This window comes from Python bivittatus, unplaced genomic scaffold, assembly GCF_059951505.1.
Source record: "Python bivittatus isolate LINGU-HERP-01145 unplaced genomic scaffold, Pbiv_v1 ctg000330_np1212, whole genome shotgun sequence".
In the NCBI taxonomy this organism is placed as follows: domain Eukaryota; kingdom Metazoa; phylum Chordata; class Lepidosauria; order Squamata; family Pythonidae; genus Python; species Python bivittatus.
Window position 1 is genome coordinate 16,738,678 of NW_028277058.1, and position 72,089 is coordinate 16,810,766.

General features: G+C 37.9%; 1 protein-coding gene across 2 annotated transcripts; it reads right to left on the minus strand.

Annotated features, from left to right (window-relative positions):
- Positions 1-8,135: 8,135 nt before the first annotated feature.
- On the minus strand, positions 8,136-36,017 carry SLC38A4 (solute carrier family 38 member 4). 2 transcript variants are annotated; one of them, XM_088141765.1, is made up of 17 exons: positions 35,844-35,978; positions 33,294-33,358; positions 27,035-27,298; positions 26,235-26,325; positions 26,027-26,142; positions 23,821-23,894; positions 23,230-23,322; positions 22,333-22,414; positions 22,113-22,195; positions 21,949-22,007; positions 20,240-20,521; positions 19,725-19,804; positions 17,784-17,884; positions 15,106-15,230; positions 13,478-13,622; positions 11,267-11,364; positions 8,136-11,178 (listed from the first exon to the last, which is right to left on the minus strand). In XM_088141765.1, the coding sequence occupies exons 3-17, from the start codon at positions 27,151-27,153 to the stop codon at positions 11,077-11,079; spliced, it is 1,650 nt and encodes a 549-aa protein (XP_087997891.1). In that variant the 5' UTR covers positions 27,154-27,298; positions 33,294-33,358; positions 35,844-35,978; the 3' UTR covers positions 8,136-11,076. The 2 variants fall into 2 exon arrangements, with proteins under 2 accessions (XP_087997891.1, XP_087997892.1); XM_088141766.1 differs by lacking the exon at positions 33,294-33,358 and having other exon boundaries at positions 35,844-36,017.
- Positions 36,018-72,089: the final 36,072 nt, after the last annotated feature.

The following is a 72,089-nucleotide window of genomic DNA, read 5'->3' on the forward strand; positions in this document are numbered from 1 at the left end:
AACTTCTGTTGGAGGATTTCATCTTGTCTCCCATGCTTTCCAGCAGGTGGGAAAAATCATCTGAAGTTTTGTGACATTGATGGATCCATGGTAAACTGTTGATTCTGAGTTTTCTTTCATATTTAGCTGCCCTCTTCTTGGAGAAGCAATGGAGGGATTAAGTGAGGTCCAGAAGCTGTTTTGGGATATATGAAAATGAACAAGCTGAAACAATGTAGATAAGAAAGAGTATTGTGGACAGGTAAACTAAGCATTCTGCCTAGGAGTTTGATACTCCTTTTGAAATAGCAAATACATAGCCTGGGAATCTTTCTGGTCATTAGACCAACTGGGAGAACTCAGGTGGCTTTGAAACAGTTTGTTTACTGTTTCAGTAAACAGTTCCAAATAAACTATCAAGTGTTGCAGCAGAAGGTCAAATTCACATATTAATTTTTCTGTAAGATGGATGTAAATTTCTACTAAGAATATTAAACAATTCACTAGTTTAAACCCAATGGGTTCTGCTAGACACAAATCCTCTCATTCCACAGATGCCTCCACAGCTCCTATAAGAGAAGCGTGTGTTAAAACAGTATGTCAAAAGACTACCTTGAATAATTCAAAGTGATCAAATGTCTAATGTTCTCTTTGTGTTGTTATTGAGGTGCTACATCTTTTTTTTCCAGACTGAGTTAGAGGCAGGCATTGTTCTTATTGCTTATATCAAATCTTTTGTCATTACAGTATTCAACATAAACCATTCCAGAAATTAGATATTCAGACTAATGGAAATGCTGCTTACTTAAAATCACATTGATACAAGCAGATACTGAACCCAATGGATGGGGGAAAAAAGCATTTAGATATTTGCTTCATAAAAATATCCAATTATCTATTTCTTAATACTTATATATGCTGTTTTCATCCACGGTTATCACTTACAGATCACAGCAGGAGACGTAAAATGCACCATAAATCAGAAGCATGTCTGGGCAAGCAAAGTTTTCAGCTGGCACTGGAAATAACAACAATCAGTGTCAGGCAAATATCCCTACCGGGAGAATACCAGAGAGAGATTTGGCTAAAGGGCCATTGTCCAGTGTCTTCTTGCCCGATTTCAGAAAGAGGAATACCTTCTCTGTGACTGATCTCCATGACTGGTTGAACCACTATGTACAAGCCCAGGGGTCTCTTAAGTATCCTGGTCCCAAATCATTTGATGCTTTCTAGTTAGAATCAGTCCCTTCAGTTGCAATTGGGAAGCTAGTAGAGTTGTTTCAAGCAAAAGGCTTTATCTGACCAGTCCCACTGAATTAAGTTTACAATTATTTCAAGCTATTAAACTAGGCCAAAGGTGATTTGCACAAGCAAACTGGGGAACGTGGGCTTTAGGACTCTGTTTAACACTGTCAGGCAAAAAAGGGCCAGGGGATTAGCCATCTGATGAAACTTATTTCTTATTTGTCTATACAGGCAATGAGAGAATGTCTGTATGTGGCTAAACCTGCATTCTCCTGGGCACAGTAAGAGCGTGGGTTTAGCCATCTGAGAACACTTGTACCTCTTTGCCTGCTCAGCCATTTAAACTCACTCCTCTTTGTCCAGCCACAGCACAATGGGAGTGAGTTATGACAGATGACCAAGCCTTTTGTGAATCTGTGCAGCCCTGCTCTCCAAGGGTTTTGTAAACCAGCCAAGATATCCAGACTGGTATGCAAAACCAGGACAAATCTTGAGAAACCAAAATGCAGAGTATGTTTTACACTTAATCATATTGACTCCTGGTGTATTTTGCACAAATTGTAGATTATATGCATTCTTTACATTATGCCTTGATGGCTCTGACAGAGACGTTTTGGGAAGTATTTCCTGTCTCAAGCTGGCAATCAATCTTGCCTTTAATGCTACCACTTTCCTCTCCGGTTCTTAACTACAGGAAATGAAGAAACCCTGCAGTCTCTCTTGCCTGAACTCCCTTAGGGCAAAGTCTACCATCATGTGGCTGAAAAATGTTATTGGAAATGGCAGAAACTGGGAAACTCCTATGCTCCAGTTTCTTCTAGTACTCTGTTTGGTAATGGCTGAGTGCTGAGAATATGGAACATTTTCATTTATGAATTTCAGTTGCTTTGACTAATAGCAACCTAATTTATGGACCACCCTTCATGTTGCTCAGTTTTCTTTTTCCTTTCCATGGGAAAAAGCTAAATTGCAATTTGAAGTGTGTTGGTTGTCTTGCAATTTCAATCCATCTTAGTTGGTGACTTTGTAGGGTTGGCTTTCTTCAGCTGGATTACACTCCCTTAAAGAAAGAGCTATACAATGATATCTCTTTACCCAACAGCACTGGGTAAGCAACAAATGCATTGCAACCTTACCGTCTCAACCATGTTTTTTTACCTGTTCCACCAATGAAAGAGGTAGGAAGGAAGGCTTCCTTTGAGTCCTGTTAGCTGCTCTTCAAAGCCCTCTCCTTGCTCCCCAACAGGTACAACTGAGTTGCACAAAAGAACCTTTGATGTTGCTGCTAATAGCAAGTAGGCAGATGGGGCAAGGGGTCCCCCGGATACGCTAAACAATTGTCACAATTTTGACTTGCATATACAAGCTGATTAGAAACTAGTTAAGTTGTTTTGCAAAGGAAGCCAGTCTTCTGGATTGGCTGGCAATATTTTATTAGCTTTTCGACAAAGCCATTGCTGCCTACATTTCTCGAGAGCTTATTGAACTGAACATAAAGAAAACAATGGCAATTGATATTATTGATCAGCTAATACACTTGATATTTATAGGATTCATTAGATTCAGTTAATATGGTTGACAAAATATTTTTTAAATTTTTGATTACAAAAAGAAGAAAAAAATACATAAAAGTTTAACAAAAAAGTGAAAAAAGACAACAGAGAACAAAAGTGTTAATATATCATTATAACAATAAACAATTTCAATTCTATATATTCTTATCTAATACAAATATTATTCAAGTAGATATATATTTCTAATAGATGCATATGATTATAATTTTTTTAACCTACTGTATTTTGTATAAATGAGTCCCATACTTCATTTTGCTTGTCCATAACAACTCTACATCTATAGGCAATCTGTTCATAAGAGGCAAGCACAATCAGGTCTTCAATCTATTGAATAAATGGGACCATACTTTTATCTTTCCAATGCTGCTAGATCAGTCATTTGGCCATAGTAAGGGCATGGAGAACCCATTTACGTTGTCCAGATGTCCAATCTTTTATTAGACATTATGTTCCATAGCTTTCTAACTGATGAATTTGTTTCCAGAGATACTAGAGTTTTACTATATTTAGATCCGAATATGGTTGACAAAATAATGAAGAAGTTTGGAATTCTAGGTATCAGTGATTAAATAGCACAAAATGCCAATTTTAATTTGTTCCTGCTTATTATAGTCTTCCACCGGAGGGCAGCATTGCTACAGCTGAATTAATAATTAGAGTCTAAGAGGTTTCCTAGGAAAGGGATATCCTGAAAGCTGTAAAGAGGAAGGACTGCATATTTTGCTATGTTGACAGTCCTTGCAAAGCCTTTCACAGCTGCATCTTCCCAGAACGGACATGCCATAAATCAATACCAATGCTTACATGTGTTCTATACAGAGAACAAATTATTTTCTGTATAACGATAAAATGTACATGCTAATAGAGCGGACTTCTTGGATGGGTCTTGCATGAGACTGATGCTGCTCCAAGATTTTAATGTTATATATTTGGTCGACACTATTTTTCTTATGATTTGCTTATGTAAAATACTAATATACCAACGAGAGCTTTTGAGCTTTGTGTTTAAGTTGATGCAGAGATCGTATTTATATATGATATACCGTATGCATTTTAGTCAGAAACAAATCCAGCTGATTTCAAATGTGACTTGTTCCCAAGTAAGGCAGCATCATAGCCTTATGTGTGTAATCTTTTACAATGGCAGATATTCCTAAGGTTCCCACATTTTTAAAAGCTCAGTTGCTGTTTAAAAGAAGCACTGTGTCCAAGTTGAAGGGAATAGCTAAGTATAACATGGTTTTCTTATAACCTGTCCTGTAAGTTAAGAAGGCTTTCCCCAAACTGTCTATGGATAATGGGAGTTGGAATATTTAAATAATATAAAAGCTTCCTAAATGAGTATCTGTAACCACCTTAAAGACACAACAGGATGGTTGAAAATGACAAATATAGAGGTGCCCGGATGGTATGGTTAAAAAAAAAAAAGCAATATGGCAGCTGCAATGGTGCAATCAAAGCTCTGCCTGTTTATGCGTGATCCCCATAAAAAACAGGTAGAACTTCAGTCATACCATTGCAGCAACCATCTTTTTTTTTTTTTTACCATACCCTCTGGGCATCCCTGGAAAATATCTGCATATATTTCAAAACTTAACCAGGCAAGACACATTTCCACAATATTTCATCATTCTGCATTCTTTTGTTCTTGTTGAGCTCATTTTAATCATTACTCTGATCAAGCCTTCAGCCCATTTGAGCAATTTACAAACTAGTAGTTTCCTAACTCATCCTATGGTAGGAAGTTACAATATGCGTGGTCTCCTGGAGGAAAAGTACTGTGACAGTGAAAAAGAATGGAAACAGACATTAAAAATAAAGTGGAAGGAAAGGCTGGTTGGGAAAGATCTTCATGCCAAAGTTTGAAAGATATCGTATGTTCCAGGTGCAGTCGGCTTATGGTGCTTTGGGGTCTCAAGGGCAACTCCAGATCTACAAAGTTTTGTACGGTGCTCATTCACACATAACACCAAGCCAGAATGTTTAACCAGGGTTGTTGAACCTGCCAAAATGACCTGGGTGCTTTTTTAGCCTGTTGTCCATCTGCTGTCTGTTGATGGGGAATTTCGAGGTCTCTCCTCTCTCATTTTATAGTTATCTTAAGCCATATTTGTCTGAGCAAAAATAGAAGATGACTTTCAATAAAGGATTTTTCTCTGGGCAGTATGATATATTGGTACCCATCTATTGCAACAGGAAGAATCCATGGGAAAGTAATTTCTGCATTGCTGCTACCATATTAAAAATGTTGGTGTATGATTACAACCGTTTTTTAAATGTCAGACTTAGAACAGAATGGCTGCAATTGGCAGAAATTCAGTAACTGGTCACATCTGCGTTTGGTCAAAAAAACTTGCTAAATTCATGTCATGCAGGTAGTAAAGGCAAACCTGTATTTACCATTTGGCAGGCCCCAGGCAGCAGGCCTTTTCTGCTGTGGCGCCTGTGCTGTGGAATCTTCTCCCCCCTGAGGTGAGGCTGGCCTCATCAATGTTGAGCTTCTGGAGGTCCCTTAACTTGGTTATGCCAGCAGGCCTGGGGACTCCAGGCCTGTGGGGGAATAAGTGAGATGGCTCCCTTATTTCTAACTTCCTTTTATTCTCTGTTTTATTTTGTCTTATATACGTATATTTAATGTATTTTACCATTTTTAGCTTTGTTGTATGCTGCCCAGAGTCACCTGTGGTGAGATGGGCGGCTATATAAATTGATTTAATAAATAAATAAATAATAAATGACGCAAGGGAGATTCATTGGAAAAATACTTGGGATGGAGAGGATTGCAGAGCTTGATAGTACAATCGTGGAATGGAAGAAATGGAAGGGATCTTTGTGATAACCTAGTTCAACCTCCTGAACTCCACTACTACTGCATCCTTGAGAGGTGGCCATTCAGCCTCTGTTTACATACCTCCATCAGATATTCCATCACTTCCAGAGGCAGTCTGTTCCATTGTTCAACAGCTCTTACAGTTACAAAACGTTTTCCTGATGTCCAACTGAAATCTACTTCTTTGTAATTTAAATCCATTGTTTCTTCTCCTGGAACAACTTTAAAGAATTCCTCCCTGTCACCGACATACTCTCCACCATTCAAAATGAATCAAGAGGGAATTACAGGCACCTGACATAGAGATTTTGAAGAAGAGGCTGGACAGCCACCAATCACAGATGGTCTTCCTGGTGTTCCTGCACAATGGTTGGACAGGATTATCATTATGGGCCCTTCCAACTCTACAATTCTGAGTCTATGACCTTTCCCAGAAGGGAAGGGATCCTATTGAGACAAAGTTAATTCTTATATACAGGTAACTTGAGTACAAGTTCAGCCTCTTCTGATTAGTTCTGAACATGTGGAGGGTAGGTTGGTAGGGCTGCAGATCTACCAAGGGGGAGTGGAGTACTCTCTCTCATGTGTCCAGATTATGCTCTGATCCATTCTCTCAATATCAATCAATATGGGAGGAGGCATATGAAGCTCTCCCATTAAGATGTGCTGTTTAGCCCTGCAGCTTACTGAAATAATGACATTATTTGTTGTTGACAAATAGCCCCATTTTAATTACTTCCAACAAAGGAGGGGACAACAGATGTTTGGATGATGAAGTTTAGATGTGGTAGAAATAGTATTTAGACCTTAAATAACGGTAATGCACTGCCTTTAAAAGCGTTGCTCTAGGGTGGTTGAAACCCTGCTGGCTGAAGAAGACTTCAAATGTCTCTGTGAAGACACAGTCTACTGATTTTGCCTAGTTACTAGGATATCCTTTTCCAAAGTATGCAAAAAGCAGACTGTTGGTGATTTCTTAGCTAAATCTCAGCTGCATATCTAAAGATCAAGAAAATTAGGATCTTCTGATAACTTAAGATACTCCATTCAAAATTCCCAGACCTTCTTCCTCCTCATTTCTGAGCATTCTTGAACTCTCTGCTACAGATCTGAACTCTGGTCATCATGAATTTTTTAAGAATTATTTTTCTGGCAAATAAAAGGAATATATAATTTTCTAATTTATATCCTATCTTTCAATTAAATTATTCTCAAGGTGACTTGAGTAACTTTCTCCCAAGACTTGTACCCATGCCCACAACTTAGCAGACTTAGTGCCTTTGCCAGTGAATAGGGCTAGAGTGTGTTTCTCTTTCATTTTGCAGCTGTCGATGCGTATTCTCTTGGATAGGAGGTAGGAGGTAGGTTCCCTGCAGAAGCTCTGGTTGATGAATACAGCACAGGTACAAGCTGTAATGTTTTTCTGGGTAAACAAGTAGTACAGTATCTTTGTGACATTTGATTAGCTTGATTGATGGCTGGAATGTGTATTCAGACCACTCCACATTCTTTGAACAATTGGCCTTTACAATCAAGTAGTGCCTCTTTAAGACTACAAGGAAACAACCATCTGCTTCATGTTTTATTTTTGGTCAGTGAATAAAGAGGACTGAAAACTCACTCTTCAGTACATGAACAGGCTGAAACAGCTTAATGTCAGCTGCTCTTGTCTTTCCGCCTCCCAATATTACAACTTCAGCTCTTTTAGGGATTGAGGGGTTCCTGAAACACACGAACAGGGTTTTCCTAAGTAGTCCTGCTTTAAATTTCAGTGCTTCATACAGGTTTCTCCCAATGATAGTACATGCAGGGCAGACCTCTCCAGAAAGTTGGCATAATACCGAGCTGACCTTGACTGACCTTGAAAAGCAAAATAAGATTAGACCAGTTTATCACTTGGAAGGGAGACCACCAGAGAATCTGAGGACTAGACTGAGAAAGAAAAAAAAACCCCACTGTTGGAAAAATAATAGCAAAGAAAGCTATATGTCCTTGTCCATATAGTTAGCATAAGTTGAGCTTGACCTGAAGGACACTTCCTTTTATAAGCAAATATTCCTTGGAAAAGGGATATGTGCATTTTGCAACATCAGATGGCAGACCTACTTGGTGAAATCATTTGCTATAGCAACTGCTTGTAATAATGGGAGATGATGGTGTGGTTAAGTTTGCAGAAGTGTATAATATAGGAAGGAAGAATTATAGGCAATTAGACTTGTTCCTTCTTCTGAAGGTATGATTTTCACAGAGAGCTGAAAAATGTGTTTCCTGTCCCTGTAGCCTTGATTTTGTATGCAGGACTGGTGGAAAGTTTTTAATTTTTTTAACCATAAAAAATAAAAATGAATCAAATCAAATCTTTATTATGGTCATAGACTAGCATAATAAAAATGAAGTAGAAGTGATTTATTTTCATGCCTTTTAATAAAAAACAGGCAAGAAAAACACACAATTAAAACATCAAACCAATGATTTTATTTGTAACCTATAGTGGTAGCATGAATACTAAAATTTAGTAACTTTGATGATATGCAACACATGATTAATCAGCAACAACTGAATATTATTACAAAATAATATTGTAATAATAATACCTAATTTACTAGTATTTACAATAGTAAATGCCTTTTTTCACTATTATTTACTATTCCCTATTTATCTGTAAAAATACAAAGAAAATATTGAAAATCGTGAAATAACTTATTTCCTTGCGAATGGAAGTCATTATTTTGGCCTTTAGGTCTTTATTACACCAGTGTAATAAATTGCACCTGGTAAGCAATTTGTAGCAAGTGCTCCATTTTCTCTTGATTGGTTTGGTCAGAATTGTAGTTAAAGGGGAGAAGTCATACTTCTCATCCCGTGAACCCAGTGAAGATTGAGACTGGTGGCCTCTCCTTTGGTGAAATCATCATCATCTTCATCATCATCATTATTCAGTACAATAAATTTGCATTCTTCATTGTAGTAATGCTGGAAAAATGCTAGTGCACCCTTTTAGCTGTTGTGAAACTGGTCTGTTGGAATCTTGATTCTTAAAGAAATAAAAGATATGGAGCAAAAATCCTAAACAATTGTATAACTTGCAATAAAATTCTAGCAGTACCAGAAATTAGTTAACTGTTCATTGCTGTATTTCCCAGTGCAGCAAGTTTTATTAAACAGTCATGGTCCAATATGCACATTTAAAAGTATTGGTTTCAGAATATTAGAAAATACAACATTGTATCTTTCTTTAAAACAGTCCTCCTAATAAAATCCATTATATACAAGTAACCATAATTATATACCTTATACATCATTGCTTTCAGTGGAGGAGGTACAAGCATACTTAAATTTTGCTTGTGGAAAAAAAAATCAGTGGAATTTAAATTTTGGGAATCATGTGCTTTGAAATATAACAAGGTTTGTCAAGAGACCAGTTTGGTCTTGAAAAAGACAGTTCCCACATTGGGAGTGGTGGGATATGGACAACTCTGACAGTAAAAAAAAACCAAAAAACTCCTTAATTTATTTATCTGTATAAAATATCTAACAGGAATTAACACTGTAAATGTCTGTTTTCTATATGAAAGTAACTAGCAAAATATTCCACTCTTGACTAAAGTCATAATCAGCAACACAGTATGTCTGGAAAATAAATGTGAACCCTCACACTGAATTGCAGGTGTAGTTTATGTAGTCCAAAATAATATAACACTGTAGAACAGATCAATAAAGAAGGTAACAACCCTGAATCCTATAAGTTTATTGTCATTTATTTTAGTGACATTTGATGTGTCATTTTATTTAGGTATTCTTTGGGCTTTTCAGAAATTTCAAACAGGGAAATGAGAAATGAAGCTTTAGAGCTCATTAAAACAATGCTGCTTCTAAATGATATCATGCTTGGGAATAGTAAAGCAACAACTACACAAACTTAGATATAAAAATCAAAGCATTATACCATACAGGAACTTTTGATAGAGAATAATATTATGTACATACATATTTATATGGAACATATATATCAATGCTTACAATGTCCTGTACTGGCTATATTATCAAATTCAAATGCATTGAACAATACTAGTTGGCATGCTTTCACATTTCTTGTGAGTGCATTAAATCCATCTGAACTATTGTGGAAGACAAATTACAAACCAAGATCCAGTTTGTTAAATATTTAAGATCAAAACAGAATTACGTGTGCAGGATCAGTTTGATGTATGTTATATATACTTATATATCCCACTAAAACCAGCCTCTCTCTGACAAGTGAGCCCATTCTAGTTGTCATGATTAGACATCCTCATGCAACTACTGACATCATATTAAAGATTACACTAATTTATCGGCTGGTAGAAGCAGAGAAACTCTCAATATGATGAACTTTTAAATTTATTGGTGGGACAGAGAGTGCTCATTTTTGACAATGTAACACAACTCATAAGCCAAAGAATGATTGCAAAGCCAGTTTGGAAGTTGTAAATGCAACGTAAAGAAGAAAAAGTGTATTTGGGTAGCATTAAACAGTAGACCCAGCTTTGGTTGGCTGAGATTCAGTTTGTCTTTTGAGCACAGCGCCATAAATTGGAGAATTCTGATACAGTAGTCACTTATAACTATCCATTGGCCTGAATTCTCTGTATAACACACAGTTGCAAGGAAAGGACTTTTTCAGTCCCCAATGGCAGCCAATTTTTGTAACAGACAATATTGTTGAAAGTTAGTATAACAAAGCATTTATCACATTTGCTCACCTTCCCTGGTGGGCACTCCTGTAATTACTTAATATAATTGATTGATGAGTAAGTGAATTACTTACAGAGATTAATGCTGTTTATATATCTTGTTTTGATTGTACTTATTAATATTATAGACAGCCATTTAAAACAATAATAGCTTCATTTATCTTATTTTTCTTTATCTGCGTATATACACTATTCATACATATATACATTGTTTTCTTTTGGCAATAAGGTGATCTCCACTTTTGGATAACTTATAAATATTCCAACCTCTTTTTTTCAGGATTGGGTACAATACAGAATAAACCATACTCACAGGCTAGTTAAAAGACACCAGCATAATTTTCAAAGGGCTGCATTGCTTTCTAGTTTATAGAAATAGTAGTTATCAAAACTAAAGTAACAGTCTATTTGAGGGACTATATACATAATTAGATCCTGGCATCTCCACAATACACATTTTTATTTTGACCTGGTCCCAAAAAAATTGACACAGGTGTGAATGCATAAATAACCATCCTTTACTGAAGGAGGATTTAATCCGCCATAGGTCCATCTTAGTGGTATTAGCAAAGTCTTTGGAATCTTGCAGTTATTGACTAGAAGTAATGTCCTCTTCTATACGTCAAAAGTCTTGTTTGTTTGTTTGCACATGGCTGATGAAATTCAACCACTCCCAGTAGCAAAGAAAAAGAAACACTTGCAGTTTCCTTCCAAATTAATGCTGATTGGAATGTGAAGAGTTGTAAATCCAATCCAAGAGAATTAGAGTCATGCTCCCAAACATAAAGATGATGCCAACAATGAGGAAAATCAGGGCCTGTAATTGGGAAAGCATAGCAACAACAATTAATTAATGGGAAGAGCTATAACATAGCTCATTAATTGGATAAATCTGGATGACTCACTCCAATTTTTTGAGGTGACCTCAAAGGCTCTTTCTTGACAATCCGAAGGTAAAAGGCAGCAGGCAAAATAAAAATCAACATTGTTGCAGCAGAGGCACCTAAAATAGGAAACACATATTCTTACTGTTTGGGAAATGAAGACAAACTAAGGGGATAAAAAAAGAGGCTTATTATTGTTAATTTCTCTCCAAAGTACAGTAACATTGCAATATACACACTTTCATGGAAGTAATATGCCAATGTTGTTCTCTCTGCAGACATAACAGCTGAATCTAGTTAGGTGGCAACCAGCACTCCCAGGCTAAGGTTGGCCATTATATAAACCTGACTGTCATCCAAGGCTACCAAGCAAACCATCAAGTCTCCATTGAGTCACAAAGACAGGAAGAAAAATCCAAGAATTTAAACTTTGAAGCATGCTGGTGGGGGAATTCTGGGAGTTGAAGTCCACACATCTCAAAGTTGCTGAGGTCAAGAAACACTGCTGTGAGGTATAGTCCTATATAAAGGCTTTGAGTTATTTGCATAGCAGAAGATAAATTATTTGTGTGTATATGTCTTCATTCTTATCTGCAACAAAAAGTCTAATCTAGCTGAACTGTCTGAATGTCTCCTGCCAAGAAAGCTTATTCCCAAATCGATGGTTCATTGTTTGGAGAAGTGAGATTTATTGCTTGCCAACCTCTGGGGTGAAGCCTGGCAGGAGGAATACTCCAATATTGGAGGTTCTAACATTTCCAGTGCTGTAACAAATGCTTGCATTTCACCTTCTCCTTCCATTTCACTTCAGTTAGGTCCCTTGAACCTTTCTTCTCAAATGCTGGGGAAGAAACAACTGCTGATGTTTCCACAAAAGTAACAGAGGAGACCCAATATTAAATTTCAGTTTCCAAGGTTAGAGTTGTTGCTCCAACCTGATCTGAGCCAAGCTGAACTCACTGTCTTCTGAACAGATATTTTTTAAATATTGCATTATCAGATATCCAGTAAATTATATCACCTGAAGTTAGAAATATAAGATGAGAATCCTCTATTACAATATCTGACATTTCTATGAATGTATCTGGGGAAGGAGGGTCTATTTTTTGTACTAGATATACCTCTACAATGGAGAAAATTCCAGAATTATATGTTTTCCTGTGAAGTAAAATCTCAAATTGAATTGCTTTTGTTAAAATGTGTAGTCTACTTTTCAACAAATATTCCCCAAAGTGGACCGCAGTGATAGAAAAATAACAATGCCTATAAAATTATACCAAAGCCAAAACACAGTGATAAATTAAAATACAAGAATGAACACTTTTAAACTTTAGAAAAAATGTGACAGAAGAGAAGAAAGGCACTGATAATGTATTTTAAAGTCAATCTTCTGGTCTTGTAATCTAGAACACAGTCTCTACTCACCCCTCCTCCAGAATTAATGGCCACAAGCCTGACCAATTGTGTAAATGATGAACAATTTTCATCGCTAAATCTAAAAGGTTAGATTCTAGAAGACCTAGATAACAGGGGCAAGATTTAACTCAAGTTGTACTTACGAGATCTCATTTTTATATAGGAAATGAGAGTAAGCAAAACAGTAGGGAAAGAGGATGCCTCATCTATTTCTAAGAGGCTCCTCACATGTGAAACTAGAAAAAGATCAATCTAACCTTATGTATAACTTTGTGTGGGGATCTCATCTGGATTGGCACCTGTACAGGAGGAGGATGTTTTACTTCCTCTATGCAACAACTATTATATAAAAGGCTCCCAATTGCTGTGAGGGGTGGAAGCATGGGCGTCCCCAGGGATGAATCGAAAAATCAAGATGGCTGCCATGACTGTGCACTTGAAGACCTGTCCCTCTCTATGTGTGTTGCATTTGTATAAATGGGTGGTCAAATAGTCATGGCTGCCATCTTAACTTTTTTGACCCCCACCCCACAAATGCACCTGAATGGAAAGATGGAATCTCCTCTTCCTTGGTGTATAAAAAAACAACTTCTCAGATCCTAAGATGGTTACTGGCTAATTTGGCAGGGAATTCTAGATCCAGCACATCTAGGTACCAGATTAGAGAAAGAAGATATAGCAAAAACGAACATGTTACTATGTCACTCCTATTCTATATTAAAAACTGTGTGTGTGTGTGTGTGTGTGTGTGTGTGGGAGAGAGAGAGAGAGAGAGAGAGAGAGAGAGAGAGAGAGAGAGAGAGAATCCACACATACCTATGAATCCAAAGATGTCTTTAATAGTAGGGACAAAGATGACCAAAAGGTTATTAAATATAAGGATAACAATAGCAATTAAGAAGTGTCTTATCCAACTGAAAGGCCTTCTGGGGAACAAAAGTGTGGTAAGGGAAGTACGGATCTATAAAAAAGCAAAACATGAATACATAAATCAGCATATTTTAGTTTTATTATGCTCTTTAAACATTTGGTATCAAGAAATGTTATAACTTCAATTCTTTTCATCTTTATAAACATGCCCTTTTGATCCTGGGGTTTTATAAATAAGAAAATACCAAAAATAAGTTCTACTTTTAAAGGGCAATTTAAAAAGATACCGATGAAACCTGACTTGGAAAAGGATGTCAGCATGGTTACCAGTGAAATCCATGATGGATATCTCTTATTCATAAGCAGACATTTCTGTATATTCAGTTTATACATGTATAAAATCATCTTCTTTGGGTGTGATCGGGGTTCTTCTCTGTCTTAAAGGGAGACCCCAGCTGACTCTATTGGCAAGCTTTCAATAAAACTTTAAGATCTCAGCTGGTATTTTTGTGTCTGATCTTCTGCCAGACTGAATCCGAATTGAGGAGAGTCAAAAACTCTCAAATTTTGCTAACAGTTGCAGCAATCAATTTTATGGGATTTCCTGTAGGTTTTACGAAAACAGGGCCTTTGCTTCTTGTATGTGTCTATCAAATATATTTTCACTCTATCGTTCCACCTACAAGGGACATCTGGAAAAATAAATGTGGCTATATGATTCTGTTTGGCCTGCTCAGCAAATATCTCAAACCTGAACAGCATTTCTATGGCTGTTATGTAGTTGCAGGGATAATAACTAGGTAAAAGGTTAATAGCAGCTCCAGTTAGTAACTGTGGTCAACAATACACTGAAGTTGCCTGACTTGTTAAAAGGGAAAAAGTCTTAAGTGCAGGCCAAATATCAAAAAATGGCATCAGCATCAAGTCTATAAAAAACAATAAGCCAATAGCTATTTTGTCATTGATTTTAGTACCATGGAGACTACTCACTACTCCTTTGGGTTCTAAATTTTTCCACAAGCATTTCCTCTATAAGCAGTATTTAAGACTGAAGGATGATCTTAGTTTAGTCAAAATAGTACCACCCATAAATAATAGCAAAATATGTTTCCTTAAACAGTTTTTTTGGGGGAAAAACAGTAATGGAAGAATTTCCCTATCTAAGAGAAGAGAATGTACTCATAGTCACATAATGCTCAGCATCTCTTCTATGTGCCTTTTTTTAGAATGGAGTACCTTGGAAGAGGGCATGGCTAGCTATCACACTGAACTGGAACTCTAAGTTCTCCTGCTATTGTAGCATTTTCTTTAATAGATGAAGATCATTAGTATAATTCCTGAGGTCAATTTTGTTAATCTGAAATGCCCCCCAGATGCTCAAATTTACCTTTCTAGATTTTTGTCTGCAATATTCTGTATGAGTTTTAATGTTAGGTCACCACTGTCATTAAAAATTAAAGAACAGACCTATTTTACAGCTGAGTTGCTTGAAATGAATTACAAGAGCAGAGGGAAAGGGCACGGGAATTCAGCCAATCATGGATGGGCTGTTCAAAGTTTAAGTAATGACTTACTGGGAATAGGACTATTGGTACAGTGAGAGTCACAGCCACAAGGACTGCAAGGCGGACCAACAAAAGCAGAGTGTCAAAGGTGTAAACCTTCCTATATGTATGAAGCAACTCATCTTCTACTTCACCTGAAAAAAAGAACAATCACTGTTAGTTTTCTCAAGCAACCTCATTGTTACTTGGTGCACCTTCACACTGGACAGTTTTACTCTATTTCCACCTGCCAATCACATTTGAAGCCAATGTTTGATCATCATAATTTCTGCTGGCCTTGAAATATTGACAGAGAATACGATGAGCCAATAATTTCATCTTCCAACTGATCTAAGCTTTTTAAGTAAATAAAATAAATGACACCTAATTCCCAAACTACAGCAGTTCCTGCAGTAACAACATTCCTTCATATCCACTCAACATAAAAGAAAATAAATGTAAATTGCTAATGCTATCAGTATATATGACGTTTGGTTGTTTGGCTGTCTGTCTATGTGTGTGTGGGTGTACATGTATCTGAGTTAATTTTGTTCTGTTCAACTTAGAAAGCCTCAAAGCCTTGGCTAGTTGAGATGGTAGAAATACTGCATAGTGGCATTTTTGCAACCAAGTGCTTCAGACAAGGGCTGTAACTATAATTGCACATTGAAGTTTAGTATCTCTGTGTGTGTCTGGAAAGAGACAGTAATGCCTTGGCTGAGTCTGAGCCAGGAAGTGGAATGAAACAAGAGTCCTGGGTACATTGCTTATATAAACAAGGAAAATCCAAGTGGACATTTTTTTCACAAGACTGTAAAACATAATACATTTTCAGAGATTTTGGCATTTTTCTATTTTGGTTCACAAGACACATTATGTGAGATGACCTTCCAATGTGCCTGCCCTAAGATCAGGAACCAGCTGGTACCAGAGAGTGAAAGTATGTAGAGTTAACCTTGGGAATGGGGAAGAAATGACTGAATCATTAAGGGGGGACTTTGTGAAAAGATGACTCAGTCCTCAGAAAGAGGAGAGTATGAGAAAGACACTCAAATTTTATTTATTTATTATTAGGGTTATACCCCACCTTTATTTCTGTACAACTCAAAGGAGGTGTAAATAACTGCTCCTTGGTTTTGTTTAGTATGTAAGGTGGGATACAGAGAAACTTGGACAGACTTTCAAGACTGATGCCAGTTGTTCATGGTAGGTCAGGTCAAGAAACAGACATGGCAGATATTCCAGGAATGCTTTTTATGGTAGTAATGCAGAATAATCTAATCTTGAATATTCGTCCACTTTCACCTCTGTCCCATCTTATATTAAACAAAATCAAGGTGAGGTTATTTTAAGTTTCTTTCTCATGCTCTCCTGTTTCTCAGGACTGAGTAATCTTTCCACAAACCCTGCCCTCATTCAATTCCCTATTCTCAAGGTTAGCTGTATATTTCACAGGGTGACTTTAAAACCTACCCCCCACCCCCGAAACTGTAGATATCAGCAACACAGCACAATAGCTTCAGGCCTAATCTGGCTCCCATAAGTCTTAGGCAACATGGCCAGTAGAGAAGAAGATGATTTACATCTGGAGGACTACACATAGAACACTTCCACCTTAACCAGAAATAACTGGATACATAAATCTACATTCATCCAAGTAGAGAGGAACCAAGTCATGTTCCATAGAGATGGATTTTTATTTCATGATTTATTATTTTATTTCATGATTTATTTCCTACTTTTCCACCATACAGCATCCCGCTTTTGTGGCCTAACTTATTCTCCCAGATATTCCAATATTCTGTGGATTCATAGTTGTTGAGATAAGACCATGCCCAAGCAAGTACGTGTAGAGATAATCCATTGAGATTATTGCACAAACAGAAAACTGGAGAAATTATTTCTTTATCATGATTTAAGTCACGGATGACAAATCTCTAGGTAGGCCATGTTTGTTTTAAACTTCTTTCTTTTCTTCTAAAATAGAAAAGCAATTTGTTTAAGTGGTGGATTAGAAATCAGGAGACTGTAAGTTGTAGTCCTCCCTTAGTCATGAAAGCCATCTGGGTGGCTAGGTATAAATCTAATAAATAAATATGATGCTCCTTTGCCCTCTCATGGAAATGACTGTTCCTTGCTTTCCCTGCAGAAAATGAGTGTCTTTTTCATAAAGGAAGAGTCAGGGAAGGGGTGCTTCCTCCCAGTGCATGAAGGCGCCAGGAAGAAGTAATTTCACTCCAAGATAAGTTATTTCCTTCATGCCCTTTCCCGTTATGTCACCCAATATGCTGTGCATGTCACAGTATGGCTGCATCAGAGGCTGGGAACTGGCAAACAGACAAAAATCCCCAGCACTGAGACCAATTTGCAACACATTCATCCATCAGGGCAGCCCACACAGACACAGTGGCCCTTGGGCTGGACTCAGTTACTTGTCCCTGGTTTAGGGATTCAGCTCCAGTACATAACTATAGTGGAAGAGAATCGAACAATAACTGACCGTGATCTTAGCATACGGAGTTGCTGCTGAAATGCCCAGGTAAAATAATATCCCTTGCTGCGCAGAAATATTTCACAGATGGCAAAATAAAGCAGAATTAAAAAAAAGTCAGACCAATGAAGGGAAATAGCTATTACAAGCAAACAGATTCAGAATACTGTGAAACCTGCACAGACATGCTGAGCGCTTTAGATCAGCTGAGACTCACCATAGAAAGTAAGATAGCCAAAAAGGGCAGCAAGGAGGTACATGATGAGCATTCCCATTATGGAGACGTTGGAAACATTTTGCATCCGTTTTCGAGATCGGCTGAGAAGAAAACAGCAAAAGGACAGTTAATTACTAGTAGATTTGTTCATGTAGCTCTGTGTGTGTGTGTGTGTGTGTAAGAGAGAGACTGAGAGGGAGAGAGAGATTCCTTTTCTGCCTTGTGGCTCTTGTATGTTTTTATTTATACTTTAGGAAGTATAATGTTGTGAAGTGGGAACGAATTCTTAAGATCCCACAACTTTAAATTTCCCTACACTGCCATGCTTTGCTCTCTTCCTGAGCCAAGTATTCACTTACTTTATTTATTCACTTTATTTAAAAATAAATATCTGGAGATTCTGCTTGTCCTTTTAAGAAGATGGCTCAAGAGAACTCAGGTTAATGGGTGATTAGAAACATTAATATAATAATAATAATAATAATAATATTTTGCTGCTGAAATTAAGAACAAAATGGTGCAGTTCTTTCAAGTTATTCTATATACAGAAAGCATCAGGATTATCAGTTAATTCCTATTTCATTGCTAGCAAGAATATCTTCTGCCACAACTGAGAAATTAGTTTCATTTAGGGACCCAGCTGAAAAATGAGATAAATGTAGGTCTGTCCTCCAGTAGGAAGAAGTAGCTGACAGATTCAGCTGAAATGGAGTGGAAGGGGGCGGGGGGGGGGGCTGTGTCATTGTCATTCAAGGTCTGTTGCTTCATGGTGGGACTGGCTCTGCATACATCCGAAAGTGGGAGCATTACTATTGCCCCCAGGAGAGCTTATCTCTTCCCCTGCTGTCCCCCTCTGTTATATTCCAACCAAACAGTAAATTACTATTACAGTATAAAATATATTGAGCAAAAACCTAACATATAGTGGATAGTACATTAAGAAGTAGTATCCTTGTGGAGGGGCCAAAAAAAGTCAAAATGGCAGCTGCTACCACATGAGTAACTCCCCACCCCCTTTTTAATGTGTGTTGCTTCCCCAGATATCCCCAATGTGAAATGGAAACTTATAAAGAGATGAGAAAATAACAATAAATCAATGAAAAGTGAAACAGAAATAATAAACAGTACAGGTAGTCCTCAGTCCTGCAATTGGGACTGGGATTGCGGTCACTAAGTCCTGGTTGTTGTCATAACCCAAGACACGCAGGTTGTTAAGCAGGAGGCAAAGGGGGGGTCTCATGTAGGGAGCATGGGGAGCTGCAAGGGGTGGGAGAGGCCCTGGAAGGCCCGGCACAGGCTGTGCACAAGTTGGGGGATAGGGTGCTTTGTGTGGCATGAGCTCAGAAAGGCCACGGAATGAGGCCATGGAGTGTGTGCAATTGCAAGGTGTCTGAGGAAAGAGGGCATGGGTGTGTGTGCATGTGTGTGTGCAAGCACAGGGAGGCCAAGGAAAGAGGGTGTGGGGTGGGTGTGATCTCAGGGAGGCCATGGAAAGAGGGTGCGGGGTATGTGTGTGTATGTGTGCGATCGCAGAGAGACCATGGAAAGAGGGGAAATGGAGAAAGAGTGAAGAAAGGGGGAGATTTACCTCAGCAGCTTGTGACCTTCCTTGCCAGCTTCCCCTTGACTTTGCTTGGGGAAAGCTGGCAGGGAAGGTTGTAAATGGTGATCATGTAATCGTGGGGTGTTTGGCAACTGGTCGTAAGTGTGAATAGGTTGCTGAGCACCCAGATTGCAATCACGTGACCATGGGGATGCTGGGACGGCCACAGCTTTGAGGACCAGTTGTAAGTCTCCTTTTTCAGCACCGTTGTAACTTTGAATGGTTGCTGAACGAATAGTTGTAACTTGAGGATTACCTGTAATGTTTTACTATGAGGAAACAGTTCACCCATTATGAAAGGAAAAAAAAAGTCAGAAGGAATCTGTGAGCAGCCTTACTTTTTAAGTTCACTGTATATAGGTAATACCTCCGGATGACACACAAATGCAAATGCCAGAATTGGTATTGTGTAGGCAGTCTGAAAGAAAACAAGAATTTCAGCTCTAGTTAATGCTGGGTTTGTTTTTCCCTGGGTAACCTGAATTCAATTTCCTGAACATTGTAAGGGGTTTTTATGATGTAGTTGGTACAGTTCAAGCTGTGACCAAGACAGAAGCACAGATGAAGAGAGTTAGACCAGTAACTTGCTACCTAGTGACCTGTTTTGGAAGCAAATGACTCAATCATATCTTGTATATAAATTTGGAAAGTAGGAGAAAGAAGACATGATAGATCTGGGCTATTGCTTCAATATACTTCTAACCATGATTGAGCAAAAAAATGGCCACCAGTCAAGTTGAAGCAGTGGCCAGTACAGTTTTACATATTTAAAGTTTCCAGAATGGACTCTTTAATGCAGAAGGTCAACATTTAAACAGTTTTTTCTGTCAGGCAAATGATAACTGGGCCTTACCCGTGAGTTAAACACAAAATACTTGGCTTGGCATTTGTCATTGTCTTCTCCATGGGCTTCATATTCTACTCCACTTTGATGTAGCTTAGCTTTGGTTTCTTCAAAAACTGAAGAATACTGTTTGTTAGTGCTGTCCATCATCAAATTTAGTTCCAAATTAGCAGAATCATTTGGTAATGCCATTACATGTAGCGGAACTGTGGTGTAATTGTAGGACCAGTTACCAACATTATTGTCCAAGAGCGGGAGAGGACAAGGTATTTGAGATTTCTTGTAGATTACCTAAATTATTATAAATATACACAAGAGAATACATGCATGAATTCAACAAAGAAAGCACTGGATCTCATTATAAAACAGTGCTACTACTGTTCTTGCAGAAGTTATAGCTAATTAGGTTACATTTCAATTTTCTATTGCCAGAAAAGTAAAACATAACAAGTACATTTGGATATAATGTCATGCCAGAATTTCATTTGGACTATTATGTGGCCAAATCATCCCACTGATATCAAGCTGAACATGTTTTGAAGAATGCAGCCATTGGATATTTACTGGTACTGATCTCCATTTTTAAAGTATATGCAGTATACCTTTTAATCTTTATTTAGAAATCCACAATTGCAGAGACATTTCCATTTTGAGAAATAATGCAATAAATAGAAATCAGCCTGGGTACCAATAATTAAGAAAAAAATAATACTTTGGATATACACGTTCCTTGTACTTATTGAGTTAGTGTCAATAAAAATACTAATATGTGTAACATGTTAAGAAGATTTGCAACCTAACCAAGACTGAGCTATTATGCTCTGCTGCCTCTCAAGCTATTAATGATACTGCTGTTATACAATACTCCAGGGTTAGGTGGTATTTGAGAGATCAGAACCACATCTTGTCCTCCCAATATTCCCCGATTACAAGAGGAGGTGACAGGACCAAATTTTGGGCCCTTTTATGTTTTGGGGATAGGGTAGAAATAGGACTGGGAGACCTGATGCTTCAATTGCCATCTTTAACACATCCTCAGCTTCCAAACTGGCCCCATATCACACTTTTGATTTTCAGTACCAAATAGCCACATTTCAGTGGTGTAATTTTGGGTCATGTTTTGTGTTTGGGGAGGTTAGGGATGGTAATGGAAAGGTGTGCTTCTAAAAGAGTTTCCCAACCTTAATTTTACAAAAGGAAAAACAAAAGAAAAAGAATTGCACAAGTGAAAGTTGGCAATTTTGTGATACTGATTTTGGTGACATGATCTTAGTGTGCTTGGGAGGTGGCCTGGTTGACCATTCCTGGAGGAGTTCTAGCTAGTTCTGCTAAAGATGTAATTGGAAAGGGTTTAATCAGTGTTAACATACAACACAAACCACTACTTTGGCACCTATTTATACTGCCATGGCACATGCCATAAGAGGTCCAGTTTATGTGGTGCAAATGGAGGAGAACTTCACAAAAACCTGGAGCCATTGACTATGCCCATCAACCCTCTATTGCCATTTTGATGCATGAGTCACATTATGTGAGATGGGCGGCTATATAAATATGATAAATAAATAAGCAAAGCAAAGCAAAGCAAAGCAAAATGCTCAAAGTGGTGTCTCTAGATGTCTGGAACATCTAGTTCCAGCACCATCTGGAGGTAGATTACAGATGGCTGATGTAAAGAATGTGCACATGCTTTCCCCACATGTGGTATCAACACTTACCACACTGAGAAAGAATACCATACAAGTAAGCGAAAATCCACTTGTATAACCAAGATAACCTTTAAAAACAATAAATGAATGCATCGTTAATTCAAAAGTGAAAGGATAGTTTAATTTAGTATCAATTAAAGATAAACTATGCATTTGAATAAGTAATTGCTTACCTAAATTTTTTAGCAGTGAAAGGGGGAGAATAATTCCAATGCTTACAAATATCACAAGGTAGTTGCCATTCAGATACCATTCCCTAGTATTAGGAAATAAAATATGAATTAATTCATCTCATAAATAGATGATTTTTTAAAACAAAATATAAAAAAGTAAGCATAAGCATAAGCATAAGCATAAGCATAAGCATAAGCATAAGCATAAGCAAAAACATACCCAGAATTCTCTTCAAGTCCTAAAAATGCTCGGATTACTTCTGGCAGTTCATACTTAATAATAAAGAGGTAGCTTGACATTGCTGTGAATGGCAAATATATTATCTTAGGATGAATAGGATGATTAAAAGGGGCATAAAAAACATTCAGTTGATTAAAATATCAGTCATATAGAAATGTTATTCATGCTAAATTTCATGTGGGGAAGGATAGACAATGATAAGACATGTGTGATAATGTTGTCATCCCCATACTACTGTTTATATACTTGCAAAGACATTGGGACGCAAGTATATATTGTGACATTTGTGTGATGCTGTTGCCACCACTGAAAAGTATTTACAGGATAGGGATCCCAGAGAAGGATCATTTAAAATGGCCATACTTAAAAAACTGATCTCCAAAGGTGTTTAAAAGAATATACAAGTGCAAATGTTAGCAACTGCCTGCCACACCTTAATTCTTTTCTGGAATCACATACTCCAAATTACATACTGTAATTTGCTGGTAATCCAGAATTGTGAAGAAATCTGTCTTATAGCAAATGCAGGCAAAACATAAATATAATAAAAAATCCACATTAGAAAGCAGTATTATCAGCCAGGACTGAAAAATGCTACTTGGACAGTGTAAATTATGCGACATTTTTACACTTCCAAATGTCATTTTTCAGTTGCTCCATATCAAGTGTTAAACTACTCTAAAATTAGTTTTCAGCTGTTATTCACATTATATATATTACTTGTACACCATGTTTGACAATACAATTAAGAAATTTATTTCTATTAAATCTAATTCAAGATTACTATGACATCAGTGGTAGACAACTGTTTCCAATTTTTATCATTAGACAAATTATTTTTATTTTAAACCTTCTCCACTTCCATTTCCAACTTACCTCCAATGTTCTGCATTGTGAGAGAAATAAAAGCACCAATTTTTCCAGGCCACCCAAATGCCTTTTCACCTAATTTTTCATATATTAGTGAGCCTAGGAGCAACAGGAAATGAAAGATTTTAATACAAAATATTTGATCTGTTGGCTTTGATCTGACCCTTTAGGACAGCTCACCGGATAACTCAAAATAAGTACATAACATTTTTCTACTGAAATTAGGAGATAAAACTTGACTAAATTGTGATTGCACTACCACTCAGTGCTGGCTCCAGGATTTGGGAAGACTGAGTACTGGAAATGATAGGACATAAAAGTCTGAGGATTCTCTTTGGCTGCATCTGATTCCCTTGATATATTGAAGCAGAAGTTTCTAGCAAATGTTCATTGCCAGTCTCTGAAGCTAGTAACACCACATGGTCATTTTGAGGGTCTTCTGGGTAGAATGATAGCACTGATGATAATATGTAGTAAAAGCAGTTGTGGTTATTGAGACATCAGGACTGGGTGTCTGAGACATCTGCCTTGTAGTCTATGAGTTGGGATATGCTTACTCAAAATATTGCCTCCCTCCCCATATTAAGTAAATCATACCTCCTTCTTTAGCTGTCTTCAGTAACAGATGTACTGAATAGAGGGACATTACAGCTACGCTGAGGAGTAAGATTCTGAAAGGAATATGGAAATTGGAAATAGATATGAATAAAAAAGATCTACACATAAAGGCTTTCCAGTTCTATATAGAAACTTTAATTCAGGGTGCTATTGTAGCTTAAGTAATGGAGAAACAGCATTTGAGAGAAAGGGGTGGTAAAGTCACAAAGAGGTTCATAGGCGTTCCTAAAAGCCCAGTCTGTACTAACAATATTTTCTGTCTTATTGTTAACAATTATACACTGCTAAACAGTTACATATAGTCTAAAACAGAGATGGCTTGTCCCCTTCTTCAGTTGACACTACTGCCACTCATACAGTATTTAATTTTAATTTACATTAATATAAAATACATTTGCTTAATAAAGAATGATATACGATAAAAACTTGAATTCTCAATGCCTTAGAATACTATATATAGTAGTTTAGGGTTAAACATTTTAATGTTATTCTTAAATCATAGTTGAGGATTTAAATTAAAAAAAAAACCCTTTACCTTATTATTTTTAGAAAACACTATAAGGAAAACCATCAGATCTGTTGGTATAGACTGATATAGGACATGGTGGCTCTATATGGATATTTGTTCACATCCCTGCTTATTTTCCTGATGGTTAACTGATATTAGGTTATAGTTCTCTAGTGGGCATACTTGGGAATTCTTGTTGGATGCAAGTCAAAATCTTTGTGCTAATTTTTTTCACAGGCTGCAGAGGGTGGCAGGGAGGAGATGTTAGAGGAGGAAAGGTTGGTTCCAAAGCTCATCCATGATCTTCTGTTTATGACACGCAAATTAAGAGTGCTAACAGAAATGTCTTTAAGACACATTTTTTTCAGGGTAAAATTATCCTTTACTACTAGAAAATCATTGATAAACTACATCCATTTCCTCTTTTTTCCCTCATGCTTAAGCCCTGCCTCAATCTAGAATCCAATCTAGAATCCGTGCGGCAACAATTATTTTTTAAAACTTCACTATCTTGTTGCTGACCATTTCTTTCCCCAATTTTCTCCACTTAACCCTAGTCTTAAATACTGAGAGGATTTAAGAATACTGAGAATACTGAGAGTATATTTGCTTTATTCTTCTTTTAACCATGTAGGCCAGCCATCAAATCCAATTATTTCAGTCTTTTCCAAATTAAACAGCATGATCCTAGATTGAAAGAATTGTAACCATTTGCTGAATGGAGCAGCTTTTAAAAGTTGTCTCCTGCTCTGATAGATCTAGCTATAGTTAAAAGTTGCTCAGAAGCATCTGTTGTTGTCCATCAAAGGATATGCTGTATAGATAGTGTATGTCAGCTGTATGTCAGTACTGTCAGCATTGCTAGAACATTTGGCATAGTAAGATATTAGATGGACAGAAAATCTATATCTACATGTTACAGTTTCAGATTTAGTGTTGTACAGTTCAAGCACATTCTCCTGCAGCTCCATCATTGTGCTATCTAACTAATTAAAAGGTACCCCAATATCTGTCTCATTTATTCTTTGGTTTGCTTTTTTCCAGTTGGGCAGACAGAGAGATCTACCATTTATCAATAGATATAGATGGTTAAGTATTTATTGCCTGGATTTTCCCCAGAGGCTGAAATGCTTAGGGCATTTTGAGCAGATATCTATATCATCTATCTTGGATTTTACCATTATATGTGGATTTTGCCACAGATACCAAGTGAGTGAATTCTGCCAGGCCCAGACTTGTATACAGGAAGCTACTACCTTATTGTTTCTTAGATGTTAAGAACATCAGAAAATCCCTAACAAGGTTATATTATGATTGATTTGGATTGTCTCTCCCACTAACTTTTTCTGTATTCTGTATTTCTTCTGACTACAAAATACACACAGCTTGCATCAAATGAGAACGGTTCATATCTGTATTCCCCCCTCCCCTGGCCCCGTATATTTAAAAGTGGAGTACTAACACTTTTTGGACTAGTACAAATATTTGAACAGGAAAGGCCATGAATACAAATTGAGTCCCTTATCTCATTAACCAATTGCATAAGAGGTGGATGTTTTATCCTATGACCAGACTGGGCATGAGAATGTATAGATTAATGAGAATGTATAGATTAAAGGACCAGATGCGTTCAAATTTTCCTCAACCGTTTTTTAAAATCACAACTTGACTACTTACATAAAAAGTACAATTCCAGTGTTGGCCATGGCATAGGATAACCCTAAGATACCACTCCCCATGATGGCGTTGCTTAGGTTAAATGCTGAAATACCAAACGATATATTTCCTGGATGCTGTTGGGCAAAAAAATAAAAGAACGAAGATGCATTAGTTGCACCGGATCTCTGGGACAGACCTACAGCATAATTATGGCTAATAAACTTACATATTCATCTGTATAACTTTCCATTTTCTTTTTACCCAAGAAGCCGTTAGCAAGAAACTTCTGGCTTTCTGCATCATCACCAACAAAGTGGCTGAAAGGTGAGAAAAAGCAGATGAAGCATAAGACATCACCATGAAAAGAACATGCAATGAAATAAAATGACTTTATTTTGCCCTGACCAGCATAAAATAACATGGAAACATAATAGAAATAAAATACAATGAACAGCCAGTACAGGTATAACTTTCTTAGTATCAGATAAACCATTTTAATTACTGAGGCAGTTAGCCCTAAGACTTTAGTAAAGAGATCAACATAAATTGTAACAAGAAACAGATTAGCAACCTGGAAAGGGAGCAGATATTGCATGGTCACAGCAGTGGAGCTCCTCATAGTTTAAAATCTTGCTACCACCAAAATCATTAAATGGGTTTCAGGGAAAGATTGTCATTTGAAAATGAGCATTGGTTCCTGTGACTCCAAATATTAACTTACATGTGATCAGTTTGTGAGGATGTCCAGATTTACAATGAGAATCCTCAGAGAAGCCATTAATAATAAATTAAATAATGCGTGGTACAATATACTAAGAATAAGTGTAAAACTGTGCAGGCAAATTTGCAGAAGTTTTTGATATATAGGTGGGAAAAATTCAGAAATATAGCTGCTGTCTTTTAGAGGAAAAGCATGCATTTTGATTTTCAGTGATATCAATTCTTTAATCATCTGACTTCCTCAAGTGAAATTCTACTACTTTTCTGTTTTGGTCTTGTTCCTTCTGCAACTGTATCACTTTCTACCTGCTAATAGTTGCCTTCTCTGGATCAACCATATCTGCGTCATTGTCTTCAGTGCTTTCGCCGCTGTTGCTCTCCTCATCAAGTTCTGTGTTGACTTTTTGCAGTTCCAGGCGATCCATCTGAGCCGTCAGCGATTTCCAGTAACACACACACACACACACACACACACACACACACCCTGAGGCAACTTCAGTGTCAACAGAACTAGGCCTTCTGTTTAAAGGTTCTGCCTCTACAAGAGGTTGACTCTTGGAACACTTCGTTCTATAAACAGAATACAAAAAAACTCAAATTAAAGAAATGGTGGGGTTGTAATAACAATATTTTAATATAGGAACATTGTGTATGAATTAAAATGCTATCCATGGGTTCTCCTCAAACTGAGATGTACAACCCTACACATGTCTGATCTAGATCCAAGCCCTCCTTCTGACAACTCACTGGTTGATTTGGGGTCATTCACTCTTTCTCAGCCCAAAACCACTTCATAGAGTTGTAGTGCTATATATATATACCACTCCTGGAGAAAAGCTGATATAAATTAATCAATCAAATAACTATCCCTATTTTGTTTAATGGCAACGTTTCCCAATAAGGGAATGCAGGGTTTTAGTCTTAAGGTGCCTTCCTATACTAATTTATCTGGGAGTAAGTCCTACGGATCTAACAGGGTTTAGTTCTTATAAAATATTTACAAAGTAGTACAGTTGAACAACAAACTGTAACAAAATGATAACATACTTGAATTGAAAGTTGACAATTGCATTTATGAGATTTAAATACAGAATTGAATAGTATCCATTTTTGAAACATATTGGTCACATTTCAATTAGAAAATTCTTTTTGAAGGAAATCTGTGTTAATTTTAGTATAAGGTGCATACTTCATAAAATAGAGATTGGTTTTGAGTTTGGATTGCTTGACTTTCCATCTAAGATTTAGGAATTGCATGAGATGCATTCCTCCAGATGAAAAGTACTTGCCATTTATATATGAAAATGTCCTAAAAAGGAAAAAGCTCTATATTGCACTGAAAGGCATATCATTTAGCTGTATAAAATTAGGAACTAGTTGTAATGTGTACAGTTAGTCTGCATGTCAATTAGTGGTAGAAAACAATTGATGTTTGAAACCTCTATATTGGGTTGGGAAGGGTATGATTAAGATGACACTAGGTAGGTGATGATGCAAGTGAACAGGACCAACATATGGATTCTTCACCCCCGCCCCCCTTTTTAAATTTTCTTGGGGAGAAAATTAATAGTCCTCTCCCTCCTCCTGCTCCTCCTCCTCCCAATTTTAACTTTGTTATTTAAATTAAATAAAAACCTATTTCAGACCGTGCATACGGTTTCTAAGTGTTTTCCATCTCAAAATTGGCTTAAGGGCTATGTAAGGCTCTCAATTACTCTTTGCCTACACTTGTCCTAGGCAGAGAATTCCTGGCATGACCTACATCAGGAAGAAATTTTTTTTTTTTACATGATGGATTCTTTTCATCCATGAGAATAAATGGCAGCAATTGTGGATAATACAATAGACAAAGGAAACATATTCATCTGAACTCCCCGTAAAATTTTGTGAACGTTTCACAACAAAGAGCAATTGCATGATAAAAGCCTCTTCTGGAAGCCTGTAATGTCAGCCTTCTAAGACACCTTTGCAGAACAACAAGCTATGCGATGTTATGTAATAAAGTGCAATAGCTAAGGCACATGCATTATTGCCCATAAAATGAATCTTATGACAATTCAATTCAAAATTCAAACTCCCTTTGATCTTGTATTTTAAGAGATACCACAAACACCATTAATTCACATATTTTATTTATTGTACCCCCTCCTTATCTCCAAAATTTATTTTTGAGTCAAACTTCAGGAGGAAGCCTTGTTAGCATTCCACTTCTATCTTTGTACTATTATTTGGAAAGCCTTTTAAAAAACTACAGATTCTGAACCCCCAAATTTACAGCCCTTCTTACTGTCATGAGAGATCCTCCAGCCACAGCAGTTGTTAGTAGTTAGTGACATTCCTTGAGCAGTGATGTCATAAGGACAAACTACAGGTTTAGGACTCCACAGCTCAGGGGCTCCTTGTATTCAATGCCACACATAACACACATTTTAAATGAGCAAAGAACCTATCCTGCATTTCTGCTCCACTCTTGCGGAAAAGAAGATGTGGAATACTGTATAACTAAACTCTTTTAAAAACTGAAGGACAGAAAATAACAGATAAAGTGTCCATGATGAGAGACAGAAACAAGAAATGTGACTGAGGAAAGAAACTACACCTAGGATCGTTGTTTGTGATTTTGGAAAGAATTTAGTCCAGAATCTCTTCCATGCAGGAGCACCCTTTCCTTTTATATAAATGTAGTACCTTTCGAGCTAAGGATATCTTCAATGATTAGCTTGTACACAATTGCTTCCCATGCTTGTGCAACTTTAGGGTACATGCCGTCTTCCATTCAGTGGGATTCCGGAAAGCAGCCTGTACCATTACCTTTGGAATATCTCTATACTACCTTTACCTGATCTTCAGATACATGTAGCCAATTCTGGACATCATTATCAACCAAAATTTCTGCACTACTCGTTACTCTTGACTCCTCCTATTAATGAGAGTGACTTAACAAAAGGCTCGGCTGAAGAATTATTATTAGCTCTTTCCCTAAAGGACAGTTGGAGCTTCATAGTTCAGAAGGAAAGAGGGGGAAAAAGCCAATTTTGATTTGCTTTCAGAGGCCAACAAGCAGGATCTTGGATCTAAGCTAATAAGTTTCTTAATGGATCTAAGCTAATAGGTTTCTTGGGTTCTTGGATCTAAGCTAATAAGTTCTTGGATCTAAGCAGTTTCTTAATGTACTTAGGATAAATTATGAAGCAGGTGATTTAATAACATACATAAAGTGTATATATGTTACACACTCATATACAGGACATACAGACATACCTTAATGTATGTCAGAATACTGAATACCCCTAGCTAATGAGATTATGTTCTTAATTATGGGGTGCCTCAGCGTACAACACTCTCTCTTCACTTAACATCTACATGAAACCAATGGGTGAAGTTATCTGTTGGTTTGGGGTCAGGTATCATCAATATGCTGATGATACTCAATTGTATGTCTTATCCCCAGGCTAACCAAGTGTTGCTGTCAAAGTCTGGCCCAATGTCTGGTCTAGATAGGAATGCACAGACTTAGGCTTATTTCTTAATTATGGAGTTATTGTGACTGAGACATTTAGAGATCCAATAATGAATGAGCCTGATAAGTTTAGTGAATATCTCTTGAGAAAAAGGTATGTTTCAAACATGCAGTTTAAGCATAATAAATCATGTGTACACATATTGAAAGATTGTATAAACATTCAAAAGCATTATTAATTTGACCTTTTATGATAAAACACTGAGCAAATTAGTGAAGGACTGAAGGATGATAAAAAGTTCTGAATGTAAGATGGACCTTTTTTTGTGTATATACATGGAAGAGAAAGAAAAAAGTGAAAGAAACTAAAAGGAAAATAGAATGAGTACAGGAAGAAAAAGTATATGTCCTGTATGAAAAGTTTTTTAAAAGATAAATTCATCTTTCAGTAGAATGAATGAAAAGTGGATGAAGAGAAATGCAGTGATTGTCATAGAAATAAAATCTGTTTTGAAAGTGGTTGTAGAGGGTTAAACAAGTAGTCTCCAATGGAATCAATGGGATTAAAAATAAAAATGGTGAAATGATTTGGGATGAAACTGAAATGAAGAAATTGCTTGAAGGAACTTTTTAACAATCTGTATAATAGCAATAGTGGTATGTCAAAGAATGGAACTGAAACAAATGTTATAAATGTTAGAGTTCAAATAAAGATTATATAAAAGATATAAGTATTTTGAGAATGTTGATGAATGCCTACATGTGTAGATAATGTAACTGAAGAAATGTTAAAACATGGACATGATTTGCATATGGAATGGCTGTGTGACTTCCTTAACAAATATGTTAAGATTACATCATGCCTGAGAAGTGGAACAATGCTATTATGGTTTGCTTATACAAAGGGAAAGTCAGAAAAGCGAATGCAAAAACTAAAGGAGATTAAGGTTGCCTGGGAAATTGTCTGATAGAATTGCTATTGAAAGGGTACAAGTGGTGACAGTGAGCAAAATCTTGAAGCTCTATGCCAGGTAGGCGTTGTGCAGATCAGATTTATGCTCTTCAGCAAGTCATTGAGTAAAGTATGAACATGAGATAGAAAATGTGTTGAACACTTGTTGATTTTGAGACAGTGTATGATAAAACAGATATGGAATGTTCTATGTGAATATGGACTTAAAGGTTAGTTACTGAACCTACACCATCATGAGAATAAGTGGAATTCTTAGTGAATGGTTTAGCAGTGAACAGAGAATAAGACAAAAATGTACGGTTCTTTGATGTATTGATGGATAATGTATAAGGAATCCTTGGGGTGATGTTAGACGTATGAAATCGTTGACTGAGAATCCAAATGTGTTGCAGAGAAAGTTAGATTCTATGATGAAACAAGTATTGTTGCAATTTAATGTATTAAAACATGGTAATTTTTGTTTGACAGGGAAAATGGCATGAACAATTGCAAATTATACCTTAATGGCTAAAAGTTGAAGGAAGTAGATGAATTTCTGAATCTTGGCTGAATGTTTGCTAAAAATATGAAAATGGATAGAGAAATTTATGACATGCATGGTGGTAGAAAGTTAGTAGATTGTATGTGGTCTATAACAAGTAATGAGTATTTGTGGAAAGGACCAAAAAATGGCAGTATGCAGGAATGTGTTTATTCCTACTTAGTTACATGTACATAAACTTTGGGTATATCAGGAAAAAATAAAAGAAAATTGAATGCAGTGGGAATGGGGTACTTAAGAAGTGCGTGTCATAAAACAAGAAGAGATAGGACCAAAAATAAATGGGTGCTAATTGATTGTGGATTGAATACAATACTCTACTTTCTTAGAGTAACCAGAAAGAAGAACATTTAAAAGATCTGATGAAGATCAAATTACAAAACATGTATGGAATGAGTGAATGGGTCAAGGAAAAGTGGAATACTGAGAAATTATGGCTGGGTGATGATGAGTCCCTGGTGAGCAAGTAAAATAATTGTACGTGGAAGGATGGTTTGGAAGCAGAAAAAGGTATAGAGAGTTGTAGTGAATGTGTTGGTGTAAACTAGTTCCATCTATGTTTCCTTTCCTTTCCTTTCTTTTGTCTGATGCCTATACTTTCTGTGGCTTACTATTTCTTATTCCTTTACTTCACTCTGCATAATGTTGATTACCTTAAGCAAATATCATGATGATGGATATATACATATGAAAGTATATTTAAGTAGAACTACAAAAATGTACCCATATTGCGAATCTTCCTCATAAAACTGTTACACATTTATTATCCAAAATATCTGAATAAACTGTTCATTTAACAATTGAACCAACCTGTTATTTTATGTTAAATGTATGAGTAAACATAGCCATGCTCAAAAAAATCTTAATTTTGGGGCAATAATAGCAGTTGTTATTTGTGGTCCAAATGCAGTTATTAATAGTGACTGCTATTATTAAGAAGAAACAACTTTCAATGACAGGAAAGTTGAAATCCCGTAATTCTTATCTGATCAAAAGCAAAGCTTAATTCTGTATCTCACAGAATTGCACATCAATTGTATATAGAATGCCAGGCAATTAAGCACCACATATATATTTACATTATGGCCTTTATATGGAGTAAAGCTGACTAAATCAACTGAATTTATTTCTAGATAAAATCTTATTGGGTATATAATTAATATTCAAGGTGAAGGTTAAAATACTGCAGAGTTAAAAGTTAATATGAAAAGAACTTCAGCAGCATGAATAATTCTAATTCCTGTTTCCTTCTTGAATCCCAAGTTTTATTTATTTAATATGTCATCTGATTTATTTCCTAATTTTTTAACCTGGAATATTAGCAACTGGGAGTATTTTCAACCCTACCTTTTAGCTGAATATAGATACAGTAAGTTGCTCCCAACAAATAGCTACTTATATACTTATTTATAGCACTGAGAGCACGGAGAAGTCAATGCATTTAAAACATTGAAGTATTTTTCGGTACCAGCAGAGTAATAACAAATTAAAATAGACTCTGTATTGAAAAGTAGACAGCAAATCCAGTTTTTTAAAATCTGTAATTTAATTTGTTTCAAAAGAATGTCAAATTTCTAATTTTGTTTCCTACCTGAGGTAGCAGATCTGTATATTCCTCTCTGTGATCAGTCTGGTAACTGAGAATGATAACTCAATCTGGCATCAGGTCAGAGAAATCTAGTTAGGCTTGTATTGCAGGCTTATTTTGATTCCTAAGATACACGAGCTCTTACACTGTCTTTCTTGCATTAGCTATATAAATAATCATAGGCACTTTGCTTTCTGGTAAACGGAATCACAATGTCTGTCTGTCTGTCTGTCTGTCTGTCTGTCTGTCTGTCTATCTGTCTATCTATTTATCTATCTATCTATCTATCTATCTATCTATCTATCTATCTATCTATCTATCTATCTATCATCTAAAATCAGTATCATTCTATAATAAAAGAATAAGGCTACAAATCTATTCCTACTTTCTTGGTAATAAGACTTCTTCTAATTACTTCTAATAAGAAGTAATAGGACTTCTAAGTAGAAACATTAAAGACTGCATTGTAAGTTTAACTTGAATAATGTTACATTTGCAATGGGAAGAATGATCCAAACAAGAAAATAAAACAAAAGAAACAAAACCCTCACATTCCTCTTTCATAGCTAAATAGTTTAGTTATTTATTTCATTTATACATGCCAATTCCCCCAACTTGGTGACCTCCAGATGTATTGGAATTGTGACTCCTAGAACTCTAGACTGGTACTTTCATAATATGTCTCACCTATAAGCAGTTCTTTTGATGCACACCCATGGCAGCTGTCAAAACACACTTAGATTTCCATCTGTGTTCCAATATTCTGGGTCATGCTGAACTCAGAGGGCAGCCTTGTTTCAATATGGATGCAGTTGTGCATCCTGTCTTGGGCACTACCTGTTGACTGCAAGTAGCTGAAATTAAAGTTGCATTAGGGCCAATTTTGGATGCTCTATTTAATCAAGAACCTATCCCAACACGAAACTTACTTTAAACTTTGTCAAATCAAATACTTTATTTTAAATGTGAATTCAAATCAGGAACCATAGCTCTTTCTGCTATGGTCATTTGTTCATCATCTGTTCCTAACAGGTTAAGTGACCCAGACAACATAACCAAGACCATCACCTTGACTATGGAATAGTCAAATTCCATAGAAGGCACCTGATGGACTTTTTGAACTGAATTGATAATATGACTACAGATGGAATCATTTATTTCTTCAACCTCCATATAACTACTCAACTCAACAGCCTTTCTTCCTAGGGAGCATTTTAAAAGATTAAGCTACCTTCATAACCTATTTATGTAAAAGTCAATCTTACTGAAATAAATTGGGGCTTCTTTGTATAAACATGTAACTAAGGTAGACTGGAATTTCTGGTAAATCAACCCAGAATGTACAGTATGTGAAATAATACCCTTGACATCTTCCCTATCCTGATGGAATATGTAACTCTGACTTCAAGTAAATCTGTAGATTATCCATGTCTGCAGTTTTTTTTTTGGGGGGGGCCATTGGTTGTGTTATTGCAAAATAGCAAGCGCACAAGTGATGTCAATATGTATTATGAGCTTATAACTGACAGTGCTATGGGGCTTTCTCAGTCTGGCACTCTCCAAGTACATTCAGTTCCCATAATCACCTTTAGGCCACGATGGCTATACATTATGGGGACTGAAGAGTAACAGGTTAGGCATAGGATGGCATAGCTGAAGGGCTGACACAGATACATCACTTTTCAATGCTGATTTTCAATACTGATACAATACAAGAGGAGTTTTACTTATGGGAAGAAATCTGCTTGTGAGAATCTCCATGAATTCATGGATGGGCAGTGATCTACACTGATGTGCTTTCAAAGAATGCAGAAAGCATCTTAATGTCTGTCTTAAATGTTGGGTTCTATGAGCTCTCAGAGGCTCTTATCTAAAACAGTATGACATTTCTTCAGAAACCTCACAGAATTGAGTTATATTCAGTGAAGAATGTATTCAATCTACAGACATACAAACAACAGCATGTACATTTGCAGATTCAAAAAGCATGTGTGTCCTCATGAATGTGGACTTCATTTGCACTAAATTCCATGGGCTGCAGACATAACTGAAGACACATAATACACATGATACACTTAAACAGTGCCTGGAAATTTTAGAAATGTAGGTAAGCTGTCTTAAGTTTCTTGAAGAATACACAAGTTTTCAATAAATTGGAATAAACCCTCCTTAATTATATTTCAGAAGAAGTTAAACCTGACATGAATTGCATTAATTTGCCAATCACAGTACACATGAAATTTCAAAAAATAATTATAAGGCAATACATTTTCAAAATTAACATGGTGATACATACAATTTATTCTTCAATTATTAATGCAATAATGTATGATAAAGATCTCTTTTAGAGAAAGTCAGATAAATTGCCTTACCAAATTTAGAATCAGACGTACAATGAATTCCAACAAAAATCAAATCCAACTGCTGAACCATATTTGGCAATGAAATAACCATAGAAAACCTGCACTTTTACGGAATAATTTTCACATTTTGAAATATTAGTTAGAAATTCATAATAAGTTTTGACCCTTAATTGAAATACTGAAAAATTACCTTCCTTCCCTTCTTTCTTTCTTTCTTTCTTTCTTTCTTTCTTTCTTTCTTTCTTTCTTTCTTTCTTTCTTTCTTTCTTTCTTTCTTTCTTTCTTTCTCTTTCTTTCTTTCTTTCTTTCTTTCTCTTTTTCTTGTTCTTTCTCACTAAAAATTAATTTAAAAATGGCACCTATCTTTCAGATTGTCTCCATTTAAGACCTTCCACAGCTAGACTATGATTTAAAGGCAGATGGGAGTATATTAGACAAACCAATCAACAAAGAAGTTAACTCAACACCTCCCTTTGTCAGATTTGCGTCAGCTTTAAAAAAAAATGATACAGAAAAAGTTCTAGTGCACGTTCAGGGCAAACATCACTGTCACCAGAGCTATTTGCTTTTCAAACTTGGCTATAGTACAAAATGCACATCTGTAGAAGGTCTGATATAGACTTTTGTCAAGTTATCTGGACGACACTGTTGATAGCCCATTTTGTTAAAGATTACTTTAAAAGAAAAGAATTTTTCTAACTATTAAAATGTTGAGGTTATTAACTAAAAACTAGATGATCTTAAGGAAGCAACCACTTAATTTTGATCTTTTTGTTTCCAGCTACAAAGATAGTACCTGTTTCTGCAAATATCTCCAAAGAACTTTTCATACCTAAGAATTTATGAAGAAAGATTTTGCTAAAATGTAGATTCTAACAAATACCCCTGAAAAGGGATTAATATAAGAAAGTGGAATCATGATAACAAAGCAAGTGAAGTTTTGTCTGCAAAGGCAGTATATATGGACATTAGTAAGAGAGCATTAGTGAGTTGGAAATGAACATGATTATTCTTTTGTATTATATGTAAATCCTCCTGTTGTATTTAGGTGCTTACATGGAAAGGGCAGCTTGCTGAATTAGACCAGTCATTTACATGTCCCAATACAGTAATTCTTAATATCTTAATTTCAAAACAATGAAATGATTACTTGATAATATATATGTGTCATAAAGCAACTGGCCCAAGGTCACCCAGATGGCTTTGTGCCTAAGGGAGGACTAGAACTTATTCTCCCAGTTTCTAGCCTGGTACTTTAACCACTATCCTTGTCATAAATATACTATATATCAGCTAGCAAATGTAGCTGTATGAGCATTAATTCTAATTTTTTTAATGCACTCTGACTGCTGTACCAATTCCATGAAAAACTATGAGAACGCATTCAGGAGACCCACATAGTTGAACATACCCTGATTTTAAGAACTAACTATAAGTAGGAAGCTGGTGTAAATGGAGAAGATCAGTTTAAGGGGAGACGTGAAAGCTACCTGTAAATATCTACTGAAGCAAATTTGAGCCTTCCTTTGTTACTTTGAACTTGTGTCAGCTCTGCATAGGAGGGAGGGGAGTGGGATCACTATGGTATACTTAACTGCATCCCTGCTGTTTTCTTTTACATGCAGAAGACAATCTTTCAGAGAGAGCCTTCTCTATCTACTGAGGACCTTGCTACAGTTTTGATCAATTCAATTCAATTCAATTCAATTCAGTCCAGTCCAGTCCAGTCCAGTCCAGTCGTGCTAAGACATTCCACAGATAAAAGAGACTCTCCGTGTCATGCAATCAGCCTCAACATGTAGAAGACAATGATAAAGATGATGGAGGGGTGTAGCTAGTTGAGCACAACATGCAAAATCAAAATCAGTTGGCTTAGCATGATTTAGGAAGCCAATCAGTCAGTCAAGCTGTTGGCATAGTTAAGAGATTTGGGGAAATTTATCTAGTTTTTCTTTTCTTTTTTTTAAAAAAAGGCTCTAAAGCAGGTTTGAACAGCAGCCTGCCCACCCACCCACCCCTTTAAAAGATAAATGCTGAAAGATGCATGTGCGGTACACTATTACTAGACACTTTAGCATGACCTGACATATTGTATTAATGTGAAGTCTGAGAGAAAAAAAGTTAATGCTTAATTCATGTGCTGACTAATGTGATACAGTGAGTAAAAATATCTAGCCAGTTTGCATGTTGCCAAGAGACCGTGTTGATAACAAGGTCCTGATTTGCCCATCCAAAGAGTTCATGGCTGAGCAGCTGGGGATCCCATGTTCCTGTAGTCTGTGCCCAACCCTTGATCAATATGCAGGAGACAAATAATGTTCTCTCTACAATAAACTGGGGGAGAAACCCCATAGTGACCAAAAGTCTGGGTCAGCCTTTTAAGAAACAAACAGCCCAGAGATGGATAAACAAAAAAGCATGACATGGAATGTAGGTTTTCACAGCCATCATTCATAATGCATGACCTTTGATTTTGGCCATTGATGAGATGGAGAAAGCGGCCAGTTCAAAAAGTGATGTAAACTATGTGAAGCAATGCAGTGTATTTGTTATGCAATAAACTATAGACTAGAGAAGATCTAATTTGGTGAGGTTCATCCTTCCTAGATAGTAGGTTTAGTGATGGGCTGCCTTCAGTCTAATAACAAATCTTTAAAACTTCTGGTGAAAACTTTTGTACTGGAACACACTTGGCATATTGACTCATAAGCAATCTCACATTTAAAGCTGTTACAGACAGGTTAAACCCTATTTGTTTTAAAGGAAAAAAGGATTTCCATACTGTCTTCTCCCACTAACCTTGTAATGTAATACAAATATACTAACAGCAGCACTTCTGCCTCTTTCAACAATAAAATCAACTCAAAGGTGCCCCCAAGAGAAGCTAGAAGGAAATAGTAAAGGAAAACAGAAGCCACATTCCAATGGATGAAACGTTTTGAAAAAAATGAAAGACAAATTTTAGCACAGTGTTATTTGGGGCAATTGACTGAGATAAAGACAAAGAGTAGGAGGCAAGCACATACAGTACCACATTCCTCTTCAGCCTGCTCATTTGATTTCAAAGTTGCGTCTTTTCTTGCATATCTCCAACACTACTACTGTCCTAGCGAGTTTTGTTTTTAGGCACTGGAGAGAGCGTGCAAGAGAAGTTGTCAAATATGTTAGAAGTTTGCATGCTCCCTGTGTTGACAATGGATTGTGTAAAAGTTTCTGGCTTTGTTAGGAGCTCAGAAATAGTTTCCCAGCAATGTCACAAATAGAAATGGTTGTGATATTACATATACAGTTACAATGGTAGGTCAAAATGGTGCAACTCGGTTGTTCGAACAGAACAGATGGGAAGTGAAATATAATGCAACCTCACTAGAAAGAAAATAAAAACAAATGGCAACTTAAGAGTAGTTCCTATACTAGGGAAGGGGTAGGCATCCTGTGGCCCCACAGATGTTGCTAAACCTCTGTCATCTCTTTCTGTCATGCTGGTCAGGGCAGAATGGAGTTGTGGCCTAACAAAACAGGGAGGGCCATTGAGCCTCCATTGTTAAGCTGTTCAAGGCAGGCAAACTTAGAAAACAAGAACCACTTGGATTTCTGGAAAGATCTTGATTGCTAGAAGGGTGATGTAACAGAATACTGAAAGCCTGCCGAAGCACTTCTTCAGCGCAACTTATACCTAGTGTAATTAAGCTGGAGTTACTCTATTTCTCATGTTTCTCCTCTAGGAATCTTTTCTGCGACGGCCAGTTTTCTCCTGCGATGCTCCTCCATGTTCCCAGGGTCTGTTCAACATTCCATCACACCTACGTCTGTCAGGACTGCTGCTCGCACCTTTGTGCAAATTAGAAAAAGATGCCCCTAGAATGGAGGAAGTGGGGAGCGTGCGTGCATGCTGTTGCATCCACCGCCCACCTCGGCAAGCAACAACCTCCTTGGGAGTAAGCCAGCTATGCCTGTTTGCCAAGTCACGCAGGCGCCCTCCCTGCTGCCAGTGGATGACTCCCTTTCTGTTGTTTTGCTGAGGAGGGAAAGTGCTGCTGACTCCTTGTGCTTTGCTGGCTCCGACTCAGATGTGGCAGCTTGTGCAGTGCATAACCTGAACGACTGTATGTGGCAGGCCTGGCTTCTGTGTTCCAATGATTGCAGAAAATTCTGGAATGTGTTTATGCGGAAGTGCTATCCAGACCTGTTGGATTTCATTGTTTTGCACAACCTGCTGAGTCCCACAGAAAAATGATCAAGGTTAAAAAAAAGAAATGGAAGCCTACCAAGGAGATTTGCTTCCTTACCTGAAAAAGACCTGGGAAGAGTTCTTTCTTTCACCTGGCCTAGGAAAGCAGGGAGTTTGCTGATGTAGTTATCTATCTATTCTTAAACAAGGGATGCTAAAATGGAGTATTGTGATATCACATTGCAACACAAGCTCTGCCTTTGGTAAGGGGTGTTATGTTGTGACATGCAACCTACTTTTTGTAACTTGCCTTCTTGCCCTCTTTGTGGATGCCTGAGATAAAGACAAAGCTGTTGGACTGATGAAAACAGGATCCTCATATGTCCCCCAAAGTCACCTCATTAAAAAAGCTACATGAGAAATTCATCTAAATTATTTATCTTTTTAAAAGTGCTTCAATCTGTTGCAGCCAGCAACAATTTCTGTCAGACAGGGCAAAAGAAAATGCATGGATAGGAACTAATCTAGTCACACAGAAAACTTTTGCAGCATTTCAATTTCCCTAGACATTCTGTTATTTGTTTCTATACAAACAAACAAACAGGAAGAGCTATATTACTGAAAAGTGAAAAGAACAAGCAAAACTTCACTCAGGAGTTCTGAAATGCAATTCACCAAGAACATATAATATGCCCAACATATTCTGAAGATAGACTTTTAGAGGTCCAGTGCATCTAGAATATGCAACATTGCAGCTGTTATTATCAGGGCTGAAACAAAATAAAAACTTTTTTGAAGAAAAGGCTATTTTTAAAATGTGCAAGGCATTTCATATATCAAAATAGAGTTGCACTGATGAGCTCCTGCCTTATCCCCCTCTCCTTTGATGCTTTCACCATAAACATCTCTTAGCAATATTGCTGTACACTGTGTGTAAGCTAAACTGCATTTTTTCATTGCTCCTGATAGGCATCCTCAGTGTAGTTCTCCTTGATTTTTCTTGAATTGAGTTCTTCTATTGTTGAGAAATCACATTTGCTCAGCACACTCTGTTTGTCACAATCACATGGGAAAGATGGCTACAAAAATTCATTCTACAGTTATGGTTAACTAAGCCTTCTGAAGTTTGCTAAGCAAATAATAATTAATATCTTTTACATTTCATTTCTTGAAGCTGTACTGCATTTACATCACTATGAAGCATATTATGGCCACAGGCTGGCTTTAAAGGAATCAAAGCCGCAAACACGTTTCCCATTTTAGAAAGCTGTTTATGACATTTCTTGTGTAATTTTGTGATAGCACTGATTAGCAGTTTTGTAAGTCTCAAAAACACAATTTGCAAGGTTATGTCCATGACCCCTTGAAAAGAATCTAAGAAAACAACCCCATTATGAGACTTTGCAACAGATGTTTGCTTAGTCTGAACTCCACAAGTGCGGTTCCCCACTGCTATGGTACATATTTGTTCCTGAATCCTTTGTCAAAGGCACTATTTAAATGCAGTATGTTGAAACACTAGAGTAGGATCTTTATGTGTGTGAGAAAGTGGGGGGGGGGGCAAAGTCTAGTATGGCCAGAAAACCCCCAAAACCCCTCTACGGACAAATTAATATTATCAGTAGAAAGTAGAAGACCATGGCAAGTGAGTTACATTTTACGTCAAAATTAGGCTGCTGGATTCATTATCCGTATGTTATTTTTCCAATGTACATATTTATCCCTTGGTTTTCTGTTTAATTTTTTAAGCTTCTGACAGAGGAACCACCAATTTATGAAGCAAAATGAAGAACTGCTGTACAAAGAGACTGTTTCATATATCTAACTATTGAGCTGTATTAATCATTCGAGGCATGATACATGCTTTTGATTCCAAGAGGAATGCATTGAATGAGAACACTGAAAGGGACAGTAGAAGGAAATATTTTCAAATTGTTTAACCGGCTAGCTCATAGGGCAAAAGGAAAGATTTTAAGAAGTGACATCCAGGTTTTAAGAGATATTGAAGATAAATATCTCTTATTGCTGAAATAAACAGGAGGGGCAAAGGGCTGGTAGAGAACATCAGGGAATAAGGATTTTGCTCTACAGTAATACTGATGGAGATACTTGATATTGGTAATTTATTTAGCTTGTTAGATAATTAAAATATATATGTTAAGATCAAGAACAATTCTGAAGCTAATAATTATATTGGAGTCTACCAAGGGAGTGCCTGGAAAGCTGAAAAGTTTCCAGTTGACCTGGCTGCATTGTCTTATGGTGCTTGTTTTGAGGGTGCATGAATGAGGCTTCTTTGAAAGCAGGGACCTTTTAAAATAAGTGATAGGATCAGGATATTGTCTACAATTCAAGTGAATGCATATGTTGTGCAACACTTTACTGTAAATTCTAGTGAAGCAGATGGAGGAGCAAAATGAGGATTGAGAAATATTTTCAGAGAGGGGGAATCCTGGACATTCCTATTTTGCATCAAACCAAATTGCCATAGCTGGAAAGTTGGGGTGAAGGGATGGAGATGTTTCTTGCAAATCAGATCTCAGTGTAAGCAATTTATGTCTGTATGCCATAAGTGGAGATAAGGTTATGTGTATGAAGCCATTACTGGGTGAATGGAGAACAGATCTAATACTAAGAATAGACAAGATGTGTTTTATAGTGCATCCTGGATGTGTTGAATATCAGGACTCATGATTTGAAAAATAAGGTGACTGAGGTTTGGGGGAGTCAATGTACAACATCTGGAGATCCGAGCTGGAAAAGACTAAATATCAAATAATTGAATAATTTGCAGAAGATAGTTGGCCTTAGTTTAATGAAGAGTTCTGGCATGAACAGAAGCCTTTTCTTCTGCCCCTGGCTTAAGCTATTACAATATCTGTTTTGTAGTAAATTTGAAACTGTGAGCATTCTAAATCCAAAAATGCTAGATATTTCCTAGAAGTTTGGCATTCAGACAAATCAGCCATCAATAGACACATAGAGATAAACCATATTTACACACCATTCAAATGAGACAATAAAAAAGCTAAGAAAGAAACAAAAAGACCAGAACACATCCTCCCCAGCAACCAACACCCAGATAAGCAGGGATTAACACCAGACAAACCATGAAGCAGAAAATAATACCTTAATCAAGGAACCACCAAGGAAAAAAACCACACCCCCACCGACACTGGCAGGTCAAGCTACTGTATAAAAACAGGGAGAACCCCCCCCCCCCCACACACACACTAGCACTGATGATGTTACCTAGTTGGCTAATGAAATGTCTGCAAGAAAACAACCAAGCTCAGAGAGCACCAAGGACTCCACATATTTGATACCAATTTGAATGTGGTTTTAGGTAATTTAACTTCTGAGGGATCATTTTGCATCTGTATTTACTGCTTTTTTCATCACTAATATTGGTTCAACTTGTGTATCTTCTGTATATAGATTCTGCAGAGCTGAAATATGCCTGTGAATTGACCAGGTAATCCAAATTTGGAATTCTATGTATTTCTAATAGCAAAGAAATGTCATGTCTATCCCATCATATGAAATATATTTGACATAGCAATACTTTGATATTTTGTGTGGCTTTCTTAAAAGATGATGGCTTAATATCTTGGAACTGAATTCTGTACTCCAGTGACTGTATTAGTGATTTATGCAGGAAAACCATGGTTACCTGAATCTTATTTCTGCTTAAGTATGCCATATGAATATCATTATATGTTCTGTAAGAACGATAATGTCAAATGGTATAGAACTAACTTGAAAAAGGTATATCTATATATTATGCAAGGCCATTTGTATATGATATATATGAAAAACAAATCTATTATTGTCAGAGAAAAAATAGAGATATTCAGATATTCATATTAATTTGCTCAGGGCATTCACAAATTCAGAATATTACAATTAATTTCTAGCAAATCTTTTTTTCCTTAAGGAACATTAATGCAATTCATTTCCTTTTCTGGGATGATGTGAAAGTAGTGACTCCTTGTTCCTGCTTCCCATCGTTACTCTGTAGGGGAAGAATGCTCAGCCTTTTCTCACCCCAACTGAGAGTTGTGAGAGACAGCATGACAAAAAGAATGATGATGCTCTGGATATCCCATTTATTCACACTATAAATTTAGATTTATTTTCTTTCTTCTACTCAGGTTTCTGTGCCTCTCCAGTTAAAGACTGAGTGATTTAAGCCAGTGTTTCTCAACCTTGGCAACCTTAAGATGTGTGGACTTCAACTCCCAGAATTCCCCAGCCAGCATAAGGAATTCTGGGAGTCAAAGTCCACACATCTTAAAGTTGCCAAGATTGAGAAACACTGGTTTAAGCAATAGGATTAAGACAATAAAAATCCAAAAAAAACCCCCCAGCAAAATGAACAACAGAACACATAGCTATTCCTACTCCACTGAACTCACACACCTCCAACTCAGGAGGAATTCAGCTGCCATTCCCTTCCCAGAGGCCCTCTGGAAGAGCTGTCTTCAGAATGCCCTATGCCCTTTTGCCTTAGGGTAAAGATAGGTATCTGTGGTGACCATACTTTGCCATTCCTTATTCAGACTAGGTCTGATACAATGACTTTGCTTCTGGAGATATTTCATAGCAGCAGTAGGAAATGCACATATAGTTTTCATGTTTGTTTGTTTTTTAAATCTCAGAGGTGAAAAAGCAGCCTCTCTCTGTCTTTTTCCATTTTCCCTAACACTACTCACTTCTGCTCACTTTTAGAAGCCATTGGGACTTACAATGAGAGTAGATAGAAGAATTGGGCTTTCCCCTGATTATGATGATCTCCCTCCCTAAGAGAGTAGATAGAAGAATTGGGCTTTCCCCTGATTATGATGATCTCCCTCCCTAAGATTTTTTGCAACAGGGGCGGGAGTATAACATACATTCATACATAACAAATGGTAAAGCACCTGAAACACTTGAACCCGATTTCAGAAATATATATAACTACAGGTACATGAAATTATAACTCACTTATTGGGCCACAGATAACAGCCTTGAAATTGGCTTGAAACAAGATTGAGGCTGTGGACAATACTGGATGAACTGGTTCCACTGGGGAACCTGTTGCCCTCCAATGCAAGATGCTAGAAACGGTTGCATAGGAACTACATCTTTGAAATAATGCCACTTAAGACCATTTTGCTTTGGGTCCTTTCATATTTTTGCAGACTTCATAGTTTGCTTGGGCCTTCCCAGAAGCCACGCTCCTATCAAAACAAGGCAGGCAGGCAGGGAACCGGTGACAGGAATGCTGACAGCTTTAGTGAATAACAGCACTAACTTAAGTGGCTGTTTACTTGGGTACAGCATTAAATAAGGGATGTGAACTCACCATGGCAACCTTTGCATCACATAGCTGTCATGCTGCTTCTAAGAAACAGAGAACCTTCTGAAGAAACAGGCCTGAATGTTTGAGGTCCCTCTATCACTTTCACATTGCCACTCAATCCATCATCTGTCACACAATGCAACAGCAAAATAGCAATTTACGGCCATTTCATTTATTGCTTCCCTCTCTTCCTACTGTCACTCTAGGTCTGTTTTACAAAACTGTAAAAGAAAATGTTTCTGGGAATCATTTTGTCTGACCGTGTGTCTGTATGTCTACAGCTATAACTACACCTTCCATTTATTCTGAAGGAACCAGTAACTGAAATCTGTCCTTTTAAGTTTTTAGTTCTAACTTTCTAGCATGTTAGTAAACTGGAGTTTTTCTGAAATGTCTCCTATTTCTGAAAAGTTGTTTTCTAATACACACAAACACATGCATACGTTTAATTCAGACTTGCAAATGAGTAGTAATTTTTCCTGGGTAATAAGTAGCTTACATACTGGAAGAGACCTGACATAGTTGGTGAGGTGTATATGTATAAATCTTTCATGTGCAGGTTTGATCAGATGCGTTTCTAAAAATTAATGATATTAATTAACTGATATAAGAGAAGACAGCACCCAGCTGATCTCTTCTGGGCTTAGAAGCTAACTGGGATGAGGTCTGGGTAGTAGTTGGATGTAACCCTTTAGGAAATCCCAGAGCTGAAATTAAAAAAAAAAAAAGTTGCTGAGGTTGAGAAACACTGTTATAGAACAAGATTTGCTCTCTCTTGCTTTTTTCATTTTGCCTTATGCAAAACATGATGCATAATGAATAATGCACAATGATGCCAATGAACCGCCCAGAGTTGCTGGGAGTCAGATAAATTAAAATTATTATTGTTGTCGCATCGTCAGCCAGATGTTTAGACTGGATTTGGCATTTTTATCCACCCATCGAGTCCTTCCCAAGGACCTGGGATATGCAGATGTTGTTGTCTGATGGTGTTAAAAGAATTGTCACAGGATGTAAGCTGTTCCAAGTAAAGTTGCCTTTTGCAATTGACTGATGGTGATTTTGTCAATGCCGATGGTGTTCAAGTGGTGATCCAGATGTTTTGGGATTGCACCCAAGGCGTCTGTTACTATTGGTACTATCTTTGCTTTTTTTTGTCACAGTCGTTCTATTTCTATTTGTAGGCCTTTGTATTTTGTGATTTTCTCCAGTTCTTTCTCTTCTATTCTGCTGTCTCCAGGTATTGCAATGTCCACAATCCAGACTTTTTTGTCTTTCTTATCAACATTTGTTATGTCTGAGGTGTTATGTGGCAGGTGTTTGCCTGAATTCTAAAGTCCCAGAGCACTTTAGTTTCTTCATTTTCTATTACTTTGTCTGTTTGTGGTCCTACCAGTTCCTGCTTGCAGGCAAATGGTATTTCTTGCAGATATTCCAATGCACCACTGTTGCTACTTTGTCATGCCCTTGTTTGTAGTCAGTCTGTGTGATCTTCTTGCAGCAGCTGAGTAGGTGGTCCACTGTTTCTTCAGCTTCTTTGCAGAGGCGACATTTGTTGTCTTCTCCATTCTGGCTTTGTGTGCATTTGTTCTTAAGGCTTGGTCTTAGGCAGCCAGAATTAGTCCCTTTGTCTCTTTCATCAACTTTCCTGCTCTTAGCCATTGCCAGGTCTTGTTGTTATCTGCTTTGCTTGCTAGTTTTTTTATATACTGACCATGTAATACTTTCCTATTCTTCATTTGGTCTGTCTTGAAGGCCAGTTTGGTCTTTTCAGTATTCAGTAAGCCTTCCGGGTACACTAGCTTCAATGCACCTTCTTCACTGTCCTTTAGATATTCTTTTAATGTCTTTTTTTCTTCTTCAACTGTCTGCTGTACTTGCAACATTCCACGCCCATCTATGCTCCTTGGTAAATAGAGTCTGTCAACATTGCTGCCTGGATGAAGGGCATGATTCATTGTCATTTTTTTCTGGTCTTCCTGTCCAGGGCTTCTAGTTCTGAGTCCAGTTTACTATTCCAGCTGTGCATCTAATGACTGGAATTGCCCAGGTGATAGTTGCCTTAATGGTATTTCCTCCACTGAATTTGGACTTTAAGATCTTTTTCATTCCCATGATGTATTCACTACTAACCTTCTTCTTGACTTCCATGTGCTTGATGTTGTCAGCTTGAAGGATGCCCAGGTATTGGTAGTGATCTTATTCCTCCAGACTCTTGATGTTATTTCCACAGGGCATCTTGATTTCTTCAGTTTTCACTATTTTTCCCATGTTGATGGTAAGGGTGGCACATTTGTCCAGTCCAAACCCCATTGTAATATCTTGGCTGTATATTCAGGCAGTATTGAGAAGCGATTCTATTTCAGATGGTGTTTTTCCATACAGCTCCAGATCATCCATGTAAAGGCGGTGGGATAGCCTGGCAGATATTTTTGATGTTTGATAGCCATGTTCTGATTTGTTCAGTATTGTTGACAGAGGCATCAATGCAATGACAAACAGTAGTGGTGATAGTGAGTCTCCTTGAAAGATTCCTTTCTTGATAAACCTCTCCCAATCTATCACCATTGACCAGCCACTGTGCCTTCCATTGTGCCATTGATCTTTGCACAAAGCTTCTTTGGTCTTCTTGTTCTTCAGCTTTTTTCCCTTTCATCTGTTCTAGCTTGCTTGCACCTGATCTTAGCATGCTGATCTTATTTTCCAACCTGATCTTCCATTTTGGTGATGCACTGTTTGGCTTTTTTTCTTGTTTGTTGATTTTGCATCTAAGGTATTCAGTTAGAACTGCAGCTGTGCTGTACATTAGTTGGTTTGTTTCTTGCAATGAGCTGGTCGCTTATATTTGATATTACATAGTATTGGCATCTTTTAATACTTGTGCTAGCTGTTTCTTTGTAACAAGCTTCAATACAGGCAACCTTATTCTGTTATTTTTTGTGCTGTTCTAGATGCTCAGTTATATTTTGTTTCAGTTTCTCTTGTTTTTTAGTTAGAGGGCTTTGTTCTTTCTGAGGAGAAGGCAGAGGAGAGGGTGCCTGGTTTGGGAATGAAAACAATTCAATACCTATGCTGGCTTCCTCTACTACCGACCCTTCCTGTTTGCCTCTACAGTCTGAGCTACTTCTGGCAAGGCTTTGATTTCTTTGCCCTGGGTAGACCTTTGCAGTTCTTCCAATTCTACTTCTGTGAATGCTTTATTTCGTATTATAACTTGATGTTGATCTGCCAGCCTCTGTTCTGTTATTTCTGATTCTGGATGTTGTTCTTTCCAGGACTGGTACATTCTTTTCAGATATCCTCTTCTCATTGGGCTTGATATGTAATAGCAGATCATTATTTTGTTGTTTTCAATCTTCATATATTTGTGACAGATAAATAGCTTTTCTTCCAGTAGTCCTGCAGCTGCTGGCGCTGGTTGCTCAGCCAACAGTCTTGAGTCCTGTAGCCCACTCTTGTCACCAGATGTCCAGGAACTAGAACACCTAGTGCAGTCCTTGTTGACCTGGGCGACGATCGATCTGGTATAGGTTTCTGTAAATTACATCTCACATATTGTTTATGGGACAGACACTCTTTTTCTGGTTCCTCTGATGAGACCTGTCCAGGATGGTTGAACCTCTGGCATAGCTTTCATCTTCCTCAGAGCACGCAGGTCTCACAACCACGTTAAGGTAGTGCCTCACTGGGGGGGGTGGCAGTAGCATTTTTGTAAACTGGTGCTTTGTAACTGGTTTTGTCCCACTTGGTAGATATTTAGTGATTGGATAAGTTTACCCAACAGCCATTTTGCAAGAGTGCCCACATATCTTCAAAATGGCAAGTTTGTCCTCTAGAATGAACAGATTGGGGATCCCTATGTTAATCCTATCAAATAGCCCATGCTGCCGAATTGCAGACCTATCTTTAGTAGCTCAGCTACAACTATTTTAATTCTCAGATAGCTCAAAATATGCAAGAGTGAAGGGTTTTATTCTAGTAGAGGAAACTAAAGTATAATTACCAATATTTTAAAAGCATGCCACCACTATATTTCCATTAGGCATAGAATCATGAAAACTTCAGTTTAATAAGCTTTTCATGAACCCTTTATTTCTGCATTGTTATGACAGAGAGGGAAATCAACAGAGGCTAGACTAAGCCAACCTAGTGGTAAGTACTTTACTCCTAAGCAGTTTGTTCTGGGAATGTTAATAGGGGCAGGTCTAGTGATGTTTAGGGTTAGCCTTGGAAAGTATTAAGTATTCTAATACAGATTCAAAATGCAACTGTACAATGCTTCAGTGATGCTTCTTTGAAGCTACTCTACGAAGCAACATGATCTCCACTTCTAAAGATCAAAGCACTCCTTCGAAGCTGCTTCATAAAGCAGTGCAATTACACACTTTGTTTCACTCTGACCTTCCCGAGGACTCTGTGTATGTGCTGCATGCCTGCACAACTTCTGGTATTTCTAGTGAGTTACTAGAAGGTCTGGAAGTGATCAGAGCCTTAGTGAGGCAAACTGTGTGACACTGTGCCATAACAAGGTGAACAGCATCACCTCCATGACATAATGTTTCTCTGACATGGAGTTGCAACTGCCTCAAACAAGTCTAATATCTACGAAGTTGTTATTTACTTTGAAGTTAAAGAAAAAACTTGCAAGTGCGTGACTGTTTTAAGGCAACTAAAAACAAGAGAGATCAAGCAAAGATGTCCAATTGTCATAATTCACAAAGAATCTCAATATTGGTGTTAAGTATATCCCACCAACCCTACCATTAGACTGGCTAGACTTCTCTTGAAAGGTAGAACAGTAAGAGATGATTTCCTGCTATTGATGTGTTGTTATGCTTCTGCATAAAAAAATGTCTAGGTGTTCTCAGATTATGGATCATGACCATCACCACCCTGGGGGTCATAAGGAAATTTGAGGGGGTGACAATTTGGGGGGTGGGTTGCTCACAGAAAGCAGGATCACTTCTAGAACTTGTTCCCTCCCTCTCTGGACAAATCAACAGCTTTGCTGACAGCTGAACAGCTGTCCAGACAAATCCACAGCAAGTTCTGGCAAGACTCCTACTTTCCATGCACAAGCCTCACGGCTTGCTTCTGCAGACCTAGATTGCTGTCAGAACCTGCTTAGTGAGGACAGCAGTCATGATTTATAGGAATTCCTGCTGTAAAGACCAAATATCAAACCAAAACAAATGTAGAAGTGAGAGTGTGGATGTCTCAAAAATAAAAGTTGGATCATAAGAATTATGTAGAAGTAAGCAAGCTCATCCTTCCTATTAAAAGATACAATTTTGTTTAATTGTTTAATTCCAATGAAAATATGTGTGTATATATGACATATATATATATATATATGTGTGTGTGTGTGTGTATGTGGGGGGGATATGTATTTCTTCCCAACTCAGACTACAGTGAAAACATGGGGGAGGGGGTGTCACACAAATCCATTTATCACATTAGAGGGTCATGGCGACTCAAAGTCTGAGACCCCCGGGGCTCGGCTAATGCCTCGTCTTCCAGCCACCCTTCTTCAGGCTGAGAAGCACCCCAGATCCTGCTATACTGAGCCCAAGAGCGGCCACCGATGGTGGTGGAGAGCGGAAGGCGCACTGCTCCCTAGCGCTCCCTACAGGGAGAAGCCCTCTTGCGCAACGCGGCCGGCCTGGCTCGGGAGGGCATCCCCACTGCTCCAACCAGGCCCCCGCCGCTCCTCGCGTCCGACCCGAGCGCAATCTCAAGGCGGGCCAGATGCGACACGCCCCCTGCCTTGTAGCCGCGCGCCGGGGAAGGAACTTCTGGCAGCTGCCCAGAGAGCCCACGAGCACCTTCCGGGCGGAAACCAAGGGGAGGGCGAGAAGGCGCTGCGCGGGCGGTCCGCTTGCCTGTCCAGCCGCCGCCACGAGCCAAGATGCTCCTGCTTAATACCGAGCGGTTCGCCTCAGGTTGCCTCCAGCTGGCATGGAGCGCTGCGGCGCCTGCGGCGTTCTCGTGCCTGCAGTCCAGGGACGCCTCTCAGCAGCTCCGCCTCCTTTCCACAAGCGGGGATTTTGCAGAAGTGCTCGGCTCCCGGAATAGGCAGCCGTGCCCGCGACTCTGGGTCTTGAGTCCAGCACATCTGGAAGGCAGCGGCTTGAGGAAGGCGAACTGTCTGCCTCAGTCACGCCTGCTGGACGGCCCCGGGCGTTGGGCTCCTCGCTTCGAAAAAAAGCGGCGCAGGTTTGTTGTCCTGCGGGTCAGCTCCTCGGGGTTGAACCCGGGCTGCTGCTCACCCCTGGCCACACTTCAGCCTCGCGGCGCCTCTAGCGACGCTGAAGGAAGTTTCTAGAGTCAGCCGGAGCTGAAGGAGACGGTGTCCAGCCGATCCTTACTGCTGTTAGATGCACTACAGTATATATAAACAGGCGCGTTTAACCGTAAGGCTCCTGCAGCTTCGTTTCCCGAGTTAACCAGCCCCGAGTTGCCGGTCACCGCACCGCCTTCCTGCGCGTCGTTCTCTCCCTCTGCCCCTTTCACCGCATCGCCCCCTCGCCTCATCCCATATCAGGTCCCCCACTTCCTTCCCACCCGCCCTGTCCGCCTTTCCAGCCCGGCTGCAACGCCTCGGCGGAAGGACAGCTCGGCCGGGTCGCTCTGACTGCGTGCCGCCAGATCCGTCGGGGGCTGGGGGTGTGGGGCAGTGAGGGAGCTGGAGCACCTTCTCCTCTCCCGCGCAGCCCACCCACACCCCCGTTCGCTATCGACGTAGCTGCCATCCGCCCTGCTCCGCCGCAGCGACCCTCCCCGGCGGGATGATTTGAAAGAAAAACCAAGCCGATGTTCTCCGAGTGACGCGCAGCGGCAGGTGGCCCGGCACGCCGGCGCTGGAGGGGGATACCTGCTGCTCGGGAAGGTCGCTTTGCCTACCTGGGCGAGCGCTGGAATTCTGCTGGCAAAAGGCAGCGGCTTTGGGGTGAGCTTCAAGGCCGCCGGTGGTTTCTCCAGGAGAGCTCTCCGGCTACTTGCCGGATGTTGGCAGGCGCTTCTGGTTATCGGGGGCCCTTCGGGCCAGAAGTTGCGGCTGCTCCGGAGAAAGCAGTGTGGACAGAGACCCTCCACCTCGTACTCGGCGCTTTTCTTCCTCCTTTTGACAAAGAGTCAAAGAGTGGAAATTTCCATCATGTGACAGGGGGCAGCATCCCCAGCCTCTCCTTCCAGGCAGACCCCTCCCTTTCGGAAAACGCCCACCAATAGCAGCCAGCAGGCAACTTGAGAGGTTAAGCAAAACAACATTTTTTTTTTAAAAAAGGGTGCTCATCTTCCTTGCCCAGGTAGGGACTTAGGGGGCTGCTCTGGAGGGTGAAAGTGCAACATATCCACCCACTGGACAGGTTGAAGGGTTGTTTTTGTTTGGTTTTCAGTTTTGTCAATTCCCCAGGTGAGCTCTGGGAGGATCCACTCCAAAGCAAGCATCTGGAAAGATTCCACTCTGGGGCTCATGACTTGGATAGATTATAACCTTTTTGTCCATCTATGGAGATTTTGTAGCTCACCCTCCCCCTGACCCCCACCCAAATTTACTCAAGGCAGACTGTCCAAACTGGAGCTTGCCCACATGGTGCTCCCTTTTATATTGGCAGCTGCTAAATGTGATACCTTCATAGCACCTCTCTGGGAAAAACATCATGAACAGAAGAAGAGAGGTCCTACCTAGCTTACATTTCCTTTCTGTTTCTGATGTGCTAATGCAGCCTTTCCCAACTTGGGGCCATTATAAAATAGGAAAACCACTGGCTACTAGATAACCCAAAAGACATTGAATCTCTGAATGACCAAGCATACTCTGTGTCCTTCATAGCAATGGACTTAATCAGTTATGGTAATTGTGCATAAGAGTTAGTAGATGCAAACTGAGTGATTGACTCACAGATTTGGACCGTGGGACCTGAGTTCAAATGCCTGACAGAGTTATTGAACAACAAAAGAACAAGCAAGCGCTTATGTTGATGTTGGTTCTGTAAAGCAGCTTTTGCATCTGAAGCCTTCAATCCTGGCTAAGAGGAAACACAGATGGAGAATGCCAAGTTGGGGAAGGCTACACAAGTGTGGGAGAGAAATATAGGAAAAATCTTACTTACTCAAATTCCCGAACATGAACTCTCACCTAATCTTAGTTGGGCCTTCATGACTTTGTAAAATGACTTTTCCCTTCTCCAGTTTTGGCAAAAGCCTCTTTCAAAGGATCTTCTGGAACACATCTCAGTTACAATGCTAGATGGAAAAATTTATCCTTTTCCCCATCTCCTTCTGTGTTTTGCTGAATATCCCCCTGTCTTCTCTCTCTCCTCTCCCTCCGTCCCAGGTAGATCCAAGATCTGTTTTTTTCCACCATGAGTGGAGTCCCACTAGGTAATGGAGCAGGATGATTCACCTCACTGCCTTTGCATCCAGAAGTTAGGCTTGCACAATCTTACATGCAACTCATGTCTGTTTGCATAGACTGCTTCAGATGAGTAAAACTGAAAAGGTTTGGAAGTCTAAATTCCTTTGGATGTTTTCCAGCATTAATGTACATTATAACCCTTGTTCTGTGTGGACAGAAGTCTGTTTTTTTCCTAGTCAGTTTCGGTGAGACATCTTCAGAATACACAAGTCCTTTCAAACAACATTCAAATACTTTTTCTCTTCAAAAAATGCCATGTATTCCATGTTTGTCAGCTGAAATTAGGGAATTATCTTTAATATTCCTTCTTTTCCCCCTTTCATATTGCATAGATAGAAATTTTGTCTGGCATAAAAATATTCTGTATCTCTATTAGTCTTTCATCTGTATTTTTCCCAAAAATTCTATGGCTTATAATAACATTATGAATCATATTAGCTTTCCTAGGTTGCAGAATGAATATATAGAACGTGTTTCAAAAACAGGAAAATTCTACCAGTGTACACATTGTAAATAGTACAAAAACTATTCAGTTGCTTTGAATAGTTTCTTAATGGTTCTTAAGCAAGTCAGTAAATGAGCATATATTCATTTATGTATCTTACTCAGAAGTAAGTTGTATAGAGTCCATCCATGTAAGTGGCTATATTCTCACTATTTATGTAGTGCTTTTGGAACACAGAACTTCAGGTTATCACAATAATTGTTATAAACCCTTGGGAAGAAGATTGGCATTTTTATGCCCAGAATTCATTACAAGGTTGAGTCTGAACTTTGATCTGAACTTTGACTTCTTATCAGAAAGAACTTGATTTGTTAGTGATTTTAATAATTTCAGTTGATAGATTTTTAAATTCCTATTTTATCCTCTGGTTACTTTCATGCGTTTTTCTCTTACATTTTTATTCATCTTTCTCATGTTTCTTTTATCTCATCTCAACCTTTTTAGAATGACAGACACAAACATCTTGAATATAAATAAAATCTGGAGCTTCCTAATCATACCTTATATTTTAGGTTGACCAAATTTAAGGAGGCCTTGGGAAAACTGGCTTTCACTGGCAGGAGGCAAGTGATGAAATGTGCATCATGACAACAGTACCATGTGTTTGCTTCAGAAGTTGAGACGCAAGTGCGCAATGTCATTGTTGTGTCACTGTGGCGAACGCTGCTGTGGCCCTTACCTATGTTACTGCAACTCTGCCAGGCTTTCCTGTATCAGCACCAGGAGCCTGGAAACAGCCCTATCACTTTCCCCCAAACAGGTTCAATGCCTCATTAAAAAATAAAAGGAGGGAGGGGTAGGATGAAGGAAAATATTAGTCTGGGGTCCTTTGAATTGCTTGAGGCTGTGCTTGTGATCTCACTCTGCCTGAGACTTGGCAATACACTGCATTACAGTAAACAAGTCAGGTTACAAAAATCAGTGGAAAAAAATAATCCAAGTGTTTTGCCAGTCATTTATAGATTAACTCTTAAATATGTATTTATGTATTGGGGATATTTTTAAAAATCAGTATATTGCTTGACATAATATGCTTTGTGTTAAAATGTATTAATGGTCTTGTATGAAATGTTTCTGTGTGTGATACTCAGATGCAATAATTTTCTAGTAATAGAAATATTACTACAGTACTATTATTTGGAACTCAAAATACATTTTGTGGAGAGTATTGTTTATTTACCAAGTAATGTTTAATTGGCCTTTTAGGAATCAATATTCCCTTCCTTCCTTCCTTCCTTCCTTCCTTCCTTCCTTCCTTCCTTCCTTCCTTCCTTCCTTCCTTCCTTCCTTCCTTCCTTCCTTCCTTCCTTCCTTCCTTCCTTCCTTCCTTCCTGTTTCTTTCAATTGTAGAGTAATAATAGAGAAATATTACTGTGTAATATTATCTGGAACTCAAAATACATTTTGTGAAGAGCACTGTTTCTTTACCAAGTACTGTTTAATTGGCCTGGTTGGAATCCATATTTGTTTTCTTTCTATTGTTTCTGTTCCAGCCTTTTGCTGTTTACCAGCAACAACTTTGTCTCCATGACTTATAGTCTGAGTTCTGAAAGTCAAGTGTGTTGTGTGTGTGCGTGTTTTTACTTATGCCAGAAAAAATATATCACAGAGAATCATTCCCAAGTCAGCCTCAAAGAACTGTGTTGTTTCTGCAGGATTAAGCAGTAAAAACATTTCTTGCTTGCTCTTGTTGCAATAAGCAAGCATGATTCTGATTCTAAATAAATTCTATACTCAGTAAGGAGGCTATGATTGTGCTGTGTCAGTCCATACATTTTATTAGTGCATAAGTCAAAGACCCCTATGCCTTTGTAAAAGACAGTATACAGTCCAAATCGCATACAGACACATGTTAGAAATACAACTACAAAGTAATATGTAGTTGTTTGGGGTTTTTTGAACTCTATCAATGTAATCCAGAAAATTTGAACAATGGCACTAATTCTAATCAAACAAATGAAGCTACATGTAGTCCTTGAGACCATGGCAACATGGTATAGAATTTTGGCTGAAGGTGTCATATCACTGTCTCCCTTGAGGTCTTCTTTGTCCACCACTATGATCAGTCAGTATTCTCTCCCCATCAAATATCATTCCTGATGGGACTATAAACATCAGTGAGTATTATTTATTTTCTAAATAATATTTATACTTCTGAAGTTCTCAGTCTACTCTAGACTGCTGATTCCTCTCCCTAGTATATAAAGGATATAATGGAAATAAGGAAGATAAGACAACACTTTTTGCCAAGAATAAGACACGGAACTAAAAATCCTGCCCAAATGCAGCAGGAAAATGACAAGTGCAAGCTAGATTTGAATGTATATACTTACAACCAGATGGTTACAAAAGAGAGGGAATAAGCACCTGTGGCCCTATAGATATCATTGAGCCACAGTTCCCAACAGTTGCAGCCAAAGTGGCCAACTTGAATTTCACCGTTCCAACCAAAGCATCACACTGCTGTTTCTTTTTGTGGAGAAACAGGCCGATGGAAGTCCATTGGTGGCAGGCCAATGGAAGTCCATACTTAAAATCTCAGGCTGGGCTGCAATGAGGTAAACAGACTTATGTCCAAAGTGCTGTAGGAGATTGGACTGTTTGGCTTGCAGCTCTACAATGCAAAAAATATTTCTCATGGCCATTTATAGTGGGTTCAGTTCAGATCCTTTACTGCCAATTTAGAATAATGGTTGTTTGAGAATACCTCAAGGCTAGACTTGCTGGAAACGGAGAACAGGAGCTATTAGAATCAGTGCTATAGACAGCAATATTTCTCACATTTCACATGAAGCATTTCTTCTGAAACAGGTGCTGGGAGGCTTGTCACTTATATATGGCACATTACATTATGTGTGATTCAGATTAGGCCACTGAAGTGTATGGAATATAGTCATAATATTGCCAGAAACCTGAGCAACATATGGCCTGGGTGAGTTTTTATCACCTTCACTCTGATACCATCACCAAAATTACACTTTATGCATCCTAGGAAGTAGCTGCCATGTCAGCTCTAATTACATGTACTTTGCAAATTGTGATTTTATTTGTAATTGAAGTCACATGAAACCCGCAAATAGTAGTTAGTAAAGACATGGGAATATATTCTCAGCTACATGACTGATGCAAGAGAGGACTAGCTTCAGTTTTGCGGGGAGGGGAGTCATCATGCTTCCCATAATCCTTTCCTTTAAACACAGAAGAGCATGTAGCATTTACAAGTGAAACAGGCTGTGTAGCAGAATCTCTATCTGTGCTCAAGCTCTAAAAAAACACTTACCTGCCCATAGGGAGTAAAACACTGAAATAACAGCATTTTGTATTAATAAATTCAGAACTTTCGGGCCTATTGCTAAAGTTCTGCCTAGGAAGCAGATTCTTATGGAGGGATAGAGTTGAGGGAAAGCAGGAGTGGCAATGACTTGTTGGAAGTAGAATCCAGGTACCATAAGTCTCCTTCTGTACCACCTAAGGTAGCCTGTGGTCCTCAGGTAGAGTAGAAGATGCTTCTCCGTTGTTATGATATGATAAAGTTTAGCTGTCTTTTGCACATGGGCACCATCATGTCCATTACTATATAATACTACAAAATAGAATGTCATGAACTGGCATCTTGTCAGGAAATGAGTTGAATCTGATTAGTGATTGCACCATTGACTGTAGATTTCTCCTGTCCAGCAACAGGAGTTCTCTGGGTGGTGTTCTTTATGCAGTAGCCCTCTTGATCCTCAGCTTCTCCCATCAAATAACAGAAAGGCGGTAATAAATGAAGACAGAATGATACAGTGAGACTTTTTAAAGTGTTGGTTCCAGGAAAAGCCATTTCATGTTCTGCTTTAGGTAGCAAAATGCCTTACCAACTTTGGTATTCTCCCTGATTACTTATTTATTCATTCGATTTTGGTGGCCAACTCCAGACTGACTTTGGTTATGATTATCATACCACTCTTTCTGTGAAGTATAGAAAGTGTAATCCAAACTTCTGCTGGGAAGTTGAGAAGACTGTTTTAGGACAACAATGCCTGATACAATTCCTGTATTATGGATTTTGTTTCATCATGTAGAAATTCATATGGTAGGGTTTACAGAATGATGGACCAAATCAAAGCTTATAATACAGTAGAAGGTTAGAAACCAGGAGACTGTGAGTTCTAGTCCTGCCTTAGGCATGAAAGCCAGCTGGGTGACTTTGAGCCAGTCCCTTTCTCTCAGCCCAACTCACCTCAGGTTTATTGTGGAGAAAATAGGAGGAAGGATTATTAAGTATGTTGGCTGCCTTGAGTTATTTATAAAAATAATAAAGGCGGGATTAAAAAAAACTGGAAAAAAATCTTAATGAAAGCCATTTCTTACTTTTTTTTCTCTTATAATAAAAGGAGCAAAACTCTCTTTCTTCTGATAGTATTGGCAGAGAAGGTCCAAAACCATATGCTGTTGGATTTTACTTTTAGAGAGAGTGGGATTTACTTCTGGATAACCTAGTGGATAATTAAAAATAATGGTTGAATATATACTAACTTTTACACCAGTGCTGAGCAATCTATGTCTTCTTTTTTTTATGGCTCCCAGATCCTCTGGAATTGTGCTCCTGAAATTGAACAGCAAACCACAGAAAATGGAGTAGTAGTTTCCTACTCATTTTCAACAGAAAACAAAATATTCTTATTGGTAGATATGGCATAACAGAAAAAATTGTAGCAACTGAATGGAACAAAAGCACTTGGAATAGATGAATGAATGAATGAATGAATGAATGAATGAATGAATGAATGAATGGTTGTGTTACATCTTTGGTAAGGCTAAGCATTCCGTAAAAACACATACAAAAAAGGAAAAAAACAGCCCACTCCCCCATCTTGCCCAACTCCTCTGAAATTCATACCCAAACAATAATTATCACATTATTCAGCTCCCTGTAGTGGCTTTTCCCCCCTCCCCAGGTAATAAGAGGTTATTTGTCCCTGCTCTAGAATCTCCTGTTTAGAGCAAAATGTACATGAGGCCAAAAGTTTCAAGGATGTGAGAACATAATTTTGTCAGCCCTTCAAAGTATGCCAAGTCAAGAAATAGGCATGGCAGGGATTCCAGAAATACTCTTTATTGTAATAAGATAGAATAACAGAATTTTGAAAGCCTGCCCAAGTTTCTCTCTGTCCCATCTTATACCAAACAAAATAAAGTTGGAGTTATTTTGAGTTTCTTTCTCACACTTCCCTCTTTCCCAGGACCCGCTAATCTTTTCTGCCAGTCCCCCCTTAATAGATTTCTCAACATCAGTTCTAAATTTCTTTATGAAGTTAGACCTTTACTGTCTAGAAAAAGCCAAGGAAATTTCCTATAACTGTTAATGCAGGAAATCCACTTAAAGCATCTCTGACAAATATTTGTATATCCTCTGCTTGAAGACAATCAACAACATAGAATAATAAAATATATTACTTCTCCCAATGGTGGATGCAATGCAGCTGTACATGTAAACTTGTATATATCTTTACAAAAAGCTAAGGATTCAGTTCAGGAATCAAGAGAGAACATGTTGGAGAGATAGATAGATAGATAGATAGATAGATAGATAGATAGATAGATAGATAGCTGTAGATGTCATCTGACAAATGACTTATACCAGTTTTACCCAACCCAGTGCTCTCCAGACTATAACATTCCCATGATGCTGAAGAATTCTAGGATTTGTAGTCTAGTATACTTGGAAGGCGCCAAGCTGTAGTGTAAGTTTTCCTATTATGAATGACTAGGCAGTCTTGAATATGGGCTCTTCCACCATATTCCTGCCATATTAACATGTATTCCTCCAGTCCTTGAGTTGGCAGAAAAATATGCCGGCATAATTTGTGCTGCTCTGGCAGCCAAGCTCTAATCTGTCTCAGCAATGAGGCTTGTTAGTGTCCTGTCCTTACAGCTTTTCTGCAAGACAACTTAAGATAAGAGATTGGTAGATTTCCCTTGCTTTGTTTTCCCTCCCATCCAGTGTCCAAGACAAAAGGGAAAACACCGTTTATTGCTCTCAAAGTATGTTGGGGACAGACTTGAACAAAAGAGAGGCTGAGATAGAGGCTTTAGCAACCTCTCAAGTGCCCAAGTGATAGGTTGACTGTGTGGAGGTGCTGGTGTGGAATGCCAATATCACTTGGCCTATTTCTGAACACAGTTACAAGGATCAGTGTTCAGAAATAGATTAGATAACAGTTGTGGGGTGTGTGTTGAAGAATGAGGGAGCTCCTACTTCACCCTGGTTTATACTTCATCCCTCTGACCTGCCAGCCATCCTGTTTTTGGACAGAGGTTTACCAATTTTCCTTGTAGAATGGAATGCGGATTCATCAGTCTTCCAGCCACTTTGGGTAGGAGGGGAAACTGGCATACTCTCATCAGTTTTACCCCAGCTCCAAAATTTACCAGATCCATAGTGTTGCAAGGGAATGGCACTGCTGGCAACCAGTAGCCACAGCCGCAGTCCTCAGATATATTCCACTGCTCTCCTTCCAAAGTAATAAAAGAGAAAACAAATGCAAAACTGTTTGGCAAAAGTAGCAATTCATCTTTAATGTGCTTATTTGGAACAGAATCAGCAATACATCTCTTTCCTAGTTTAATGTGACCAGGAGCCCCCACTTTTTAAATAAAAAAAAAAAGATTTACCAATCTTTTGCAAGAATGCTGAACACATTAACAACACATGGAAGGGTCTTCCAGAAGATTCATTTACAAGGAGTCCACATAAACCTGACTGGTATTCTGTGAAGTGCAGATCAGGCATTACATGGACAGATGCCTCTTTGTCCAGTTTCTCCTGTAAACCAAGCCAAAATGGCCATGGATAGCAGTGTCCAGTGACCAGAGAGGATGGGTCATGACTGCAGCAACCTCAACCAGCCATTAGGAGCTCAGCAGATGCCAGCTCCTGACTGTGCCATTACCAAGATTGCCAACAAGTGTTGTGGAATGTTTGTTCACTATAACTTATGCTGGAAACATAACCTTAAACTTGATGCAACTAAAGCAAGTTTAGGCTGGCTTTATGGTGGGCTGGGGTTAAGACAAAGGCTGTATCCTGAGGTCATCTTCTCTAAAATGGCTAGTAACTAAATCCGAGAACCTGAAGCATTTATCCAGTGTAGAAATTACTAGAAGAAAATTGAGTACCATGTCCCAACATATATCTACTTTTCTACTTAATTTCTATGAACGTGTGCTATTTTCCAACGATCCAATAAAAACCTTGGACATATCTTCTTAAAAAACAACAAAAACAATGCTATGATAGAAAAGTAGAATTTAAGTGGAGGTTTAACCGTTATTCAGAAAGGGGACCAAATTCCCAGATTGCACTTTGTATGGGGAATGGATAACCCCTTGAGTGACAGTGGAACTGAATTCATGTAAGCTAGTTCATCAGTAAGTGGTTCTGGCTTTTAAAGAACAAAATGTAACTCTGCTTCACAAGGTGAGAACGTGCACTCTTTTGAGAGGAACAGCTGTCATAACTTCAAACTGTATTTAATGCAGTGCTCACAGCCAGCAGAATTACCGGATATTTATTTTTAATAAGGGACTTCTTGAAAACAACAGACCCTCCTGTTTATATAATCTGCAAAACTGACCTTTTGTTTGGACATTCGGGATAAGAAGATATGCAAGCTGTCACTTCTCAGATCTGAAGCATTAATGTGATGGGTGATAATTGGAAAGGTTGCTGCTCCCTGGAAACCACTTCCCATGTTGACATGACAGAGCAAGAACGAATAGGCCAGATTGGAGACATTCTCCATTATATTTGATAGGATTTGATATCAAAGGCAATGGAGTGGTTGCATCTCTTGCAGTGTGCTCTGGAGTTGGCATTATTTTCTACACTGGATTCATTTGAGTGATGCACTCATAGTTTGTTATCCTGCTTCACCAGGGTCAAATTGGAAACAATTGACTTGATTCCCAGTATTTGATAATCAGGCTGATTTTATCTCTGAATAAGAATATTATTACTTCCACTATTGAAGTTAATAGGAATTGACAGATCTCCAGGGAGCCACATGGAGTAGAAATCAAAGTACCTATGTAGTACTTCTGGGTGGCAATTTTATATTCCAGACTTCCCTGACTTGGGGTTCTCCAGACAAATGAAAGGACAACTCTCAGAATCCTTTCTGTGGGCAGTTGGGACTCTGGATTCCAACTCATCTGCAGAAACTTGCTATACATGCCTACTTGCAGTCAGTAGGCAGTTCAACTCAGCATCTTAAATTGCCCCTTCCAATTATATAATTCTATTATTCTCAGTACCATTGAAGTTAGTGGGATTTCATTCTAAGCTGAGATACATAGGGTTGCATTTGCTAGATTCAATTTCTAGCAAGGAACATCAACTAATTTTGGAGTTAATTATGATTATGTGAAAAACACAATAAAAGTGTTTCAACACGAGCTGTTACACTGAGGCAATACTGTGCTGGGCTTTCTATTGTTTTCAGCAACCTAAATTACAATTCAGATGGGCTGATTCACAAATGAGGGCACATCATTTGGCTACCCAACATGTATTGAATTGCAGTTGAATATTGAATTGATCCACCTGAAAAACATTGCTGAAACATGATAACTCATTCATGTATGTAAATCATTCAGTGATCAAACAAAGAATTCAACCTGGAAGCAAAACCTGTGCTTTGTCAAATTGTAGTGCCAATCAGCAATGCTGTTACCAAATACCCAAACCAGTCTGTGCTTTGCTTTTTATTTCACAAGTTATGTGAGAGCCCTTATCCATAATGAATGTAATATGTGAGGTGGTTATTATAAATAAACAGTATAGACACTCCTCTTTCCCCATTCCAAAAATACTAAGAAGAAGGCCACCTTGTATCTCCTGTTTTGCCTGTTTTGAAGGAGAGATATGGAATACTAGCTAAAAATCTATATTTATTTTTTGGATCACCTTTAAAGTGGGTGAGCAAAAGGTCAGTTAAAATGTGCTTGCACATAAAGTACCTCAACGTTTATTTTATTTATTTTATTTTTATTCTACACAGGGAATCTGAGAATTCCTAACAATTAGCTTGCAACTAATCTAGCTGCAAAAGGAAAGAGCAAAGCAACTTCTTGTAGCAAACCAGCCTTGTTGCTCCACATAGTATTTACTGGATATATGAAGCAGGAGCTGAGCAGCAACTAGGCAGTTTTAATATTTTTGTGTCATTGGTGCCTCCATCCCCCTTTGTCTTTGGCTCTGTATTTACATTTCCTGTATGCTATCTTTGGGATGGCTGGTTCTAAATGAAAACTTAGGAGACCATTTATTTATAGGTAGGTGACTTTGAAATTGATCTTGCCTGCTCCAGTGCAAATCAGGACCTGCTTAGTTACAGTGGACAAGTATGTGGATGTCTAAGCCCAGTATTTAACATGCCATTAGAATTCAAAACACCCTTGCTATTTCTTCACTGGTATACATGGTGAGCATCTGTGATGGTGGTGGTGGGGATGATGGGCAAATGGCAAAATGTGTGTGACATCAGGATAAATTCCATACTTGTGTCAGATGTTGGTAGTAAATACATAATGGCAACATTCATGTGATGATCTCACTGCATGCATGTTGACACATTGGCATCATTGCAAGATACTGGAGGTGTTACTGTTAGTATAAAGTACTTCTCTGCGTATATTATTTCTTTACAGATGTCAACCAATAAATAATGTTCTGGAGAGAAGTATTAGTGAATGGTATTCAAAAGCAAAGATATCACTAGTACATATACAGGTGGTCCTATTTGCATAACACATTTAACTGACTTATTTAAAAGTCTAATGCATTAGCAAACCCAGAAGTCTAGTAATTTCCAGTAAATTTCATTTTATATGGCCTAAAATTATAGTTCCTTTATAAATGTATAGACATTCTAAAAGTTTACTGTAAATATTTCTAACAGTCTAGTCTATTATTAGTACTATGAATTATAGCCACCCTATAATTCTTATCTGTTAATTTGAATGTATTCTAGAGGTTAATATTATTTCATGTCATGGACCATTTAGTTTAGAGGTTCCTTATTTTATATTACAATATTGTAAGGGATTGTAATATATTATTGTATCAATTGTTTTATTCTATATCTGCACTGGTCTTAGTGCATATAATAAATAAAACTATTACTACATTTTTCAGGTAAGGAATAGTTAACAGCTACTTACCTGAGTCTGGCTATATTGTATGAACCCAGAAGAGAGATTAATTTTACCTTCTGGCCTTCTGCAGAAATGGGACTGTTCTAGGCATGCCATGTTTATTTTACTTTTCATCGGTCATGGACACATAGGTGAGTGAAATGGGGGCAACAATGGTGTGAGTAGCTAAATCTTTCCCCATCCTCTCCCCAGTGGATCCAACTGTGATTGGACTGCCATGGATTTTTTCTTTTTCTTAAACTGCTCAACACAGTTTATTGATGCCACACTACATAAATGTAATAAATAAAGTTTACACATGCACACACCACAAACCAGCAACTAGTCAGTCCCTGCAAAAGATAATGAGATACTAGCCAAGGTAACTGCTGGATATGCAGCTTCTGATTTCTTTGGTTGTCTGTTCCTGGATCACTGGGGAAGTGATCTAGGAGTAGTGACAGACTCAGTCAACTATGCTATGAGGCTGGAGTGTGTACAAAGCTAAAACAATATTCTTTGGGACATTAACAAGCTAAGAGAATTTTAACACAACATGTAATGGATGTGGAAAGACAACAAGACCAGGCTCTACTGACCAGGAATGTTTTCCTGAGCAGCCAATCTTATATGTTTAGACCTGCGAGATATTTAAACAATATTACAGAATCCAAGCTGAGAAGGGCTTTAACACTGGTTTGATTTAAGGCTCTTCCTGCAGCCATTTTGGAAGGCAGATACCAAAAAAAAAATTCCATATGCTGCTTGATTATGTCCATGTGCTACAGGCACCGTAGAATCCATTGCCCACATGTTACTGTACTGCTGCTTTTATATAGATTAGAATCCGTTTTATTTCCCCTCACCTGGTAAAATATCCAAATCATTCTGATACTTTCTACATGCAAATTCTGCTTTCCAATCAAAGGGACTCTACCCCTCTGGATGTTGCCAAACTCTGTTATGCTGCTAAGTAAGACAAGATTTAAGCTGACCCATCCCCATCCCTCAATATAGTGTAACTGTGCCTAACTTTTAAATGATACTAAATAAGTATAGATAGATAGATGTCACTTTATTTTAGTTTAACCTACTTCTATCTTAGTTTTTTAGCTTTATGCCTTAGTTTTAGACAAACAATATTGGGTTTATTTTGGTCCTAGAGATGTAGTTTACAGCAGTAACGATAGTGACAATCATATTCTGCATTATTCATTTAGATTGAGTTTTATGTTTGGTCCTCTTCTTTTACTTTTAAACAGTTTGTTAATGGTTTCGTTCTGCACTGGTCTTTGACCAAAATAAAGTTTGACTGGCCATATGAAGGTGTTAACCAAACAAGGAAATATGACAAAGCTTTTCTGGACTGTACCCAATTGTTCTTTATTTCTGTACATTTCAAGTGAGGTGTAACAACAGTCTGATTTGGATACCTGGAAAAATTCTAGAGCAGGTAATAAAGAGATTGATCTGTATACCCAGTGAAAGCAACGTGGTGATGTCAGCCCCAGAAGGCAGACCCAAACCCAGACCCAGACCCAAAAAACAACCCAGACCCAGACCCAACCCCCCCCCCCCCCGCTATACCTCAGTGACTCAGGGAGGTTCCAACATGAGTCTATTCTTAATACAATGTCTACTACCAAGACATAAGGAATGTTTTTTTCCCTTTTTGCTTACATAATGATTTCTGAATATTTACTTCAAGGCTGGCTCTCTACAGGTCATCACTAGAAGTCAACATGGATTTATCAATAACAAATCATGGCTGACTAACCTTACCTCATTTTTTGATCAGTTAATTTATTTAGCTGATAGCTCATAACATAGCTTAATCTCTGCAGAACATTTAACAAAGTAAACCTTAACATGTTAATTAGTAAGCCAGTTAAGTATGAGTTGGATGGCATGAAAATCAAGTAGTTACACAGCTAGTTTGACAATCATACTCAAATATGTAGTACAGCCATTCTAACATCATCCATGATTCCAACAGAAGAAAATATATGTAGCTCAGGGTTGAACTGTGGAATCCTTGGTTTTCTCTGAGCTTGGTTGTTTGCTTGCAGGCGTTTCATTACCCAGCTAGGTAACATCATCAGTGCTACTGAGTGTGGGGTTTGCTTCCTGTTTATATATGGTAGCTTGCCTTGCCAGTATTGGTGGGGTGTGGTTTTCTCAGTAGTATTGGTAGGGTGTGGTTTTCTTATGGTAAGACTACATAATCCATGATGCTTTGGATTTGCTATTTACTACAAATTCCCTGAACATTTAGTATGTCATGTTGTTATTTGGGAAAGCTTAACCTTTTCCTCTCCATCATTCCTCACTCCTGTTTCCCATCTTCTGAAGCTGTAGTTGTGATGAAATGGTTTGATGAAGGCTGCGCTTGGGGAGATAAGCATTTCCTTAGCCCCCAGCAGGAGCGTGGGAAGGTTAAGAAGATGAAACTGGCACCACCCTAAGGAATTCACGGTGTTTTGGCTTGCTGGCTTGGGAAGTTAGATTCAGTCTGGGGAGATTCTGTCTTGGAGGTGAAGCTAATAAATGCAACAGAACTGTATCTGTACTGTCTCTTGGAGTTCTTTGGGCTGAACCTGACAGTAGTCTATCCTTAAGATTTCAGTCACATGCTTGATGCTTTTAAGTGTGAACTCTTTATTCCCAACTATCCTCCTTCCAAAGTGACTTTACTTCAAACAAAAACAACAACTAGCACTATCTATCAAGAAGTAGCAGTGTTTGTAAAGTATTGCAGCAACAACAAAAACCCAGTACTAACACCATATTATTCTCTGTATAGCACCATGATCTCAAGTCTGGGCTTTCTAAATTAGATTACTGAGGAACATAGCTTTGGTATAATCTGAAATGTTCACATTCTTTTGTTCTTTATTACTCTGATATTGATCTTGAAGATGATATGGAGATTGTCAGATAATTTTCCTTCACTGACAGGCAGAGGTTAAATATTCACAATATTCACACTGATTCTGTTAGTTCTATCAGCAACATTGCTTGTTTGTTAACATACCAGTGGACACTTGCTTGAGAAGACTGCCTTGCTTTCATGGAGTTCTGTACCTTTTCCACAGAAGGATCCTGGGGTAAGGATTCAATCCAAGCAAACACATTCTTGAACTGAACTTCAGCAGGGTTCTAGCTTGTCACCATTCCTGCACCACATGAATCTAAAGTCACTAGGGGAGATAGATGATTGAATTTGCAACATTATCAAGGCACCGTTCTGCTTCATTTTCATAAAATCCCAGATGGTTGAGGAGTTTATTTGCTTTCTCAGTGTCTGACTGAGAGCATTGGCTGAACCCCCAGTCTCAGGAAATCAGAGATGATGCAGCTTGTCGGATGATGAAAATATTCAGAGGATAGGATTCAGGAAATTAAGTATTGCTGATGAGTTTGAATTTGTCTTTGCACCAGTGATGGGGTGTGTGTGTCCTATTCACTGTACTCCTCCTCAGTCCAAATAATATCATTATTAAATTGACATTTCTGAGTTTTCTGAGATAACTGTTTAAAAATTTGGGGTCATCCTTAATTTGTTGTTGAGAAAACTAGTGGAGAACTTGTCATAGTCTTACTTCATTATTGTTCCTTTCCCATATACACTTATCCTTACAAAATGAAAAGGGTTATTTGAAGCAGAAAGATCTAGCTGGTGAAAGAAGATATTACTTAACAATATCATTTCTTTCTTTGCCATTGGAGGAGACAGACAGCATGTCCAATGTTTCTTGGTTCAATTATCAGATTGGGAAGTATAGGAAGTTATGTCCCACAGACCCAGAAGCAAAGGACATCCCTGAGCATGCTCAGAACTGTATAGGTTTTTTACGATGAACTGTAGGATAAACTTTAGGACTTGTTCCTTTTGTTAAAAAGTCTGCCTGACTTAGGAAGGAAGGCAAGACAATAGAAATGTTGTTTGGCACTGAAATAATTATGAGTTGTCCTAAACTTTGTAGTCCCTTGGGCCTTAGCTGGTAAGGGCTGTGATTTTAAAGCTTTGGGGCTATAGTAATATGGATAAGTTGGTTTGCTTTTGCAGTGTTGAAGAACAGTTAGAGCCATATTATTTAAATTCAATTCTTATATCATGTATAATGGGACGTCTTAAAACAGTATTGGAAGCCTTGGATTTGAACATATTGACTCAACTTGGAACTCTTTATGGTTCCTCTCAATCTATTTCAGCACATCCAGAATCAACTATGAAAAGGAACAATATATAATACTACTTTTCCTTCATATTGCTTTATATGTATCAAAATCTTTTTTATATTGTGTTATAGGTGTTATAATGAGATTGATACATATTATTATATATGGAGACAATGTCCATTTAGTTACTCATTTGGGCTGAAGGGATGAATGAAACAACAATTAATTCTAATGTAGTTTTATTATTAATTTGTTTCTTGACATAAAAAAAAGACTGGTACAAATTATTGAAATTCAATTTTTATTTTTTGCTGACAGATTTGTTATAATAAAATGCTAAAATATTAAGGACATTTCTCTTCAGGTACAATGGTATGTAAAAGTGAAAAAATTAGTATTTGTTGGAAAATTTATGCAAATGCAAAGAGACTTAAATAATCTATTAGTTCAAATCAAAGTCTTTATTTACAATCAGATATCAGTAGTAGAAACAACTAAATAAAATGAAAGAGTTGAAGGGAAAAAAGGAAAGATTGTCAAGTTATGTTTGATGTTAATTGTCTTGTTTTAGCTGTTGCAACAATACATTTGGCTATACTGTAGGTACGTTCGTGGTTTGAGCCTAAAAATAAAAAGTGAGTATAAAAATCATCTATTTTCCCAAGTGCAATTAATAAAAGAGGGGTTATGATGTCCTTTCAAAGATCCTTATAAAAGCTACAGTAAAAAAGCACATGTAGCATTGTCTTGCTCTCCCTGGAGACACAACAGGAAGTATGCTGAGATGGGGGAATATTGGCATACCTACCAAATAATGGCAGTGATGGAGGGACGCTGTGCCTGGTCCTGAAAAATCTTTTCCACAAGCTACAGGAATTCAGGGTGTACAAATGTTTTGCAGGTGCCCAGGAACCCGTGTCTAGCACAATTCTGGAGCTCTGAAAGAACAATCTGACTTCAGACTGACATTCAGTGTTATCCAGTCTTTCTAATACCAGCTTTTTGGCCTGAACAAGTCAATAAGGAAATACTGTTTATTTGGTCAATGACCAGCAAAGTCAATAAGGAATCTATAGGTACTCTAGATGTTCTTGATTTCTGCTCTGTCCCTTTTGCCCATAGTGAAAGATAATTGTCAGCTAAGATTAGCAGTAGCTACTCTGAAAGAAAAAAAAAATCTGATCTTTAACCAGTATGCCACCAATAGTCACCAAGCTCTGTGTTTGATTTTGGGCTTCCCAGAGTCCAGCCTGTGTACTGCATTGGGAGTACCCCAAGGTGTATCAAGTAGAGACCTTAAAAAGTTGTTTTTGTATGGTCTCTAGGATTACTCTATTAGTGAATTATTGTCTTACTCAGATTAAGTATCAATTATTTAGTAACAAGACAATTCCAATTTGCCTCTGCTGCAAATGCTGTTAGACAGAAATATTGAATATGGAATTTTAAAATATGCAACCTCTTCTTAAGAATATAAATGTATTTATTTATGCTCCCCCAAAATTATTGTTGTTCTTGTTCTTGTTTTTGTTGTGGTGCTTTTAACATTTTCAATATTCTGTCAATCTTTGAACACTGTTTGAAAAGAGGCAAAGTTTCAATCACATAGTCCTGACTGTCATCTTGACTTTTTTGACTCCACCCTCTTGTAGACCCTCCTGGATCTCCCATTTGTGTGTGTGGTAGTCTGGAGGCCAGCATACACTGATATCAGAGCAAAGGAAATCTGGAAGATGTATTGCACAACATGTATTTTATATAACACGTATACTTTTTAAAGGCAAGAGTAAGCAAGCCAATGGCTTCCAAATGTTTTGGATTTTAGTTTCCCTAGATCTTCCCTATCTAGATCCTTCCCTATCTAGATCCCTAGATAGCATAAAAGCATTTACTGCTATTTTAAAGAAATAAAATAATCATACTAATGTATGTTTATTCCAAAAATAGCAAACTAAAAAAAAAAAAAAGCAATCCTATACTTGCCTTCTGAGAGATGGGATGGGATCTGCTCTTGGGAATGTAACCTAAGACTGCAGCCAGTATATATATTTTGCTTTAAATGAATGACCATTTGTGGTTATTACTTTCATGCATTAAATACATAGTTTATTAGACACTGAGCTTCTGGCTAGTGACAACTAGAGACAATAATTTACTTTTCCAATATATAGAAAGACAATAATCTTATTGTTTTATATATTTTTTATATATAAGTTTTATATATTTTAACTGAATTTTTAGAGCATGTGGTTCATTATCTGCATATTGAGATTCTGCTAATACTCCTCAGTGAGGAAAGAGAAAATACTTTGCATAGCTTAGATATGCTTCCTGATTAGACAGCAGAATGGCACAACTAAATCTGTAGGAAGTCCACATACACAATGGCTGAGATCCTTATAGGCTACAAATCAGTAATTCTTCATATTTTAATCTCTTCTAGATAGTCCCTGTGTGAACAATGCAAGTATCTTTCATAACAGATATGTATGGATTGAAGTTCAAATATCACCTGTATTATGTGATACCTTAACTGGTTTGATTTTAATTTTTTTTTTTAATTCACAGGTTTCCAAACATAGAAAAAATATTTGAATCGTAACATCTAACAAAAGTTTATAACGAACCTTGACAAAAGATTGTAACTAAAAAAAGAATGGCAGAGAATGTGTAATACTAAAAATTTGTGCTTATATATCTGTATATTACGCTAATTGTTCTGAAAGTTAACAAACAATAGCCATAATTGTATATTTTAGAGTTTTCTAACTCTTCTCTAACCATTTGTTAACATTACTAAAATAAGTCTTTGACACTCCAAACTTTTTGCAGCTGTGAAAAGATTCCAGACTAAGTAATCCTTTATATTGTTATTTAAACAAATAAACTATGTATTTAATGCATGAAAGTAATAACCACAAATGGTCATTCATTTAAAGCAAAATATATATACTGGCTGCAGTCTTAGGTTACATTCCCAAGAGCAAATCCCATCCCATCTCTCAGAAGGCAAGTAGAGGATTGCTTTTTTTTTTTACATACTGTAAAAAAGCTCTTGGAGCAGCCCTTAATCTCTGCTGCTGGCATAATGCTATCAATTTAGTGCAGTAAAGCCTCCAATTCAATAGCAGTCCATGGCAACTAGATTAAATCTGCATGCTTTTCAGCTTACATAAAAATATATATTTACCTTTTAGTTAAACATATATCTTCTTCAGGATTTAACACAGCATACACATTCCGAATAAGAATAAGAAGAATAAGAATAAGATACAGCAGAAGCATACATTCAAGGGCCCGAGTCTGCATGTGTTGCTCCCAAGCCATGGATAGGCCCTCCAAAGGTGCTCCAAAAGTTTCTACCAAGCATTATTTTTAATGTGACAGAAAATAAAAACTCAATAAATATATGGAGACTAATCAGAGGCACTAGATTTAATTAATTTGATCATAAGTTACCTTTAAATTAAGCTAAATCCAATTTAACTTTTGTCCTAGTGCTGACCACTTCATTGTCATAGCTCCTCCCTGTTTTTGACACATTACTCAAAGGACCAGCATGGCCCTTAATCCCCAAAATGTGTATTGCTGTCATGGCATTCTATTTTCTGTTTTTGATCAAAAAGATGAACCTCT

What these genes read in the sequence shown, in the direction of transcription:
- SLC38A4 (XM_088141766.1), bottom strand. Translation starts at nt 27,153, where the DNA reads ATGGATCGCCTGGAACTGCAAAAAGTCAACACAGAACTTGATGAGGAG. An exon ending in CACAATGCAGAACATTGGAG is followed by an intron (nt 22,415 to 23,229) that starts GTAAGTTGGAAA and finishes TGCCATTCACAG; the next exon opens with CAATGTCAAGCTACCTCTTT. An exon ending in GGTCACCTCAAAAAATTGGA is followed by an intron (nt 11,179 to 11,266) that starts GTGAGTCATCCA and finishes TCCCAATTACAG; the next exon opens with GCCCTGATTTTCCTCATTGT.